The 71,789-nt window shown below is 41.2% G+C and overlaps 3 protein-coding genes across 7 annotated transcripts; 1 reads left to right on the top strand and 2 right to left on the bottom strand.

The window, feature by feature from the left end:
- Window positions 1-9,453: 9,453 nt before the first annotated feature.
- LY96 (lymphocyte antigen 96) lies at window positions 9,454-22,407 on the bottom strand. Of its 2 annotated transcripts, none has more exons than XM_081111020.1 (5): window positions 20,682-22,407; window positions 15,885-15,974; window positions 12,078-12,134; window positions 10,741-10,793; window positions 9,454-9,599 (listed from the first exon to the last, which is right to left on the bottom strand). In XM_081111020.1, the coding sequence occupies exons 1-5, from the start codon at window positions 20,791-20,793 to the stop codon at window positions 9,501-9,503; spliced, it is 411 nt and encodes a 136-aa protein (XP_080967146.1). In that variant the 5' UTR covers window positions 20,794-22,407; the 3' UTR covers window positions 9,454-9,500. The 2 variants fall into 2 exon arrangements, with proteins under 2 accessions (XP_080967146.1, XP_080967145.1); XM_081111019.1 differs by having other exon boundaries at window positions 9,475-9,599; window positions 12,078-12,206.
- Window positions 22,408-23,766: 1,359 nt separating this feature from the next.
- TMEM70 (transmembrane protein 70) lies at window positions 23,767-30,719 on the bottom strand. The gene is made up of 3 exons (XM_081111016.1): window positions 30,407-30,719; window positions 28,914-29,019; window positions 23,767-24,299 (listed from the first exon to the last, which is right to left on the bottom strand). Exons 1-3 carry the CDS (start codon window positions 30,599-30,601, stop codon window positions 23,842-23,844), a joined length of 759 nt encoding a protein of 252 aa, XP_080967142.1. The 5' UTR covers window positions 30,602-30,719; the 3' UTR covers window positions 23,767-23,841.
- Window positions 30,148-57,884, top strand: ELOC (elongin C). Of its 4 annotated transcripts, XM_081111023.1 has the most exons (5): window positions 35,254-35,515; window positions 47,392-47,433; window positions 48,288-48,341; window positions 50,877-51,020; window positions 56,929-57,884. In XM_081111023.1, exons 3-5 carry the CDS (start codon window positions 48,338-48,340, stop codon window positions 57,117-57,119), a joined length of 339 nt encoding a protein of 112 aa, XP_080967149.1. In that variant the 5' UTR covers window positions 35,254-35,515; window positions 47,392-47,433; window positions 48,288-48,337; the 3' UTR covers window positions 57,120-57,884. The 4 variants fall into 4 exon arrangements, with proteins under 4 accessions (XP_080967148.1, XP_080967150.1, XP_080967149.1 ...); XM_081111022.1 differs by lacking the exons at window positions 35,254-35,515; window positions 47,392-47,433 and adding an exon at window positions 30,148-30,959; XM_081111024.1 differs by lacking the exons at window positions 35,254-35,515; window positions 47,392-47,433 and adding an exon at window positions 34,008-35,209.
- Window positions 57,885-71,789: the final 13,905 nt, after the last annotated feature.

The following is a 71,789-nucleotide window of genomic DNA, read 5'->3' as shown; positions in this document are numbered from 1 at the left end:
ATCACTCCCATGTCCCTGCATTCCTAGAGCCCAGCCACCATCCAACTCTCCGGTCACCATGCTCCACCGCCTGCCTGGCACCTTCCCTTCTGCTGTGTTTGGGCTTTCTGCTACACCCTGTCCCTGAAGGGAGCCTGGTTTCCAGGTAGATCTACTGTCTATAAGCTCTGAGCTCCCATCCAGCACTTCCCCTGGCTTTGTCTTTTCAGCCCTGCTTCCTTCCACTCCCAGAGTGGTTTCTATCAGACCAGGAAAGGGTCAGAAACGGGCCCACCTGGTCAGGGCAAACCAGGCTAACTTGGGTGAAGCCAAAGGTTACAGCCTCGGGTACATTGACTTACCCAGGGCTGCCACCAGTCCTTTAACTGAAATTGTAATGGAGGCAGTTATGTCATACTTCTACTTTCTTTTCTTAGCCCCTGTTGTCTGTCACCTCCTCTACCCCAACCCTGGTGTCCATACATCACACACAAACACACACACACACACACACACACACACACACACACGCTCACACGCTCACACACACTCACACGGTACCCTCCTACTGGCCAATATTACCCTCCCACCAAACTCTCCTCCTCTTCTACAAAATAACCTCGTCTTGCCAACCATATTACCACGTATTTCCTGTTCCTTGTTGGTGCATTCACCCTCTCTAAAGAGCTGTATGAGTCAACTTTACTCAGAGAGTGCTTGAACTTGAAAACTCCATCATTTAAATTGAGAAGTGAGCCCTAACCGGTTTGGCTCAGAGGATAGAGCATCGGCCTGCAGACTCAATGGTCCCAGGTTCAATTCCGGTCAAGGACATGTACCTTGGTTGCGGGCACATAACCCAGTAAGGAGTGTGCAGGAGGCAGCTGATGGATGTTTCTCTCTCATCAATATTTCTAACTCTTTATCCCTCTCCCTACTTCTCTGTAAAAAATCAATAAAGTCTATTTTAAAAAAAAAAGTAAATTGAGAAGGGAGTCACATTGAACCCTGCTAAGGACTTGGTCATTGTGAGAGAGAAGCTTCCCAGACTAGATTAATAGGAACTGTGTGCCCATTGGGGCATCTGCAGTCACAGGCATTTCTGAGCAGCCACTGACCAATTTATGGGCAGGCTACTTCCCGTCATACCCAACTTAAACCCAGAGCAAAACCACTGAGTCCCCGCTGCCGCATTTGTGCTGACCCTAGGCCATCTCCCCGTGGAGCCTGGCGTGCACCTCTGTCTGAAGCATGCTGTTCTCATTGGCACTGATGTCCATGCCAGGCCTGCTCGTGAACGCTAAGGAAATCGAGGCCCTTCACTTCCTTTGCCTTGAATTATTGCTTCCTCTCTTGGCTTTCAGAATTACAACTGAGTCTTATACAGGAAAACGTGTCTTCCGCACCGTGGCCACATACTTGCTTATATGTAGAACAGCACCCTCTTCTTTTCTCTTTTACCAATAATATCGTATAGGTCATATGTAGTTTTAAAAGGGCATTGCTAACAGGATTGGTTTGGGTAGTTAGGTTTGGTGAAAGTAATGGTAATATGATTTAGCTTCATTAGCAACAATACGACAACAATATCAAGAAAATAATGTTAAGCCCTAGCTGGTTTGGCTCAGTGGATAGAGCGTCAGCCTGCGGACCAAAGAGTCCCAGGTTCAATTCCGGTCAAGGGCACATGCCTGGGTTGTGGGCTCAATCCCCAATAGAGGACGTGCCGGAGGCAGCCGATCCATAATTCTCCCTCATCATTGATGTTTCTCTCTCTCTCTCCCTCTCCCTTCCTCTCTGAAATCAATAAAAATATATTTTTTTAAAAGAAAAGAATGTTAAGCCCAGACAGTGTGGTTCAGTGGTTGAGCATCAACCTTTGAACCAAGAGGTCACCAGTTGGATTCGCAGTTGGAGCACATGCCCAGGTTGCAGGCTTGATACCCAGTAGGGGGTGTGCAGGAGGCAGCTGATCAATGTTTCTCTGGCATCGATGTTTCTATCTCACCTTCTCCCTTCTCTAAAAAAAATCAATAAAACATATTTTTTTAAATAATAACGTTAAAAGGAGTATAATATCTAAATCCCACCATCCTCACATATTTTAATTTCTTCATATAGCTTCATTTAGTGCATCCTTATTAAATATATTTTATATTTTTATGTTCTTATTATCACTTAACATATGATAAGCAAAACATCTGTTCCCAGTGGTAGTTGGTGTGGTGGGTGATTATGAGTGGGCTGGCCATCATTAACACCATCTTAAACTAATTCATTTATCAATACAACACTAATCTTTACTGACTGCTAACACTCTTAGATATTTCTGTAAATAGAAATGTAAAATACCACCTATGATATGTGTGTTTTTCTATACAACCAAGCAATTAACTCAATTCTCTGAGGGCATGGACCCACTGCCCCACAAATTTAACTCACATCTGACACTATCCACCTAGCGATAGCATCAGATTCCACAGGTTAAGGGCTCAGTCCCCAAGACCACCCCCACTCCAGATGCCAATTACAAGTTCAAGTGCTTCTGACTTGTGCTTCTGACGCACTGCCTAAAAATCAGAGTTCCCATGACCCCTTCCTTAGGTTCAATTTATTTGTTAGAGTGGTTCACAAAACTCAGGAAACCAGTTTTCTTACTACGTGATCAGTTTATTACAAAGGATATAAAGGATACAGATTGGCTCCTCCCCAGCCCCGGCCCTCGTCAGGGCACCTGCAGGAGGCAGCCAATCGATGTGTTTCTCTCATGTGGATGTTTCTCTCTGTCTTTCCCTCTCTCTTCCACTCTCTCTAAAAATCAATGGGAAAATATCCTAGGGTGAGAATTTAAAAAAATAATAAAATAAAAATAAAAGGATACCATGTCCTACCTAACCGGTTTGGCTCAGTGGATAGAGCGTCGGCCTGCGGACTCAAGGGTCCCAGGTTCGATTCTGGTCAAGAGCATGTACCTTGGTTGCGGGCACATACTCAGTAGGGAGTGTGCAGGAGGCAGCTGATCTATGCTTCTCTCTCACTGATGTTTCTAACTCTCTACCCCTCCCCCTCTCTGTAAAAAATCAATAATATATATTTTTAAAATAAATAAATAAAATAAAAGGATAAGAATCAACAGTCAGCTGAGATACATGGGGCAGGGGGATAAACAAAGGAGCTGCTTCTGTCCCATGGAATTGGGGGCCGGCATGTGGCACATGCTGGCTTACCAACCTGGAAGCTCTCCAGACCCTGTCCTTTTGGGGCTTTATAGGGGCTTCATTACATAGGCACAATTGATTAAATCATTGGCCTTTAGTGATCAATTCAACCTCCAGTCCCTCTCCCTTGGTTGAGCATCCACTTATGACCCAGGAGGTCATGGTTCGATTCCCGGTCAAGGCACATGCCTGGGTTTCGGGCTCGATCCCCAGTGTGGGGTTTGAAGGAGGCAGGCGATCAGTGATTCTCTCTCATCATTAATGTTTCTCTCTCCCCTTCCCTTCCTCTCTGACATTAATAAAATAAAATTTAAAAAAAAAATTTAAGTTCCAATCTAATTACATGACTGGTTTGCTGGACTTAGGGGCTTTCGAAAAGCCACCACACTACCATAAACTCAAGTGTGGTTGATGTAATGTTCGGAGTGGGCCGGGGTCACACACCTATGACATGAGGCCACAATGTACCAAAGAACTTTTCTTTCAGGCACCTGGGTGCAGGTGGGCTGAGTCCGAGAAAGGAATCAGCGGTGACTAAAGGGGGAGGCAGGGTTTTATTAACTTCTGCTGGCTGCAAACAGTTCTGCTGACGAACAGAGCTTGATTTGTCCAGTACACCCTTGGTTCCTCCCGGCACCAGATGTCCAGTGGTTATCTAGGCTACGCGAGCTCAAGGCCGCAAGCTTTCTGCAAGATATCTGCCAAGCACAGTAAGTTTCCTCTGCCCCGTTGTATTCTCTTTAACCCTTTCAGTTGAAAGGGGTTTGTTATGAGAATCAAGACATCATCATAGCTCTTACATTTAAGAAATGCCAAGGGTTGTAGCTCTAAAAGGGTGCCAGAAAGGATGATGAGGAACAAATATCTATTTCTTATTATAAGTCACAATACCACACCATCCCTACAGATTCTACACAGGGAATGTAACCTTTAACACTGTATTCCCAACTCCTGTGGCAAACTCAGGAGTGAGAAACTGCTCACAGGTAGAATCCACGAATGCCCTCCTTCGAGCATCACTCTCCATTCTACTCCTCAAGTGCGGCCCTGAGTGAACCCCTGACTCCGATCTGTGGCAGCGACTGAAATCTATTGTGTTAAACTGTTCATGCACCTCAAGGGATGTTGATAGAACTGGTCACGTCAAATCTCAAAACAGGAAATATAAATGGAAATATGTGAAAATATGTATCATCTCAAAGGTCATCAAAAAAATTAAAACAGTGTAATGACTGTGTTTGTTTACCATATTAGCCAAGATGTTTTTAATGCATAATGAATACATTACTAGGCAAGCATATGTGGTTTGGTCTAGCCTGAGTGTCAAGTGTGAGACAAGGAAAATAGAGACCCAATATATGTATTCATGCATTCAAAAAATACATACAGGGGTTGGCAAAAGTAGGTTTAGTTATGAGTACACAAAACAGTTTATTCTTATATTATTGTGATTTATTCATTTATTATTATATTCTTTATTATTATTATATTATTAACCTACTTTTCCCACCCCTGTATTGAGGTCCTACTATGTACCAGGCACTGGGATAGATGATGAGGATACAACGGTGAGCAAAACCAGATATGGTCCCTGCTCTTGTAGAGATTATGATGTAGTGGGGTAGATAGATACTAATCAAATAATACCACTAATTAATGCATTGTTGAAAACCAGGTTAGGTGTTCTGCTCTAGAGACCACTAGGGGTCCCTGTGTCATTCGCTCTATCTATAGTAACATCTTCAGGTTCATTGCTAGGTATGTGGCAGCCAAAATAAAGACTACTTTTCCCAGTTTCCCTTACAAGGAGATATGGCCACGTGAACAAGTTCTGATTGGTCAGAAGGTTAGTAAAAGTACTAGGTACAATTCCTGTCATGCCCTTAAAATGAGTGGGTGTGCCACTTTCCCTCTCTCTCCTTCCCACTGGCTGGAATGTGAATTTAGTGGAGGGTCATCTCAGCATGGGGGAGGTGAGGGGAGTACCAAGGTAGGGGGACTGTGGGCTCCCAACATCACGGCTTCCAGACAAACTCTGGGCTGCTTAGTCACACACTGTACTGTGAGCAAAAATTAAACTTCTATCTTATCACAGCTAGTGTTTAGTACTGAAAGTAGATTAGGTAGTTAGGGTGAGGGGTGGAAGAAGGAGGAATTGTGGAGCTAGCTGAAACCAACAAAGAATGTGTTTTGCAGGAAACAGGATGTTTTTTCTTGGACATGAAAGAGAACAATGTTGCAAAAAGGCCAGGAACCAATCAGAGAGCGGCACAGATAGACAAAGAGCAGGCCTTCAGCAGATATACGGGGCAGAGCAGAATACTTGGGGGAAACCCATTTGAATGTCCCTCCCCAGCAGGAATCCTGTGTTTGTTTGCAGTAAACTCCTGCCTTGTTTGAAGGCCTCTGGTCCGTGGCTTCTTTCTCAGATTCTGTGAGACAAGACCCTGGGAAAAATTCCTGCTCACTGGTTCCAGTATCAGTACTATATTCTACATCTATACTATAACTTATACTATAGATTCTATAGAAAAATTAGTTACTAAATTACAGTATAGCCAAATAGAAAATTATGCAGCCATTTTTTAAATGAAGTATATCTATATGTAGTGACTTAGATTTGAATTTCCCAAATTCAAACTAAAAACAGTATACAGCAACTTCACATTTAGAAATACACATATACAGATACATGAATATAAAGATAACATATATAGTATGATGTACATATGAAGCAAAAATCTGAAAACTCATATGCCAAATTATTAAAATGGTTTTAGGGAAACAGTATAAAGAAATGAAAATGGGAATTTCATTTGTTATTCTATCCACTTGTGTGAATTTGATACAATGAAATGCATTAATTTTTATTAAAGAGGCCAGCAAAGATTTTTTTAATATATATTTTTATTGATTCAGAGAGGAAGGAAGAGATAGAAACATAAATGATGAGAGAGAATCATTGATCAGTTGCCTCCCGCACACCCCACACTGGGGATCGAGCCCCCAACCTGGACATGTGCCCAGACCTGGAATCAAACCCTGACCTCCTGGTTCGTAGATTGATGCTCAACCACTGAGCCATCCTGGCCAGGCCAGCAAAGATTTTTATTAATCTAAGGAGAAGTTCTCATTTTAAAATGAAAAAAGAAGTTTTAATTAGCGAACTGCTAGCAGACCCTTCCACCTGTTGTTTTTTAATTTGTCGACACCCTAGGAAGAACATTTTCAAATTTAAAATAGCAAAAGCAAGTTAGTCATCTAAAAGCTTCCGGTTGTGTGCATCTTAAAGTGATATCGGGACAAGTGTATACTGACACAGCTCTGAGGGAGGAAGTGGGAAACTGGCCTACACCTCTGGCCTCCAGGGGTCAGTCTCAGGGAGAACAGCCCTGGCTTTTGGGAATCTGGGCCTTGGGCTCATCTGAAAACTGGCCCCCCCCGCAGCTTTCTCTGCAGCGCTGCAGTCCGGGAATCTCAGCCTCGGCTGCACAGGGCCACCAAGTAAACCATCACAATCATGCCCTTTTCTCAGTCCCTAAAACAATCAATGTGAGGGAAACAGCTATTTGCACCCACCGTGGGGTTTTCCAGAACAGGCTTATGATGATGCTGCAAAATACTCAGAATAAAAGAAGTGCTATTTTCAGGACTTCTTTAAATTATAGCTCAAGAAGTTCCTAAAAACAATTACATTTACTTACTAGAGGACAGATGAGAACTACAAAGAACAAAGGGTGTCATTTTAAAATAACTGCTGAGAGGTAACACAATGTAATAGCTGCAAATTACTTGATAACTTCACAAATGAAATTTACTCTTCCACAGGCAGCATGGAAATCCCCAGGAACAATTCTTGTAAAGCTCAACGGAGGGTGAAACCAATTATTTGAACAGGTCAGAGAGCTGAGAGGAGAAATATGAGATCATGAAATTTTTCGGGAGCAGGGAAAAGTTTGGCTCCATAAACTTTTGTTTTCTTAATAGTGGGACGCAGGGGCTGAACTGAAATCTGAGAACCACAAAGCCAGTTAGGACAGTGAAGATATTCAAAGAGCAATTATGCTAAAAGCCCTAATCGACTCCAACAGAAAGAACACAAGGCTAATATCTAAGGAATATTTTTACAAGTTATTAACTCTTTTTTTTTAAGTCATTAACTCTTTCTGAGCAATGAAAGACCAGTAATAAACAAGAATTGAAAGAGGGATGTCTGGGGGATGAAGAAGGCCTAATATATGGTCTCTGAAGATGATTTGACTTTGGGTGGTGGGTGTGCAGTGCAATATACAGATCTTGTAACATAGATCCACACCTTAAACCTATATGATCCTATTAAACAGTTACCCCAATAAATTTAATAAAAATAAATCAATAAAAGAAACTGTGTGGATGAAGGCTCTGGAGTGGGAGGGACGGTGGCGTATTCTGGAACACAGACAGCAAGGAGAGGGAGATGCAACTAGAAAGGGAAAGGATGGATAAGGCCCAGCAGGCCCTCCAAAGATGCCAGCTTTATCCCAAAGGAATCAAAAGCCCAGGAAGGCCCTAATTTGTTCTTGTTTCGTTTTATTCCATTGGCCTTGTGACATGACTGGGCCTGTATTTTGAAAGCAGGAACTGCCTCTGTGGAGAACACTTGGCCTGAGGCCCCTGGCCAGCTGCAGGAAGATCAGCCAGGGGGCAATGCTGTCACCTGCCCCAGAGCAGAGGCAGGAAATGGAGAAAGGTCGGCTAGTTCAAGAGATTTCATTACCTGTGTTTTGTGGGCTGAATCATGCCCCCGCCCCCCAAATCATATGCTGAAGCCCTCTCCCACAGTAACTCAAAGTGTGTCTGGATTTGGAGATAGGGTCTTTAAAAGGTGACTAAGGTCATATAGGTGGACCCTAATCTAATATGACTGGTGTCCTTAAAAGAAGAAGAGATTAAGACACACACACAGAGGAACACCATGTGAAGACACAGGGAGATTATCTACGATCTAAAGAGAGAGGCCTCACTGGTGCAGCCACTGTGGAAAACAGTATGGAGTTTCCCCAAAAACTTAAAAATGGAACTCCCATTTGACCCAGTGATCCCACTCCTAGCAATATATCCCAAGAAATCAGAAACACCAATCAGAAAGGATATATGCACCCCTATGTTCATAGCAGCACAATTTACAATAGCTAAGATTTGGAAACAGCCTAAGTGCCCATCACCAGATGAGTGGATTAAAAAATTTTGGCACATCTACACAATGGAATACTACACTACTGTAAAAAGGAAGGAACTTCTGCCATTTGCATCAGCATGGACGAACCTGGAGAGCATTATGCTAAGCTAAATAAGCCAGTCAGAGAAAGATAAATATCACAAGATCTCACTCATTTGTGGAATATACTGAGCAACATAAACTGCTGAACAAAAATAGATCCGGAGACACAGAAGCATCGAACAGTCTGTCAAACCTCAAAGGAAAAGCAGGGGAGGGTAAGAAGGATGGGGGAAGAGATCAACCAGAGGATTTGTATGCATGCATATAAGCATAACCAATGGACACGGATAGTAGGCGGGTGAGGGCATGTGCTGGGGGGTGGGAGTGGCTGAGGAGAGGTCAATGGGGGGGGGGGGGGGGGAAAGGATACATACTAGTATGTAATACTTTAAACAATAAATAATTTAAATTTAAAAAAAATAATAAAATAAAAAAGAAAGAGAGAGAGAGAGGCCTCAGAAGGAACCAAATCCACCAGCACTGACTTCAGATTTCTGGCCTCCAGACCATGAGAAAATAAATCTCTATTGTTTAGGCTACCCACTCTGTGGTATTTGTTATGGCAGCCCTAGCAAACTAAAAGACTCTGCAAAAAAAAAAAAATAATTAAGTGAAGAATAAAACCTTTAAAAAATAAAAATATACTTTGTGGGGATAGAACGAGACTTGGTTGGAAAGTCTGTAAGGAGGATTCTCCAAAAGGTCGGGGACATCTAGGGGAACCTTGCTGAAGGTGGCAACCCCTGCCTTGACTTTTCCAAATAAGTCCGAGCCCCTGGGTGTTTTACTAGAATCTCTATGTTTAGTCTTTAGACACGACCTTGTAGAAGCATATACTTTCTCAAGGATACTTACCCTGCTGATTGTATCTGGAGGTTAATTTGAGTTCAAGCTGTTATTACAATAAAAGCCTAAGGAGGCAAGCTGTTTGGTGCCTATAGCCAAGCAGTCCCTTAGCCTCTCTTTCACAGAAACGAGTGTCAGACTAATCCTTTCATCCATCACTCAGGGTCTGCGGTCAGTCCTGGCACATTAGATTTATTCTAATTGAAAGTAGGGTGGTGTATGATGGTAAAATTCAAACAAAAGAGCATTTCTTCAGTATTCCCAGTGATGGCTTCCACAACACATCTGTATTTTCCCTAAAATGAGGAATAAGAAACACAAGTAATATAAAATGCTATGTGCTTCTATTTTCAAAGACTGTTTTTATTACTAGGAGGAAGTCATTTAAATTGGATTGGTTATCATTTTCCCAGTTTTCTAATGAGATGAAATTTTGTGTCTTTGAATTCAGCAGACTCAAAACTCATTTATTTCCCAAGTATGAAAATGTTTTTTAACAATTTTTGAGACTAACCCAGCTGTGGGCAAACTACGGCCCGCAGGCCGGATCCGGCCCATTTGAAATGAATTAAAACTATTGAAAAAAAAAGACCGTACCTTTTTATGTAATGATGTTTACTTTGAATTTATATTAGTTCACACAAACACTCCATCCATGCTTTTGTCCTGGCCCTCCGTTCCAGTTTAAGAACGCATCGTGGCCCTCGAGTCAAAAAGTTTGCCCACCCCTGGACTAACCTATGAGATTTTCAAACACTAAGTATCATTTCTAATCAGTAAAGAATATGCATTGTTAAAGTTTATTTTTAAATATTCACCCAAAGTGAAATGTGCAAAATTTTCATTGCTCGGTATCTAATGCAAACATCTAAAAGCACATGGTTATTATTCATAGAGGCAGCTACAGAGTTCTTACAGTGCTTTCACCCAAAAGTCATTCAACGTATTAACAGTGAGCATTTGCATTACTTTTAGCCGTGTATGTTAGAGGAAAAACATGATGTGAAAAAGAGCTTTCTTTCATGTAACTATTTTATATTTCCATATTCTTCAGAAATAAGAAATGGGAAAACACCCAAAACCAAATAAAAGTAGGGGAAAATCTTGACTATCGATTTTTTTTAATATATATATTTTTTTATTTCAGAGAGGAAGGGGAGGGAGAGAGAGACAGAAACATCAATGATGAGAGAGAATCACTGATTGACTGCTTCCTGCACGCCCCCCACTGGGGATCAAGTCAGCAACCAGGCACGTGCCCCTGAGCAGAATAGCACCCAGGACTCCCCCAGTCCGCAGGCCAGTGCTCTAACCACTGAGCCAAACCAGCCAGGGCTTGAATATCAATTTTTTAAGTTGCAAACTGCTTATTCAAATTCTTCACACACCTGTTACTGCCAAAGATTAAGAAAGGACAAAATGGCTCTTAGACAATACCTTAGAGAACAGGATGCCCCTGTAGGAGAAGGGCACTGCTGTATTCACAGTCTCTGCAAACAAAGCACAAAGAGCGGGACATCACTAAGTGACGTTTTTGGTAGTACAGCATTCACCTTTGACACTTCTACCGCTGGCAGCAGCACTCCCAAACAAAACCGTAGAGAAATAATAAGTCTTATCCCCTGGCTCCCATTCTCCTGTGGCTCCTCCACCACTGCAAGCCTCTCTCAGGACCAGCATTAGTGGATGCAAACTTTTAAGGCCCACTGGTCTCAACAGTGAATGAGTGATGAACAAGCGAGTGCTAATATGCTTCATCCCAAGTAATATATGTGCATATTTAATATTACTGCTCCTTCAGCAGGGTATAATAGAGAAGGACAGTTACTTTAAAAGTAGATATGTCTGATACTAATTCGAGTCCCAAACTTTCAAGGGTCTCATGATGTCTCTCTTTTTTTTTTAATTTAGGAAGATTTTAAAAAATATTTTTAATTGATTTTAGAGAGAGAAGGTAGAGGGAGAGAGAGATAGAAACATTGATGAGAGAAATATCACAAGGACCAGCTACCTCCTGCACACCCCCTGCTGGGAATCAAGCCTATAACCCTGGGCATGTGCTCTGATGCGGAATCGAACAGGCGACCTCTTGGTGCATGGGTCACTCAACCAACTGAGCCACACCAGTCGGGCAGCATCTATGTTTCTTAAATCAGAATGTGCTCAGCTCTGGGCCCATATGTCAACTGCCAAATGGACATGTTTATTTGAACGTTCCAAAATTACCTTGAGCTCAACATACCCAGAACAGAACTCATTATCTTTAAGAATTTGCCCCTTTGTTGGCACTAGAATTCCCAATCCCAATAAATCTTACTAGTCTCCATTTCATCCCCATTCCCACAGTCTTAATGCAGGCCCTCATTACTCTGAGCCTAGGGTACCACCAAACTTCCTAATTTGTCTCCACTTCCCTTCTTCTGAGGTTGAGTATAAAGAACACTGAAAGTAGCTTTGCAGCAAAATCTAGTAAGTTTCCATGAAAAATAATAAATGTAATGTTTAGAAAAAGAGAACCATAACCGAGGGTAAATATACAAATATTATCTGAACAAGGTAAAAATTCTAATATCCCTGCAAACACACGCAAGTGTCATCTTAATAATAAATAACATAATTGTAAAATGTCCAAACTGCTAAAAGTAAAAATTTTAAATGGGAATAAAGAGTTATTATCAGAAAAGGAACTTCACATTTTCAGTGTATTTAATTTTCAGAACATTCTCATAAACTATTCTATTTGATTCTGAGAGTAACATAGATTAAATGCTTACCTCCCTTTAGAGCTCTACAAAAAGAATAATCATCATCAGATCCTCGGCAAATGACTTCTTTGCGCATCGGAAAATTCACAGTGTTAAAAGATAAATACAGATTGAAATATAAATTTTTTATGTCTCTTCCTTAAAAAGAAAAAATTCCCATTAGTCCCTCAAATAAGAGATCATTTTATAAATAATAATTAATACTTATTATATACTTAAAATACGTCCTGTGCTTTTGCAACATAATTTCATTTAATCTTCACAACTATCTATAATGTGGGTATTGTGATCCTTATTCTGTAGATGAGAAAACTGGAGTTTTGAGAGGGTAACTAGTGGATTGTAATCAAACAGAATATTCCACAGTAAGAATTATATGCTATGCCTAAAAATAGAGAAAATTATTTTTTTAGAAAACTATCAAATGAAGATATAAAATTTTCTGTTCTAGTTACAGTTCTGCTAGGAAGATCAAAGCAAAGAAAGGAAATAATGATAATCAACTCATGCCTACTTTTTAATAGTTTTGATGAAAGATTTCTTGGAGGATAAAATCAAACCTTTTGATTAAAAATTAGGTGTATGAGCCATTTATTATTTCCTCATGGTCTCCCTATTATCAATTAATGTGAGAAAAGCCAGTAAACAATGCATTTTGCTCAATTCTTATATTATTCAGTTGGCCCAACTGGGAAAGATGTACAATTTTTTAATAATGAAAATAGTTTATTATAGCCACCACCTCATTGAAAATATTTTCCTAATAAGGTCACCAGGGCTCCTTGTAGCCATAACCGAAGGAAGAGTTTTCCAGCCTTAACCTGAATTTGGCTGTGGGTAGCAGAACTGCCGGCTCCTCCTCAAAACTCTCTCCTCGGTCCGGTGTCAGTGCCCCCACGCTCTCGGGCTGCCCTTCACCCTCTCTAACCCTCCTCGGCCTAGTGCGGTGACTCCCCTACCTAGTTTCTAGCCTCCGTTTTCCTCAAGGTTTACTCTGCCACATAGGATACCAATTCCTAAATCACCATCTTTAGTCTCAACCTTTCTCCTAAATACTGTCTCATATATGCATTCGCTATCTCTATTCAAATGTTGCTCATCTCACCCTAGAGATCCTAAATTGATTTCCTCATCTTCATCAGCAAATCAGCACTAGAATTCCTAATCCCAGGAATCTTACTAGTCTCCATTTCGGCCCCATTGCCACAGTTGTTGTTGTTGTTGTTGTTTTAAATATATTTTATTGATTTTTTTACAGAGAGGGAGAGGGATAGAGAGCTAGAAACATCGATGAGAGAGAAACATCCATCAGCTGTCTCCTGAACAACCCCCACTGGGGATGCGCCTGCAACCAAGGTACATGCCCTTGACCAGAATTGAACCTGGGACCCTTCAGTCCGCAGGCCGACGCTCTATCCACTGAGCCAAACCAGTCAGGGCCCATTCCCACAGTTTTAATGCAGGCCCTCATTACTCTGAGCCTAAGGTACCACCAAACTTCCTCATTTGTCTCTACTTCTCTACTTATGGGGTAGAGTATAAAGAACATAACAGAGTCTGCTTCTAACTGTGGTCCCATGGTCCAGTCCATGGACTTTAGCCTGAACCTCTCCCAAAACAGGGATGTGGGCAGAAGCTGAAGAGCTGTTTTCATGAGAAATTCCTGAGACAGACACATAGCAGTACTGCTGGGGTATACAGGGACAAGGCAGGACAAGAGACCTTCTTTCATTGCTGCATGGAACACAGCATGTTCCCGGTCTCCACTGACTCCAAGAAAGGAAGTGCTGTTTTGATATCTCATCTACATCTTGAGAAGCTTCTTGTCCTTGGACATCACTGTGGTCATGTGAGGCACATGACAAATAGTCAAGGTGAGGTACCACTTGCATGGCTCAGCAGGCCAGGGATATTAATGTGGATGTTGGAGTGAGAGATAAGAACCTGGTGGCTGTCATGTGGTAATTAAGAAGACTTTTTTTTACCTCACCAGGAACTACCAGAAGTAATTTTCAGGGAGGCTTATAGTCCAGCCTTATTTGTCAATCAACTAATGGTACACAAATAATTTACTAGCAAGGTTCTAAAATCTCAAAATAAATAATATCTATTTTTTATTCAATTTCTACTTATAGCTCTTACTGAATAGAAGTAGAGAGAGCACCATAAAAACAAGGTTGACTTCTATAATGTGGCCCCAGAATTTACACAGAAATTCTAGTATATTCTAGGGAAACTCAGATCATAATTACAAAATTCTATAAAAATATAACTGAATAATTGTTTTGTTAGTAAATTAACATAATGATATAAATGTCATACTTAGCAAATGATTAGGGTATCTGTGTTGGCCACAAAGGTACCTACTCAAACCTTCCTTCCAAAGACCTGCTGGCAGGAAGGCAGTTGGCAGACAGCCCCCAGCTGCTGCACCTTCATATCCATCTCAGCCAGCGGCCAACCTCCCACAGGTCACTCCTCTAATGACCGAGCACGGCAAGGACACAGAGGCAGCCTACTGCTGCCTGTCATGGCACACGGGTGACAGGTAATCTTTGTTCTAAGGCTCCCCATTGACCTGGCTGACAGGCTCTCAGGGATGTATTTTGGTCTGATGACCATGCTACCAAATTCTCCTTCCTTTCTTCTCTCATTTCAAAGGTATCAGATCTGCACCTCAATCTGAACCCTCTCCTTGCCTGCTCGGGCATCCTCTTCCCTTTATTGTTCACTGGCATTTCCTCCTAATTAATGTATTATATGCCTAATTCCTTCTTGGTATCTGCTTTTCAGAGAACCCTCAGCAATGCTATGTTGTATTATTACTACTTGGATCTGAAAGGATACAACTCGCTTCCTGTGTGTAAGGACAAGAGGTTTGCTTGAAAATTAGGTCACTCGTTATGTCATATATAATCACTTCTACCAAACATCTAGGGATAAAGCACATCACATAGACCAGAAAACAAAACCTGAGAAAAGAAGAAGAAATTGTAGAGCCAGGCAAAAATTTAGGGATAAAAATATTTTTTACTCTTGGCCAAGACAATGGAGTGAATAGAGTTGATTGCTCTTTGCTCTGTGTTATCACTCAGCCTCTTTACTGTCACTTCACTTACCATGCCATATATCTATAAGTCTGTCCCTCCTATTGCCCTGGAAGATTCTTGAAGGTCAAGAGGATGTCTTATTTATCAATGAATTCACAGTACCTATCACAATACTTGAAATATACTATGCATTTTTCAATGACTAAATGAATACAGAAACCAAATGTCCAAGTGCAGGTTGAACACTTAATTTCAGAAATAGTAAAGCACAAGTTTATTGTCTATTATTTCTGGGTTCTCAGCTACCTCTTTCTTATAAGCTAGAGAACTAAAACTAGGGAAATCTTTATCTAAGCTTACATATGTGAAAGCCCTTAGTAAACTGTAAGCTCCAAATACAAGCTAGATTGTAGGTGATGATAAACAGTAATGGTGAGGAGGATGACGAGAACTGAAGTGAACTGCAGAGAATCCTTCCCTAATTGGGCCTTTAGAAGAGACCCTGGTCCTAGCAGACAGCTTGACTGCAACCTGGTGGGAGATCCTGTAGCAGGCACGGCGAAGCCACGCCCAGATTACTGCCATGCAAAGACTATGAGACAGTAAATGTGTACTGTTTTGAGATATTAAGATTGCGGTCATTTGTTACATAATAACAGAAAACTAATACATGTACATTTGGAACACAATCATTTGTCATTGATATCGCTTGAATTCTTTTAACAGATGTACATTAACAAAACTTTGGTTTTGTTACAAAACTTACTTGGAATGTAGGAAATATGCAAATATCCTTTGCTTCCCTTCAATTCTACACAGGGTTCACTTCTTATTGAAATAGGATATTTCATGTTATCTAAATGGAATGAAGATAATGTCAATGCATTATTTCCAATAAAGTAAAATATTCTGAAATTCACCCTCCCCCCCAAATGATGCCTTTAGTATTAAAATTGTATAATGAGAAAAACTGATGATGGTTAAAAATATCTCCTTCTCCAGAGGAGTAGCGTCGCAAGATGGCAGAGTAGAAAGTCCAAGACCCTTCTTTCCCCCACAAACTTCGAATTCAACTACAATTCATGGACAATTTGTGAGAAATCGGAAACTAATCGAAAGTTTCCTGTGACCCAGGAGAACTCGAATCCAGATTCACTGAAGTTGGTAGGGAGATTCAGGACATCCTCTCAACAAAGACCCTGAGCCTGGCACAGCAAAGACAGGAAAAGAATCACCTAGCCTCCAACTTCACTCGGGAGGGAAGAGGTTAATTCATGCATCCAGATGCCCAAATTTTCCAGGGGGGGCGGGTCCCCAAAAGGACTGAAGAATAGAAAGTTGGAACAGACCTAAAACTAGTATGGAACCTGAAAAAGTAATCATTTGTACAATCATCTGCTTAACCACCTGGTGTGGCTCAGTGGTTGAGCTTTGGTTGACTTATGAACCAGGAAGTCACGGTTCAATTAGCAATCAGGGCACATGGCCAGGTTTCAGGTTTGATCCTCAATCAATGTTTCTTTCTTGCTCCCACTCCCTTCCTGACTCTCTAAAAATCAATACAATTTTTTTTTTTAAATAAAAAGACAGCCCTACCTGGTTTGGCTCAGTGAATAGAGCGTCGGCCTGTGGACAGAAGGATTCAGGTTCAATTCCGGTTAGGGCACATGCCCGGGTTGCGGGCTCCATCCTCAGTAGAGGAGGATGCATTGATCAGGAGGCAGCTGATCAATGATTCTCTCTCATCATTGATGTTTCTACCTCTCCCTCTCCCTCTCCCTTCCTCTCTGAAATTTAAAAAGAAAAAATCAAAAGACAAATCAGCTCAATTGATTGGGTGTCATCTATGCACCAAAAGGTTGCCGGTTGAATTCTCAGTCAGGGTATGTGCCTGGGTTACTGGCTAGATCCCCAATTGGGGATGCGCAGGACACAGACCATTGATTCACTCTCATTTTGATGTTTCTCTCTCTCTCTCTCCCTCTCCCTTTCTCTAAAAATCAATAACATATAGGAATCGAATCTGGGACCCTCCAGTCAGCAGGCCGACACTCTATCCACTGAGCCAAACAGGTTAGGGCCGTGGTCGGCAAACTGCAGCTCTCGAGCCACATGCAGCTCTTTGGCCCCTTGAGTGTGGCTCTTCCTAAGCCTTAGGAGTACCCTAATTAAGTTAATAACAATGTACCTATCTACATAGTTTAAGTTTAAAAAATTTGGCTCTCAGAAGAAATTTCAATTGTTGTACTGTTGATATTTGGCTCTGTTGACTAATGAGTTTTCCAACCACTGGGTTAGGGCAATAAAAGTATTTTTTAAAAGACAAATCAAATTATTGATACTAGGAGCTTAAAAGCTAATTATAATATGAAGTGGTATATAAACAAAGGCCCCCTGAAACTTAGCACAGAGAAGGTGGCATGATCAACGTGTAGGCCGAGTGGACGGAGGAGCCTTTTTGGAAGAGGGAATGGACACTGATCTTGTAGGATGGAGAAATTCCAGAGCCAGGTTGAGAGGGAATTCAGCACAACCCACAAAGGTGAGCTTGGTCTTGCTCTCACACCTGTCAATTATGCTAACTCACCAGAAATAACATCTATTAGCGTTTGCCAGAGTATATTTCTTAGGATAGTCAACACAGACTCAAAAAATGAAATAAAATAAAACGGTAAACCTGGAGATTAAATAGGTTTCTTCTTTGCACAACTTCTCAGAACTCAACAGACATTTGTAATTCTCCCCCAAATGGTTAAACCATAAATCCCCTTTCCCAAAAGAATCTCAAAGAACTAATATTTTGGCAAGCCTCTCCTTCAACCTTTCTGATATTATATTCAACCCATGGTGAGCAAGGAAGTGGAAAGCACCAAAGAAAGACAGTGGCCAAGCCCTGAAGCTGTGCTTTCAGAAAAAGAGGTCTGGGTAGGGCAGTGATCAGACCAGTCCATAGCATTAGGTATGGCTGATATTTTAAAAAGTAGTCAAGACTGTTTCTATGTGGCTCTGTGTTAAAAATTTTACCTCAGATAGGTTCTAAAATCACTTTCATTTTACAGATTAAAATGCTGTAGTCCATCAAGACATGTTTTGGGAGAGAACCAAGATGGCAGCATAGGTAAACACCGGAGATTGCTGCCTCGCACAACCACTTCAAAAATACAACTAAAAGACGGAACGGACATCACCCAGAACCACAGGAAGGCTGGCTGAGGGGAAATTCTTCAACTAGAAGGAAAGAGAACAGCATACCGAGACTCAGAGGAGGCGCAGTGCGGGAAATACAAAGGTGCGGAGGTGCGCGCAGAGCGGGCTGGCGGCTGAGGGCGCGGTTGTCTGTTTCAATCGGGAGGGAGTCTCAGGCTCTGAGCTCCAGTTCTGGGCGAGTCTCTAGGGACCCAGACTCAAACGGGAGAAGCGGGACTGTCTGACATCGGTCGCAACTCGAGGGCAGCATTCTCTCCGAGGTTTGCAGCGGTTGCTGGGACTCTGAGAGGCAGACCTCTGGGGACAGGACTGAGAGCAGCCATAACTGCTCGCTCCACACGCCCTGTTGATCTTGTGCAACCCGCCCCGCCCAAGCCCTGCACAGAGCCATTTGCCGGATAGCCTCAGGCAAAGGCTAGATTAGCACCTCCCCAGAGGACGGAAGTTCTCCCACTGCTGACACAGCTGATTCTCACAGCCAGTTGGCCTGGAGGTCAAATCCCCCCAAGTATTACCTACAACAACCAAGGTTAACTACAACAAGACTACGCACAAAGACCACTAGGGGGTGCACCAAGAAAGCATGAAAAATGCAGAGACAAAGAAACAGGACAAAATTGTCAATGGAGGATATAGAGTTCAGAACCACACTTTTAAGGTCTTTCAATAATTTTCTAGAAACTGCCGATAAACTTAATGAGATCTACAAGAAATTTAATGAGACCCTTGATGTTGTGATAAAGAACCAACTAGAAATTAAGCATACACTGACTGAAATAAAGAATATTATACAGACTCCCAACAGCAGACCAGAGGAGCGCAAGAATCAAGTCAAAGATTTGAAATGCGAAGAAGCAAAAAACACCCAACCGGAAAAGCAAAATGAAAAAAGAATCCGAAAATACGAAGATAGTGTAAGGAGCCTCTGGGACAGCTTCAAGCATACCAACATCAGAATTATAGGGGTGCCAGAAGATGAGAGAGACCAAGATATTGAAAACCTATTTGAAGAAATAATGACAGAAAACTTCCCCTACCTGGTGAAAGAAATAGACTTACAGGTCCAGGAAGCGCAGAGAACCCCAAACAAAAGGAATCCAAAGAGGACCACACCAAGACACATCATAATTAAAATGCCAAGAGCAAAAGACAAAGAGAGAATCTTAAAAGCAGCAAGACAAAGAAACTCAGTTACCTACAAGGGAATACCCATACGACTGTCAGCTGATTTCTCAACAGAAACTTTGCAGGCCAGAAGAGAGTGGCAAGAAATATTCAAAGTGATGAATACCAAGAACCTACAACCAAGATTACTTTATCCAGCAAAGCTATCATTCAGAATTGAAGGTCAGGTAAAGAGCTTCACAGATAAGGAAAAGCTAAAGGAGTTCATTACCACCAAACCAGTATTATATGAAATGCTGAAAGGTATCCTTTAAGAAGAGGAAGAAGAAAAAGGTAAAGATACAAATTATGAACAACAAATATGCATCTATCAACAAGTGAATAAATAATCTGATGAACAGAATGAACTGGTGATTATAATAGAATCAGGGACATAGAAAGGGAATGGACTGACTATTCTTGGGGGGGGGGAAAGGGGTGAGGGGGATGCGGGAAGAGACTGGACAAAAATCGTGCACCTATGGATGAGGACAGTGGGTGGGGAGTGAGGGCCGAGGGTGGGGCAGGAACTGGGAGGAGAGGAGTTATGGGGGGAAAAAAGAGGAACAAATGTAATAATCTGAACAATAAAGGTTTAATTAAAAAAAAAAAAAGAAATGTTTTGGGGTTTTTTTGCTGATCCGACAAAAAAGAAAAAGAAGATATAATTCTTATTCATCCACACCAAAAGGCTATTGTGTTGGCTGCTGTCACATTTTTATTTGACAGTCTAAGGGAAAAGAGGTCCGTGCTCCTGACTAAATAGCCAGGTGTCACATGTTTTAAATATTGTGGCCCAGCGGTTGAAAATCGCTGGCCACAATAATCCATTCCAGGAGGCACCTGGGACTGTGCTTCCTTGTCAAGAGCTAGTCTTGGGGCTGGAGGCAAGAGCTCAGAAGCAGACAGTTCTGCCAAAACCGGGAGGAATCTGAAGCTAGGCTCAAGGTGGAGAAAGTTAACCACAGGGAACAACAGAAGCACTTGGAGGTCAAGAACAGTTTAGAGACTGGCGAGACCTGTGAAGGATCAAGATAACCCACACAGGGAAGTCATCAGCCGTCACTCTTGCTGCCGGCCGCAGCTGGAACACACGACGCTTCCTGTGTCCCCACCACAGCAGAATGAGGTTCCTGTGAAAACACACCCTCGAAATAGTTGGCACTACAACCACTTGTTGCTGTGCACTTACCGCAGTAGCTATACCAAAGGCTCACATCAGAGGAGTTGCAGATCCAGTACGGCTCCCTGGGTTCAGGCAACGTGGAAGAAAACAGGGTGGAAAAAAGCATAAGTGGGAACATGATTTAATAGCTCCAAAACTTTACAAATGCAAGGAGAACCAGCAACTCATCCTCAGGCTCTTCTTCCCTTTCAGTAAGTAGGAAAGAGTCAACTTAGTCATCAGTCACATGACTTCTAAGTTCCAATCCAACTGTTTCCTCTTTCTGTGTGTGTGTGTGTGTGTGTGTGTGTGTGTGTGATATCTGAGTACTTCCTGCAAGGGGAGAAAAGAAAATGATTTAGAATATATGTACTCTTTCCCAACACTTGATGCAAATTACAGCGCAGAGCTTTACACACAAAACAAGGGATTTCCCAGTCAACAGTAACAAAGCCAGCCTGTAGGTCTCCTTTAGGATCCCAACAGAGGACACCCCTTTTCTGTCTACATTGTTATTCTCATTGTTAGGCTCTTTACCCAATTTCTCGTGGCCCAGAGCACTGGGCAAATAGATCCGAACTGAACACCCCTCTGCAAACTATTTCTGCTCAGCAACAGTTCAGCCATGGGGCAGAGCCGGGCTGCACAAGACCCCAGACAGTCCATCAGCTGTAGGTCTGCCTTGTGGGCTGGGGCCCCGCCAGGCTTGAGAATGCACTTCCTTAAGCAAACTGCAGCTCCAGGAAGTATTTTGAGCCCTAATAATAAAATGACCACTATTTCATGTATGGCATGAATTTCATTTCAAAATTCTTATTCCATTCCAGAAAAAGTTAATCCTTTAGATTCTTTGCTATTTGAAATCATTTATAGGATATAGTTTGGGATTATAATGGCATGGAGTTGGGGCCTAGAAATCTACAAGTTTAGGTGGTCATAAGCACATGTTGGTAAAAGGTTTCAAGAACTGTGTGACTTTCCTTTTCTTTTTTTACATTTTAAACTATTTAATAGAGGTATTTGTTGTACATGTGGTTTCAGTGTAATATAAACACAAAATTTCTCTATGAAAACACTTAACCTGAGTTGGAAATGAAACCTGAAGAAATTTTAATTCACAAAAATAACTCAAAATATAAGCAATGATTGATCTGAATTGAGGAGTTTCCCTGAAGTTCAGGGCTCAGACCCAGGCCAAGAATGAGGGAAAACTCCTTGTAGGTCAAAAGCTCTGCTGAAGTCATAGGATTGCACTTGCGGACCCTTAATGACAGTGAGCTTTCTCAAACAGCCCCAGAATGCCCCGGGAGGAGGTCTTGCTGCTCAGGCAGTTTTGCAACTTTCCTTTTCTTTTAAATTACTTAAAAAAAATTTTTTTTATTGATTTCAGAGAGGAAGAGGGAGAAATAGAAACATCAATGATGAGAATCATTGGTCGGTTGCCTCCTGCATGCCCCATTTTGAGGATCGAGCCCACAACTCAGGCATATGCCCGACAGGGAATCGAACCATGATCTCCTGGTTCATAGGTCAATGCTCAACCATTGAGCCATACTGGCTAGGCTTCCTTTTTTTTTAAAAGGCACCAGTCCACGGGAGAGGAGGATATGGGGAGTTGTTCAATAGATATTAAGTTTCAGGTTTGCAAGATAAAAACGTTCTAGACATCTACTGCACAGCAATGTATAGTTAACACCATACTGAATTGTACTAAACTGCACACTTAAAATTGGTTAAGATGGTAAATTTTTGTTATACATTTTACCATAATTTAAAAATGTGTTTAGCCCTGGTCAGTGTGGCTCAGTTGATTGAGCATCATCCCATGCACCAAAAGGTCTCTGGTTATATCCTAAGTCAGGGCACATGCCCGGGTTGCAGGCTTGATCCCCAGTAGGAGACATGCTAGAGGCAGTCAATGTTTCTCACATCAAAGTTCCTCTCTCCCCTGCTCCCTCCTCCCTTCCTTCCACTCTAAAAGCAATGGAAAAATACCCTTGGGTGATGATTAACAACAAAAAGATATACATCACATTAACTGCTAAGACAGCAACAACAATATACCTAAGTAACACAGGGCAGAACAGGCAGGCAGAAACCCAACTTGCGAAGAGACGTAACCAGCTTATCTTTCTGAGACCCTAGAGCCCGCTCTCTGCTAGGCAAGCTGGCAGATCCTAGGACCTAGCAGAAGGCAGGCTCTGGGTGTCACAAAAATGAGCTCTTTTCTATCTAAAGCTGTAAGCTAGCAGTTTCAGACTTATTTATCATCCCTATGAACTAGTGATGGCCCTGCTGCTTCCCCATCAACCTCCCTTATAGAGGCCAGGCGTGAAGATTAGCCTCACCATCTTGGCAGGCAGTGAGACATTAGGTAGCTCCATGCAGTCGTGGTGTTTTGTTAACTGTGACTGGCAATTAGCACAATACCTAGCATACACTAGGCACTTAAGTATCTACAGATCTAAAAGGTTTGAGCTCTTTTGCTCCTGGCTGAAAATCCTTCACAGGAACCAACTTTTGTTTTACAGTTAGAGGTAAAATCTTAAAATGCAAGTACTTAGTAAGTTAGCAGAGATCGCTATTTACAAAGCGTACTATCCACCTTAGTGCAAGTTCTTTTCCTCCTGATAGGATGCACCAAGGGAGGAGTGCATGAGGGACCACAGAAGACACTGCTGAGGGCACCATTTCCCCACAGCTTGCCACATGGAGAGCCTTATTACAGGCAGCCCTGTCAGAGAACCGAGGTAACAAGCTGTGACCAAAGGAAGCAGATTAACACTGCTTTCCAGAATATGTAAATTTTTTAAAATAGTTTTTAATGTGAGAAAAGATTGTATCTATACTTAAAAAAAACCCAAACACAAAGGAAAAATAACCCCCCATGTGCCTGATATCCCATTCCCAGCTGAAAGACAACCACACCTATTCGTTACCCAGGCGTACGCCAGCATGCGCATGTATTTTCACACTTTTAAAATACAAATGGTGGAATACTGCGTTTTGTTTTTCAAGCATAGCTTGTTATTATAAAGGAATATAAATCTCTGAAAATTAATCAAAAGTTGTTTGTTACAGTTTCAACTTTTTAACAGTAACTAACAGAAAACAAAAGTAAAGGCAATTTTATTATTATTCACAGGAACATAAATCACATTTAAGCACAAACATAAAAACAACAGACTCATTTCTCGTCCTCAAGCTGTTTCTTTTCACTGGTTTCTTCCAAATCAAAAGTGAATGGTTTGTCATAACCCATTAGATGGTCATAGTCCTTGGGGTTTGGAAAGAGACCTGGATTAACTAACAGTGATTTTGTTTTAGCATAAAATGTGGTAAACAGATGTGTGCTGCTTGGAATCTTCACGTCATTCTGTTGAAACACAGTACTGGTTTCTGAAAGCAAAACATTGTAAGTAATGGCTTTGTAAGTATCTGTCGTGGCCTCATGGTACAACCGAATGACATAGCCTTTTGTAACTAAGTGAAGCAGGACTGGAGTGATCACTGTAAAGCTTCCTATGATGCCATAAAATAAGATTTGCAAAGCCAGACTTCCAAATACAACATTATTTTGGGCAAAAATGTATGGTAGAAATGTAAGGCTGATCACACTTGTAGAATAAGAGAAACATTTCACACCTAAACAGGAAAAAAAAAAAGGGAGAGGATTAATACTTTTAAATTTTATAAAACAATCAACCTATCCAATTAATTTCCCACATTTCTTCTTACTATATCATCATTAAAACAAAACACATAAGTGTTATAACATTCCAGGTTCTGTCTGAAGCACTCTACATATTTTATTCATGAAATCTATAGACAGCCCTATAACACACAAGCACAATTATTAACATGAGATCATTTGAGATGGGGAAAATGAGGCCCTTGTTCAATGTCACATAGCTACCAAGTGGCAGTGCTGGGATTCAAACCCAGGCCATGTGACTCAAGTCCAGGCCATTGGCCATTCCAGCGCACTGCCTCTCCAGATGGGAAATGTGCTTTAGGATTAACTGGCCTCTACCTCAGTTCCCCAATAAAAGATTTAACAACACTCAAAGATCCTTATGAATACTATAACCATCAATTCAGTCAGCACATTATCAAATAAAACTCTCTATTAACAAGCACCTGTACATACATAATATAAATTCTTCAAACGGGGGGCTAACTTTATCTAGCTAAGAACCCAAGCTTAAAACAACAAATTACCAAAAATAAAAATAATACCAGTGGATTGAAATATATGGGAAAGGTATTCAACATATCATATTAGAAAGATTCAACATCAATGACTTCTGAACTGTATAATTAACAATAGTTAAAATGATAAATTTTGTTATGTGTTTTACCACAATAAGTAAACAAATGACTTTAAATGTAAATTTCTTTGCATGTATACTTTTAACATAATCCCAATAAAATACCATCTGTTTGGAAAATAGACAAATTGATACCTTAGACAAACTGATTATAAAGTGAATTTGGAAAAACAAAAAGTGGAGGGGAATGTTAGACACTGAAACATAAGACTGTAATGAAGATAGCATGATACTGCCCTGGCTGGTGTAACTCAGTTGATTGGCGTATTGTCCTGTACACTGAAAGGTCCAGGGTTCGATCCCCTGTCAGAGCACACACCTAGGTTGAGTTTGGTCTCTGGTTGGGATACGTTTGAGAGGCAACCAACCGATGTTTCTCTCTCACATTGATGTGTGTGTGTGTGTGTGTGTGTGTGTGTGTGTGGCGCACGCGCCTTTCTCCCTTCCTCTCTATCTAAAAAAAAAAATCAATAAACATATCCTCAGGTGAGGAGTAAAAAAAAAAAAAAAGCATGGTGCTGATGCATAAAAAAGCAGACTGATCAATGGAACAAAATGAAAAATCAAGAAATAAACTTTATAGTATATGGATATTTAGTACAGAATAAAGATTAATCTAAAATAAATGGGCAAGCCTAACCAATTTGGCTCAGTGGATAGAGTGTCGGCCTGCAGACTCAAGGGTTCCCAGGTTTGATTCCGGTCAAGGGCATGTACCTCGGTTGCGGGCACATCCCCAGTGAGGAGTATACAGGAGGCAGCTGATCGGTGTTTCTCTCTCATCGATGTTTCTAATTCTCTATCCCTCTCCCTTCCTCTCTGTAAAAAAATCAATAAAATATATTTAAAAAATAATAATAATAAAATAAAATAAATGGGCAAAAGTGGTACTGGGACAGCTGGATAGCCATACAGAAAAAGGTAAAATTCAATCCATCCCTCATACCATGTATCAGGAAAATTCCAAATAATTCTGAGATTTAAATATAAAAAAATAAAATCATAGAGGTATAGGAAGAAAACATCCATGAAATCCTTTGTAATCTAATATGAAAACTTTTCTAATTATGACTCAAAATACTGAAGCAATCAGGGGGAAAGGCTGGTAAATCTGAACACATTAAAATGTACATAGATATGAACACCATAAACAAGTATAGACAAATGAGAAAAATATTTGCAACTTCTATGCAGTTAACACTCCCAATATATAAAATGTTTCTAGTATATGATAAGAAAAAAACCAACACCGTACAAACATGCAAGAAATACAAGCAAGCAGTTCACTGAAACAAAAATGCACATGGTCCTGAAACAGACTAAATGGTGCCAAGCCTCAATCATACGAAACATGCAATAAAAACCACAATGAGATGCCATTTCCCCCCAAACTGGCAAAAACCCAAAGTTTGACAGCAGACGCTGTTGGACAACGTAGACACTCTCACCCATTACTGCTGGTTGAAGGCTTGTATCGGTAATTTAAAAATAATTCCTTCCTCTCACAGTAGTCGCCATGACACTGACACACATGGGATACAATGTGGACCAAGTTGCCTCCTATATTAAAGCCTCGTCAGCGCTTCCAACCACCTCTTTTTTCCCCATTGTCACAGTGTAGTGGGTTGAATAGCATCCCCCCAAAAGTTATGTCCACCCTGAATCTTAGAATGTCAACTTATTTGGAAATAGGGTCTGTGCAGACGAATGAATATTGAGATGAGATCATACTGGATTAGGGTGGGCCCTAACTCCAATGGTGGTATCCTTATAAGGATAGGCAGGACAGACACAGAGAAGGCCCTGTGAAGCGGAACACAGATGAGTTACGCAGCTACGAAAGTCGTGCTGAGAGCTACCAGAAGCTGGAAGAGGCAAGGAAGAATTCTTCCCCAGAGCCTTCAGAGAGAGCATGTCCTGTCAACACCTTGACTTCAGACTTCCAGCCTCCAAAACTGTGAGAATAAATTTCTGTTGTTTTAAGCCACCAAGTTCCTGGAAATTTATTACAAGAGGCCTAGAAAACTAATATACACATATACTTTATTTTGCCTGGATTGAAGTAATTACTATTTTTTAAACATATTCTAAGAGCATTTGAGGTCTTGCTCCCTGGTATATGTCATCAGTTTGGCTCAAATAAACTCTTAAAATTTTTTCAGAAAGAAATAAACATAGCCTTAGCCGTTTGCCGGTTTGGCTCGGTGGATAGAGCGTCAGCCTATGGACCAAAGGGTCCCAGGTTTGATTCCGGTCGAGGGCACATACCTCAGTTACTGGCTCCTCCCCAGCCCAGGCCCTGGTCAGGGGCATGGAGGAGGCAACCAATCAATGTGTTTCTCTTACATCGATATTTGTCTTTCCCTCTAAAAAAAAAAAACAAACGTTCTAGGCTTTCCCATCTTCCTTTGCTCATACTCCTTCCATGCCTGGGATGCCTTTCTTTCACAGCTCCTCATGTTTAAAGTCTACTCATCCTAAATGAGAACACTATGACATAAGTACTTATTGCTGAATTAACAAAATGTCTGCAAGTGTCTTTAAACTAGGACCCATTTGGTAGTTAAAGAACCTTCAAGAATGGTGCATGTATATCTTAATGTCTCTTAATTTTACATAGAAAAAATGTTTCTCCCTGTTTCCACATAAAAAAATATTAATCCCTGATAAGTAGAGTGACTTTCTATTTTCATAATACTGAAAGAAATCGAATATTAAATTCCTCTACAAGTTACAATTCTAGAACTTTGAATACCCTGGATAGATTTCCTCTTAGACAAATATTACATCCTACTCACACCAAAATTAATTCCTATTAATATTCTCGTCTTTCTAGAATGGATTCAAGTGGGAACATTAGATAAATTGATGACTTTCCTGCATTTGCAGGAACAGTGTCTGTTCAGAGGAAGGTTATGATGGGGATCACTGTTAACACAACTCAGTGGCATCAATCCCGGTATCCCAGGCCAGAAATGTGGCACAGCACAGGCTCAATGGCATAGTCATGGATTGGCTTCTGAAGAAATTTCTAAATTGATTATTAGAATAACTTCAGGACTTCACTCAATAGCGATAATAACCTGTCCTTACTCCTAAAGTTTTAAATAGCTAAAAATGTACTTTCAATGCACTCTATTTTAGTGTCAGACACTAGAGAACACACCGATTTCCAAAGTAAATTTTAATGATTGATTGATACCAGCATCATCAAAAACACAAATGCAAATGTGAGTGTTGAAATCTAATGTTGGACTTGGTTATAAAAACAATCCTCCATATAGTTCAGGTTATACCTTTTTTAAAGATTATATAATGAGATACCTAAGTTCTCCTGATCTTCTCTACTAAATTGTTCCATACCAAATTCTAAATTATGATCTAAGGAAAGAGTTTTAAATTTGCAGCAGTTTAGCACACCATCTTTTCCTTCTCCATAATTCTCTACCACCTGGAAAAGCCACAATAAGCATGTTTGTTGAAAGTTCTAAGATGACCTAAGAAAAATGTAAAAAAGTATTACATGCTCATTTTAACTGCCAAATTTTAAAATATATAAAATGTTTATTCCAAAAAAAATAACCTCTTCAGAGGTATTTTCTTTTTTTCTGTATATTCAAATGTTACCTGAATATACACTTTTTGCTGTTTTGTTGTTAAACATCCCAAGAGGTGACCAAAGGAAAGAAGCTTTAATACCTAGCCATAAGATCAAAAGGCATAACAGACTTCAAAAATCTATTTAAATCTAAATATGCAAAGGTCTCAACCTCTAAATCTTCTATCAACAAGCCACAAGAAAACAAATTATAGTTTAATATTTCCTTGTCTTGCAATTAAGAGGTGCTAAAGTAGCACATACTAAGAGCATTTTTTTTTTTTTAACAATTAAAAGGAAAAGACAATACCATCATTTCTGATTACCCACCAAATACTGTTCGGGCCAAATTCCCAGTATAAATCAGTCTTCCGTCTTCTGATTTTTCAACTTGTTTGTATAAGCATCGAACACATCTTTCCCAACAAATGGGTATCTATTGAAACAGAGACCTTTATAAGTAGATAATTAATTGTATTTAGAACAACTTTTAAATTTAAAAAAAATAAGATAATGAAGAGAACTTGTCACATGAGGTGATGTAAGGAACTCTCCCAAATCTAGAGCTAAAGATACCAAACTTGCTAATAGAATGGCTTTCCTTAAGTCCCGTCATAAGTAGACCCATGTTAAGTTGGAATTTGAAGGCCTAGGTTTGCGTCCCAGCTTCAAGCTTTTTAAATAGTGTGACCTTGAACATATAAAAACTTCACTGGAATAGTTCCTTCTATTCCACTGTTAATGAGAACATCACCCTCGTTTGATTGTCAGAGTTACATGCATTTGCTCTTCAAAAACAAAAATTTTATTAATGTAAGTAAAACACTGAAAAATCAGATTGTGTAAATTCCAGAATGTTTTTATTACTTCTAAAATATTTATACTATAGCTAGTACAAAACAAAACAAAAAAAAGAGTAAGTCTAGAGTAAGTCTTGAAGGCCCTGGACCTATCCCCTGGCATCCCTTGCTCCTTTTAAGGAAACCATATTACTTGAAACCCAACATCAAATTTCATGGGAACAGGAGTCCCCGGAGCATCGGAAAATGAATTTCACAGCCCACAGACTTCAAAAGGCATGCCCAATTCCTTTCTGCTGAAATATAATTAGTTTCCAATTTCAACCATGTCTGCTAATCCTGGTATTCCACCGGGCAGGATCAGAAGACAACTGACTGATTAAAATGAGAGGATTAGCATCTCCATCCCCCTTTTTCCAGGGAGCAAACGAATGCCTAAAAATAGAGCCACCAAATAAAAAAACCCCAACTCAGCCCCACGGGTGTGGCTCGGTGATTGTGCACGGACCTATGAACGGGAAGGTCGCGGTTCGATTCCCGGTCAGGTCAGGGCACGTCCCGGGATTGCAGGCTGGACCCCGAGTGGAGGGAGTGCAGGAGGCAGCCAATCGATGTTTCTATCTCTATATGCCTCTCCCTCTCTCTAAAATATAGTTTTTAAAAAAACTCAAAGTCAGGTTATCCAAGTCCGTAATTCGGGATATAATTTGCATGGATATATGTTGCAAATTAACCCGTCTGAGCTTCTGCAAAAAGGGCAAACTGCTGTGAAGTGCTCGGACCCACGCAGAGAACCACCCCTTCCCGAAGGACGCGCCGAGCCCCGCGGGAGCCGTGGTGCCCGGGCGCACGGGCTGTTCCCGGGCCGAGTCCGGCTACTCGTGCGGCCCCCGCAGAGGGCTCCGGCCGCACCACAGCCACCGGCCAGCGTGGGGAGAAGCCGTCTGAGAGCCGGGCTCCCCAGGTAGGACGCTGCGCCCATTCCCCTCCCTTACTCCGGCCCGCAAGCCCTCCGCCTCCGACCTGCGCTGGCGCGGGACGCCGGAAAGGCCACCGCCCAGCGCTCCCACCGCCGACCGGCCCGGAGGAGCTGCCGGAGGGCCCCCGAGAGACGGCCGCCCTGAGGCCTCGGAACGCGATGGCCGCCCACGGCGTCGCCTTCTGCCCGCAGAGCCGCCGTCCGGCCGCCAACGGGCCGCCCAACGCCAAAAGCAGCATCCCGCGCGTGAGGAGTGGCGACGGGCCGCGCTGCGCGCCCGCCGGGAACCCCGAAGGCCGGCTCCTCACCCGACGGCGGCCCCGAAAGGGTCACGCTGGCCGCGCCCCCCTGGAGCCCACCGGCCCGGATTGGCCGCCGCAGGTGCGCCGAATATGCGGTCCGCCAGCAACCTTCCCTCGGGTCGCGCGCGTTCCCTGTCCGCGGAGCTATAACGCCGCGACACCGGCCGCTAGCTGCCGCAACCCGCAAACGCCCAGCTGCGCGCGGGGCTTCCCGGTCCCAGAGCCTGGCGCCCCGCACGACAGAGAGGAAGGACTGGGGAGAACCACGCGCGAAGGACAAAGCCTGGAAGCCAAGGTTAAATCTTTCATTCTTATGGGCGTCATTTTCTAGGCCCAAAACACTGTTTTCTTTGCGGAAAGTGATTCTATCTAGCCTGTTGACCCAGAGGAACAGTAACACTATAGGATTTGAACGAAAATGCAACCAGTGGGTTGCTAGAAAGTGAATGGAACTCGTTTCATAGAATGTTCATACTTGTTAAATTTGTCTTGTGGAATCATTCACATCCGTGTACACACTCATTCCCTACTTGTTGAAGTGCTTCAGCGTCTATTAGGATTGTTAGCAGAGGATTCAAAGATACTGGATATAATTGGGAATCCACAGTACTCACGTAGTGAAGGAAACACTTATAAATAAGCTAAAATATAATTAAATAGACCAATTCACAAAAGGCCATACCACATCATGATTAATCTGGCCTCACACTGTCTAGAAGCATCCCGTTCAGCTTCGTCTGGAAGGATGAGCAGCCAACTAGTAAAAGCACACTTTCGTTTACTAGTTGGAAACTGGTTTTGACTCAGCATGTGATTTGCATAAGAGGAGAACAAGCTAATAGTCTAAAATAATATCACCTTGGCAACTCCTGTCCACTTTCTCTGGGTACCCAGAAGGATGAAATTATACTACTTCTTTATGAATAATTTCATTCTGAAAGTTACCCACTTACATTGTAAGAACTCTTCTCATCAGTGTAATTAGTAGGCAAACATCATCATTTACCCGTTATTTTACTGATACATATTTAACTTTTTCTTTAATATTGTTAAAAAGATAAACTGAGGCATATTAAGAATTTTGAGTTTATTTGAGCAAAAATTTATTCAAATCAGGCAGTACCAAACTGGAAGTGGTTAGGAAAGCTCAACTGACCAGAGCTAAAGGCAAGGCTTTTATAGACAACATGCACAGACAAAGCAAACAATTATCTGATTGGCTGTAAGTTGAGCAGTTGGGTTATTTGGGAAAACTTAGTCGGCTGTTTATAATTGGTGGTTGGTCTTATCCTTGTTGAAGCATTTACAGGAATTGACTCTGGCTTAGGTTTTGGTTTCCTTACTAGGCTACCAAGTACCAGAGTCATCTCAGTCTAATAGCCTTCTCTTCGATTACTTTAACAATATGCTGAGAAAAACCTGCATTTTTATCTCCTGTTAAGCTTAGCTTCATCCTACAAATATAGTCAGTAAGTAAAACATTTGGTCTACTTCTCAAGGTTTCTAAATAGCTAAAATGAAATCATATTCTGAAGACTGTGCTATAAAATTATAGGGAATTGTTATGCATTGTTAAAATAAATTTCCCAAGTCTAGTAATTTAGAGACATTTGTTGAATGTAAACTACTTGAATGATATTTAATTTTTTTTTTTTTGCTATTTAAGAAATAAGCTTTGATTCCTTGTTCATATCACCTCAGAGGTTCCCTTAAAAATAGAGGCTGATGGAAAAATTGAAAATGGCTGTCACTTTCAGACTGGCCATCATTACTGTATGTAATTTTTGTTTTTTTAGCTGTCTTTCCTCCCCATTCACCAATATCCTTCCCATCCTTTAAGGTGAGCTTAAGATCAGAATGGCATGATGGAAAAAAATGAAAAAAAAATTTGGTAAAGCTAGTATATTTATAAAAACCCTAAATACTTCTTTATACATTACTGATTTAAATCATATACTGGGAGGATCTTTCTAGGAAAAAAAAAATTTGTCAACAGATTATCAAAATCTTTTAAAATGTTCATATTCTAAAGAAATAATCAGAAACATGGCCAAAGATTTCTGCAGAGATACTGAACACAGCATTACTTAAAGTGATTTAAAATGGAAATAAGGTAAATAGCCAGTATTAAGGAAATAATTAAGTGAGTCATGGTGCATTTATGCAATATAATTCTACACTGACATTTTAAATGATGCTGTGGAGGATTTGGTTACGGACATTTGAGTTTTTGAGGTTTGTTAAGTTGGAAAGGAAACAGTATACAGAACCCCACATATACAGTGTGCGTTACATGCTGCTGAGGCAGCTCTGGCTCCTGTCTATCCCATGAGAGTGACATCCACAATGTCCTGTCCTCAACAGCCCTGCTCACCTCCTGTAGAGTCAGCCTGTGGCTTCTTATATGGAATCAATCCATCTCATAGTTGGTCTTCCTCTTTTCCTGCAGCCTTCTATTTTCCCCAGCATTATTATCTTTTTCAAAGAACCCTGCCTTCTCATGATGTGCCCAAAATAGGACAGGTTCAGTTTTGTCATTTGCCTCCAATAATGTTTCAGGCTTAATTTTCTCTAGGATCTACTTGTTCATCTTCCTGGCAATTCATGGTATCCATCAAGCGCTCCTCCAACACCGTATTTCCTATCAGCCTTTTTCCTGTCTGCCATCTTCACATCCATACATAGGAGCTGGGAATACGAGGGTGTGGGTGATCTCAGGCTTGGACTCTAATCACACATCTTTGCTCTTGGTGGTCTTTCCAGATTCTTCCTCTGCTGCCCTTCCAAGTTTCAGCCTGGTCTTGATTTCTTGGTTGCAGGCTCTATCTGAATTGATGAGAGAACCAGGGTTAAACAAAATTTTAAACAATTTCAATGTCTATGTGAAAGCTGTGTATTTCTTCTGTAGTTATGATTTTTTGCCTTCTCGATGTTCCAATGCAGTCCAGCTTTGGCACTTTCTTCTTTCACTTTTATCAAAAATCATTTCAAATCTTTGCTACTTTCTGCCAGCAAGATGGTGTCACATGCATATTTTGTTTTTGATATTCCTTTTACCAATTCTCACTCTTCCTTCCTCTGAGTCTATCTAACTTTTTTGTATATGTTCTGCATACAAATTAAACTCATAGAGTGACCAAACGCACCCATGTCTGACACCTTTGCCTACAAGAAACCATTCTGTCTCTCTTATTCTATCCTGGCAGTGGCTTCCTGTCAACCATACAAGCTACACCTCAGAAAAAATCAAGTGCATGATCTATCTATGTAAACGCTCATGGAAAAAACAAAACATCTGCGATTTCTGCATTTTTTATAATAAGCATGTATTATATTGATTACATAAATAAAAATTTTTAATTTTGCACAAAAGAAGAAAAAAGTCCTGGACTAGATTCTAGCCTTCAATTTGGCTTTAGCTAGCCTCCGTATCCTCACCTGGAAAATTCTATCATTCCATAATGGAGTGAGGGAAAAAGGCAAGATAGGCGAGAAAAGGACACTTCAGAAGGAAAAGGAGGAAAGCTCTGATTGAAAATGGGCCCGCAGCCTCCTCTTCTCACCGCACTGCGTCTCCTCCCACCGAACTCCGAATACCATCACCGCCAACGAACTTTCACGATGTTTGCAAAGGCTTTGTTTGATAAGTTAACCCAGGGCAGTCTTTCTGTAAAAAGCAATACAGTTTATCTGCCAAATTAACTAAAAATGTCTTCCCGCACGCAAGTCATTAATTAGGTCAACAAACTTTGGATCGTCTCTTTCCGTTTAGGGACGTTGTTACACCACAGCGCCTAGTTGAGCAACTTGCAGTGGTGAGCTGCTTGGCCCTACGTGCCACGGTCGTGTACACAGAGGGTGAATATTTAGCTGTTTCAGCCTTTCGGGAAGGGTGCCTGATGTTGACCACACACAGGGAGCAAATAAAAAGGATGGGCGCGTCGAGAGAGAGCCAGGGAACCCGAGAGCAAGAGAGGGGGCGTGGAGCGACAAAGAAGGTCTCAGAACGGAGTACAGGAGTACTGGCGGCAGGCAGACGCCTGGAATTTCTGTGAATGATCTCAGAATCTAGAAGCGCTGAGCAACCCCGGCGCTGGGTGGGGACGGGGTGGCGGGCGGGGGAAATGTGCTTACTTTTCGGAAAACAGTGAACCGTACCGGGAAGGGAGGAAATGAGGCCAGCCGATTGCGCGAGCAGTTGAGATGCTCTTCAACGCGCACCGCAACTTCTCACAAAAGGACACAAAAGATACATGTTGCTTCCTAAAGAACACGATCTTGTCAGCTTCGAAACCACACTCGCACCTTTCGATCTTTCCTCTACAGTCTCCGGCCTCCAGGCGTACCCCCAAAACGAGAGGCAGGGACAAGCTCTAAAATCGCCCAAATCTTAAGAGCCGGAGTGAGAAACTACAAGTCCCAGGACGCGCTGCTGCCTGAACCAAACACCGACCGACTCGCCGGAGCAACTACAAATCCCAGGATGCAGTGTGCGGCCTCGGCCCACGTGCTCGGCTCTGAGAACGCGATCCCTGCGGAAAATGGGTCAGGGTCGGCGCTGCATGCTGGGAACCGGGAGACCTGGTGTCGGATTGGTTGAGATTTGCCAGTGATACTGGGAGAAGGGAAGGGGGCGCTGTGGCTGAAAGTAGGCCGCGCCCTCCCCGCCTCGCCGGATACTAATCTCCCGCGCGTGGTACAGAGCGTCGGTGACCCGCCGGAAGTGATTCCTCCAAGTGCCCCGGAACCCACGGCGGCAGGCTTGTGGGGGTGGGGGGGTGGCCCTGGCGTGGGGGCTGTGGAGGTGCGCGGGACCCGGCGCGGTGGCTGCGGTGGCTGTGGGACTGACGAGTGAGTCTCGGGCTGTGGGGAGGGAACGCGTGGAGAGCGAGGGGGGCTCGGACCGGGCGCGCTCGCTGCCCCGCTGCCCACCTCTTCCCATTTGGGCGGGGAAGGAACGGAAGCTTCCGACCTCCCGGGGCCTCCTCTGCCCCTGGTTTGGGGGAGGGGAGGAGAGGGCGGCGGGCCCTCTCCCGGCGCCGTCTTGGGGGCTCGGAAAAAAGGCGGAGGTGGGGCGGCGGCCGGGGGGACGGGGCTGAGCGCGGGGAGCGTGGAATCCGGCAGCTCGGTCGCTTTTTGTGTGTGCGTTCCCCGAGTGCGCCGAGAGTCGCCCTTTTCTGGGAGGCAGTCCCTACCCCGGAGAGAGGCCCTCGCTCTTCCCGGCTGCGGGACCCCGAGAAGTCTCCCTTCCGGGCCGCTTACCCGGCGACCTCGGCCCGACTCGGTGGCTTGAGGCTGTCGTCGCGCATCTCCCTCCCCGTCGTGTCTGGAGGGAGGCGTCTGGTGTCAGGTCCGGTGGCCGTGGAGTTTCTCCCATGAAACGAAAACCTCGTTAGTAACCTAGAGCTGTGGTCTTCGTGTCACTAATGCCAGTATTTCTGTTCTGCGGCGCCTTCAGAGGAGAAAACCACCGAAATAACTAGTTATTTTCAAACTGCCAGATTTGCTCTTCAATCCCCCCAGTAGTTGTTTTCCTTTTCTGTTTAGTGGACTAAAACGATAATTCTCTAACCTTTACATTGTCTGATTGATGATGCTGAAACATCGCAGTTTACACGTGGAGTCATTCATTCCGGAGATGATAATGGCAAGGCAAGGGCTATGATCCAGTCATCGGGGATATTATCGGTTATTGCCAGCGATTTGGGGTTCATACTTAATTCGTAAATGATTACCCTTTTTTCCTTATGTATGAGACTTATTATCTACCACTCCAAAAAATATGTATTGTGTATGTGTATATGTATATATATATATATATATATATATATATATATAAATTTATTTCAAATTGAGTATGCCAGTTTCATGACTCTATGGTAGTTTTGTAATATAATTAGGCAATAACTTGTGATCAGAAGTTAGAATCACCTTATATATCAAGTTCTAAAGTAGTATTAGTTTATGTCTTATAAAGTGCTGTTTGGGGTTTTTGGGTCGATTTTTCAGTACTAGGAAATAAACTGGAAAGTCTTTGCAGTTACACTGATACGTGTTTAATGAATTTTAGCTAACCTGTGCTAAATGCTTACTGTTCATAAGGTCAGAAAAAGCCCAGCCCAGCCCGCTGGTGTTGCTCAGTGGTTGGATGTCAGCTGGTCATGGTTGGATTCCCAGTCAGGGCATGTGCGTTGGTTGCCGGCTGGGTCCCCAGTGGGGGACGTGCAGGAGGCAGCGGATCCATGATCCGCTATCATCATTGCTTCTCTCTCTCCCTCTCCCTTCCTCTCTGAAGTTAATAAGATTTTTTTTTTTAAAAGAAGAGGATATACAATAAGTAAGTATACAGTAGTTTCAGGTGGTGATAAATGTGAAGAAAATATAGCAAGATCAGAGTTAGATCAAGATAGAGTGACTAGTGAGGGTGTCTAATTTTGATAGGGAAGTGAACAAAGAAGATCTACCTGTCTGAGGAGTCGATGTTTTGCATGAAGACCTCAATGATGAGGAGGATATGAGGAAAGAAATTTAAGATAGCAGTAACTGCAAAAGCAAAGACCTTAAGGAAGGGATGAGCTTGGCCTGTTATAATTCCAAGGATGCCAGTGTGGCTGGTGTATAGTGATGGGAAATGAGGTCAGAGTGATTGATAAGGACTAAATAAGATGGAACTTGATATTCATTTTTCTGTTTGTAATGAGAAACTGGATTTTGTAATGAGAGGATTTTGTACAGGGAAGGAACATCTGATTTATGCTTTTGATGACTGGTTGTTGGGTGGAGAATAGACCAGATTGGAGGAACGTGAGGAAACCAACTCCTAAGGAGGTTTGTGTTAGTGTAACCGGACAATCAGTGGGTCTGTACTGCCTGTCACTACTTGAGTCTAAGCAGAGATGGGATTGAATCATATGTGAGTGTTTATTCCAGTACTGCGGGCAGTATGGGAGAACAGCAGGTCATCCACAAAAATCTGCCCTGCAGCGCCCCCATAAGCCAGCTGCTTAGATAGGGTAGGACAAGGATTATATGGGGAAGTAGGAGGCTGGGGTGGGACTCCTTGTTTGGGCAACAAAGTTGTTAATCTTTCCATGATAATAGGCAATCCTCGAATGAGAATGGTTCCAAGGTTGACTCCCAGATCCTGGTGGCACAACTCCCAGCCAGGTCAGAATGTCCTTTCTCTAACCAACACAAGGCAGTCATGGTTAACAGAGCATGGTTAATATTTCCCATAACCATAGCTCGTCCCCAATCTTCTATTTTTGCCCCTAACAGTAGTCCAGTTGAGAAGTGGTGGCTTGACCTAGAGATGTAGAATTGTAGTTAGTGAGAAGTAGTTTGATTTGGAATATAATTTTAAGATATAGCCAAATGGTCTTGCCTTCGTGTCTAGAACCCCCCACCCCAATTTTTTTTTGAGAAATCAACTGTTTTGCCCAAGCATCTGGGTGAACAGTAGTGCCATTTACTGAAATGAGGGCTGGGGTGGATGCACTGGTTTCTGAGGAATAAATCGAGATCTGAGTTTGATCTAGTATACAGCTCAGAATATGTGCAGTAGCCAAGTTGGATTTCCACAGTTGTTTCTCGGGGAAGATGTCTGGCTAGGGAGATAATCTGGGAGTCAGGTTTTATAGGTGATATTTAAATCTTTGGGCTGCCGGGAGGACATTGAGTGGAGAGTTAGTGGAGAAGAGGGCAGATGTGTGGGAGCACTCCAGCCAGAAGAGCCAGCCGTGATGGAAACAAAAGAATGTGGCGTCTGTGACACTAGGGGAAGGAAATGTTTCAGGAAGGAGGCAGCAGTCAACTGTAAGCCCTGCTTCAGAGGATGAGGATTGTATATTCATCATGTGACCAAATAAAGTAGTTGAAATTTGGTAAGAGCCCTTTGAATGAACTAGTGGGCCAGAAGTGATTAGAGTAGGTTAAGAAGAGGATGGTGGCGATGTTACAGCATTTTCATGTACTCATGAAAGTAATGACCACAAGCCCTGGATAGATGTATGTGCTCAAGTGGAAAGGTTGGTCTTGGATAGAAGGATGGTTTCCATTTAATTTTTGAAACAGAAGGGTAGAAAGACTATATGGTGTATACATGCAGGTAGGATGAAGGGGGAAAGACAAGGCAATTGAAGTGATTGTTTCCGTTTTTTGCTGTGTTTGTTTTTTTCACAGGGAAGGAGGGAGGGAGAGAGAGAGAGATGTCGGTTGCCTCCTACACTCACCCCAACGGGGATTAAACATGCAACCTAGGTATGTGCTCTGACCAGGAATGGAACCCGCCACCTCTTTTGGAGCCCTGACACTCCAACCTACTGAGCCACACCGACCAGGGCTATTTCCATTTTCTTGAAGAAACAAGTGGTCAGGCCAGGGAGGAGATGGGTGTTGGAGATTTTGAGGAAGCTGTAAATTTTCTCAGAGTAGAAAATCCATTTTTCTAGGATCAATACAATGTCAAGTTCCTGTTTAACGTATAGGCATGAATTTAAAGTTAAGACCAGCCAGAATGGTTGTCTCTTTTGTTGAGACCTGAGTTAGGCAGAAAATTGGGTTTGGTGGAGGGCAGGGAGTTAGGGATATAAGGACAATGAGATGTGGGATGAGCAAATAAATATAAGAAAACATATAATTATCGACCATTCTAAATATATGCATATACTGTTTTGTTTTTTCTTTTTATTTGTGTGTGTGTGTGTGTGTGTGTGTGTATATATATATATATATACACATATATACACACACACACATATATATATATATATATATATATATAGTTAATGTAAGAACATTCAAACCTGTAAAGAATTTTTGTGAGTTATTTGAGCCAAACTGTTGACAATTTCTGGGAAGCAAAATCTTAACGTATTGGGATAATGCTCCAGAGAATGGCAGTTTTTTCATCTATTTTTTAAACCTTGCAATCAAAGGAGGAGATGGATGTGGTTTCGGGCTGTGGGCGCGGCCTAATTTCATTACATGAAATCCATTGGTGATAGATTAGAGATGGGGAGACAGTGGGGGCGGTCCTCTGGGACTGGATAAAGAATAAAATGATAGACCAGTGATGGCAAACCTTTTGAGCTCGGCGTATCAGCATTTTGAAAAACCCTAACTTAACTCTGGTGCTGTGTCACATATAGAAATTTTTTGATATTTGCAACCATAGTAAAACAAACTTATATTTTTGATATTTATTTTATATATTTAAATGCCATTTAACAAAGAAAAATCAACCAAAAAAATGAGTTCGCGTGTCAGAGGTGAAAATCACGTGTCATAGGTTCGCCATTACTGTGATAGACACTTCTTTTACTTAGGTGGGTGCAGAATAGTTAAATCAACAATTAACACGATAAAGATAACAATAACTGTGAAGGAGTTTGTGATATCTGTCCTGGCGCCCAGGGCATTTGGTTGTGCCCTGAGCGGGTCCAGAAAAAAGGGAAGTTACAAGTTATCCTGACATTTTAATGATACCTTATCTTAGATACAAAAAGACTATAAGCTCTGTTAAAGATTGATCTTGTCATGCCCTAGCCAGTTTGGCTCAGTAGATAGTGTCAGCCTGCGAACTGAAGGGTCCCAAGTTTGAGTCCGGTCAAGGGCACATGCCCAGGTTGCAGGCTTGATCCCCAGTAGGGGGTGTGCAGGAGGCAGCCGATCAATGATTCTCTCTCATCATTGATGGTTTCTCTCTCTCTCTCTCTCTCTCTCTCTCTCTCTCTCTCTCTCTCCCTTCCTCTCTGAAATCAATAAAAAATATTTTTAAATCATTTTATAATGCAAGAATCTATACTTAAGTATATACTATATAGTGGGAATACTTGCTCATACCTTTCAAACCAAAACAAAGGAATTTGGAGATCATTCTCTCAGGGAGATTAGGTAGGTTCCAGGGGTGAAATAGACTCAGTGGAAACACAAGGCTAGAGCCAGAAAGTTCTGTGCTGTATGGGAGCCTCTCTCCTTAAGAAAGATGGGAAATTGGGAGTTCCAGGCATTTGTAGTAGAGAGAGGATGAATTTCTGATGGGTTCAGTCATGAAATGGTAGAGCTGAAAGGGACTTAAAGATGCAATTTAGCCCTTTTTTTTTCTTTTTTTTTTTTCATTTAGAAAGTGAAGAAACAAATCTTACAACTTAACCTATTTGCGTCTCAAGATAGAAAGTCCAAGATAACTGAATTAGTTCTAGGAAACATGAAATTCCAGAAATCATGTACATACAGGAGAAATACATGTTTCATACACTTGCATTATAATTAGCAGTTTATGGTAGTGTGCAAAAAATGTGAGATTGATGTTTTGGTTATCATAATTTCACAAAATGTGTCTGTACCCTGCAGTCTTTAAAATTAAATTGTTTTAAAAATTAGAATTCATGCCCGGCAGATGTGGCTCAGTGGTTGAGTGTTGACCCATGAACCAGGAGGTTTGATTCCCTGTCAGTGCACATGCCCTGGTTGGGGGCTTGATCCCTTGGTGGGACATGCAGGAAGCAGACCGGTGATTCTCTCATCATTGATGTTTCTATCTCCCTCCCCCTCTCCCTTCCTCTCTGAAATCAATACAAATATATTTTTTTTAAAAAAGAATTAGAATTCATATTGACTTAATTCTATTGTGAAAGAATATTGTCTCCTTCCTTAGTCACTTCCTTCCCTCGGTATAAACCAAAATATTTCAGTAAACTTAAATAGATGTTCCCAGAAAGAACAATTTTTATTGTGGTTGTCTGAAAGTTCCAAGTTTTTCAAGGCCTACATCAAGGAAAAACATGAAAAGAATTTGGTCAAAAGCATAGTGCCATTGAATAACTATTTTGTTGGAACACTCAGGATAATACTATCTATGTCTGTGGCGGGGACCTTGTTGTATACGGCTTTACTCTGTTAACATGACCACTTAATTACCATTGTGTGCTGGGCGTGTGGGTCATAAAGAAAGAGCCTCCCTGCCTTATGTTTCCATAGCTAGTTAGGGTGACAAATATATCTAAAAAGACGCACTAATAAGGCAGCTGTGAAATATTTGTGTCTAATAGTGAAGAAAACTATAAATTCCACCGTGGAGGAGAAGATGGGAAAGGGAACCGTTTGCTAAAAGTATTAAGACTATGTCTGCCTAAGAGTTAAATATGGAAGCATTGTCATAAGTTTAATGGCCAGAATGAATATTTTAACTCATCCTCAGAGACATGAATTCATTAACACCATAAGCTCATTCTGGGCAGGATATTCTCATGTCTTTGTCAAGCCTCTTCAAATAGGCCTGAACATCAGATAATTTTTGGTTAGTGTTATTTACTTTGTTTTCCAAATTAATCGTATTACACATAGTTAATAATCATCAAGTTGACTGACCATTGTTCCCTTCGTGCACTGCTTGGTTCTATACACTTAGTTGTTGCTTTTTAAAAATCAGTTTTAAATCTTAGTTTTCTAGTTATTTAAATTTTCGAACATGTATTTTTATGCATTTATCTGCAGAAAATGAGATTAATAGGCAAGAAGAAGACACTTATTTTACATAATGGCATCAAACTGTACTTATTCTAATCTGCTTTTAAAAAATAAACAGTTTATCTTGGCATGGGGAAATAAAGTACAGCATAGGGAATGTCAATAATGTTGTAATAACTGTGTGGTGCCAGGTGAGTACTGGAAATACAGGAGGAACACTTTGTAAAGTATATGATTGTATAACTACTATGCTGTACATCTGAAACTAATCTATATAAAAAAAAAGCCTAAGCAACTGTTACAGCAGAACGACCGGTCGCTATGATGCACACTGACCAACAGGGGGCAGACACTCAATGCAGGAGCTGCCCCCTGGTGGTCAGTGCGCTCCCACAGGGGGAGCACTGCTCAGCCAGAAGCCGGGCTCATGGCTGGTGAGTGCAGTGGCAGTGGCAGGAGCCTCTCCCGCCTCTGTGGCAGTGCTAAGGAGCAGTGAGCCTAGCGGTAAGGATCAAGGCGTCCTGGACTGCAAGAGGGATGTCTGCTGAGGGGTCCCAGATGGCAAGAGGGCACAGACCGGGCTGAGGGGAACACCTCCCCGCCCCCCCGAGTGCACAAATTTTTGTGCACCGAGCCTCTAGTATGTATATAAAAGTTTAAGCAACTGTAACAACCGGTCACTATGATGTGCACTGACCACCAGGGGGCAGACGATCAATGTAGGAGCTGCCCCCTGGTGGTCATTGTGCTCCCAAGCCAACCACCCGCAGTCCCTCCCCCCGGCCAGCAAGCCCTAATCGGCACTCCACCCACCCGCAGCGGTGGCGGCAAGGGAAGGAGGAGGGGAATACCACACAATGGCAGGGTGTGTCCATTCCTTCCACACCCAGCCTGGCGACCGTCGCCTCCTCACCAGCTAGGCCTAGGGACCCCACCTGTGCACGAATTTCATGCACTGGGCCTCTAGTACAAAATAATGTTGAGCCTGGCCAGAGTCACTCCGTTGGTTGAGCTTTGTCCTGTGCACGGAAATCTTGCTAGTTCAATCCGTCAGGGCTCAAAACCAATTGATGTTTCTCTCCTGCATCAATGTTTCTCTCTCTCCCTCTCTCTCACAGCAAGTCCTCGGATGAGGGTTTAATAATAATAATATTGAATGTAAACTGTAATTGATAGATAAGATTTTTTAAAAGTTTATCTTGGTATTTCCATGACATTACAAATAGATTAAACTTTTTCCTTTTCATTATCCCATAATCCTATATAATTAAAGGGTAATATGCAAATTGACCCCAACGATGGAATGACCGGTCGCTATGGCGAACACTGACCACCAGGGGGCAGACGCTCAACACAGGAGTTGCCCCCTGGTGGTCAGTGCACTCCCACAGGGGGAGCTCCACTCAGCCACAAGCTGGGCTGATGGCTGCAAGCGCAGCAGTGGTGGCGGGAACCTCTCCCACCTCCACAGTCGTGGTAAGGATGTCCAACTGCGACTTAGGCTTGCTCCCCTGGGGTGTGGGGCTGTCAGTCAGACATCCCCCAAGGGCTCTGTCTGACTGCCATCTTAGGCCTGATCCCCCAGGGAGTGGGCCTAAGCCGGCAGGTGTACATCCCCTGAGGGGTCCTGGACTGCGAGAGGGTGCAGGCCGGGCTGAGGGGACCCGCCCCAGTGCACTAATTTTCGTGCACCGAGCCTCTAGTATTTTATAAGTATAGATACACTGTTGTTATTTAGCTCATTCCTTAATTGGTGAACCTGTAAGGGTATTTTCAGTTTTTCCTTTGTATACATCCTGTATAATAAAAGGGTAATATGCAGAATTGACCCTAAGGGTGGAATGACCAGAATGACCACTCAACCAGTCACTATGAGGCGCACTGACCACCTTTCAGTCCCTTTTCCTGGCTGGCAGGCTCCCATCTCCCTATGGCGAATGGGACCCGGGGCTGGGTGGCAGGACACACAGGCGGTGCCAGGCCAAGGCCCCTGGCAAGCAGCGGGAACAGCCAACCTCTCTGTCCCTCCCGCAGGCTTCAATCACCCAATGGCGAGCTGGAAACCGGGGGGGCGGGAGGTGGGGCCGGCTGCGGGCAGCTGGGGAAGATGATCACAGGCCAGGCCTAGGGACCATACCCACGCATGAATTTCATGCACCAGGCCTCTAGTATTACAATAAAGAGCCTATACACAGGATGCTGGGTTTCTCTAAAGTAGATACCAGGAAGAATTGCTACCCTCCTGATGAACGATTCTGCTGCTGTCTTCCAAAACCAGTGTGTCGTTTATTTGGTATCACCCACTTCCCCCCTCTCCAACACTCATACTTAGCAAATTTGAGTACTTTAAATTTGCATTTTACTGCTTACCATGGAGATGGAGCATTTTTTCACAGGTCCATTTGTTTTTGCAGCTATTTTGCAGCTAAAATACATTTGGTATTTTAACCTACAGTTTATTTTGAGAGTGATATCAGACATCCAACATTTTTTCCAAGTAAATATCCAATGTAAAAAGGAAAAAATATATAAACAGTAGACTTATTTGTAGCTGTTGCTATAATATTTAAATTGCTACTTAAATAATCCAAGCAAATTAACTGAAAAGCTATTAGAACAGTTCTGCAAAGATGTTGGGATACAAGATCAACTGAATGAATTTAGGCTTTTCTTTAAAACATCAGCAGTAGCCTTTCCAAAAATATAATAGGGAAACGGATCCCATTCATAATAGAAACTATACTGAAAAATAGACCTAACAATAAATGTGTAATAACAAAAAGGGGATTGCCCAACCATTGAGCAAAACATGTTTTTCAGGCTATTATAATTTTTAAAATGGTCTATATTGGTCAGGTGCAAACAGGGTTGATGGAACAATATAATCTGGATATCCATGTTGCAATATGGTATATGAAAAGGTAACATTTCAAATCAGAAATAGGATGGGATTTTCAGTGTTCAAGGGTACTAGATTCAAAACTAATTTCATTGTAGGCCCTAGGTTCACCTGGAATTTCTATTGGTTACCAAAATATCCTATATAATAATAGAAGAATATGCAAATTAGCCAGGACACTGTAATGTCATGACCTAACAGCAGGGACCTGAGGCTGCATGGTGCCTGGCCTGGGCGAGGGACCTCAGGCCACTACCCCTTCCCTGTGGAGCTTGACAGTGGACCTCAGGCCACACACACACACACACCCCCCCCACACACTCCCACCCCCCGGCAGGGCTGGATGGGGGAACTCAGGCCACACCCCATGCCCGGCGGGGCTTTCCAGGGGACCTCAGGCCCCGCCCCTCGCCTGGCAGGGCTTGACGGGGACCTCAGGCTGCATCCCCCTGCCCCAGTGCCAGGCTGGGGACCTTAGGCTGCCTCTCCCACCTGGCAGGGCTTGATGGGGACCTCAGGCTGTGCCCCCCACCTGGCAGGGCTTGACGGGGGACCTGAGACTGCACCCCTCACCTGGTGCCAGGCCAGAGGACCTGAGGCTACTCCCCCCCGCCGAAGGGGCTAGACGAGGGTGGGGCCGGCCGGGTCTGGGTCTCACCCAGTGGGGGTGGGGCTGGCTGGGTCTGGGTCTCCTGCATTTTCGAAGCATGTGTGGTTGGTGGGTAAGGACTTGACTCTAGGTCCCACGGCGTGCCCCAGACTCTAATGAGAGAGATTTTCATATACATTTTACTAATTTTCTTTCATCTCTGACACTTTTATTATAGAGAAAGGGCAAATAGCAATATTAAAATATTTCCTCTAATTAATTCCCTTTTAATGTGCATGAATTTTGTGCACCGGGCCACTAGTAAATTATAAAAGAGTAATGTTATATGTAATACTCTAAGAGCACAATGATATCTCAGTCAGGCCTTTGTTCACAAGCTGCCTACACATTCAGCCCACTGCTTCTCGACCCCTTGCTTTTTGCCTTATTCATATTTCCAGAACTCAGCCCAGTTATGGAATAGATGTTCAAATGTTCAAACAGATTTTTGCCACCTCAAACTTAGATCTCTATAGGTCAATGGTTGGCAAACTCATTAGTTAACAGAACCAAATATCAGCAGTACAACGATTGAAATTTCTTGTGAGAGCCAAATTTTTTAAACATTGTTATTAACTTAATTAGGGTACTCCTAAGGCTTAGGAAGAGCCACACTCAAGGGGCCAAAGAGCCACATGTGGCTCGCGAGCCGCAGTTTGCCGACCATGGCTATTTGTGGGTTAAGTCCAAACTTCCTCATATTTCAAATATTTTTAGCTTCTAGCTAAGAATTAAGATTTGCGCCCTAACTGGTTTGGCTCAGTGGATAGAGCTTCGGCCTGCGGACTAAAGGGTCCCAGGTTCGATTCTAGTCAAGGGCATGTACCCTGGTTGTGGGAACATCCCCAGTAGGGGGTGTGCAGGAGGCAGCTGATCCATGTTTCTCTCTCATCGATGTTTCTAACTCTCCCTCTCCGTAAAAAAAATCAATAAAATATATTTTTTAAAAAGAATCAAGATTTGCTCTTAATTCTTGTTGATAATACTCTTTCTTTGTTAGTGATAGGGAGCCTTCCCCCTCCCCCTTTAACCCTTGTATAAATGCTGGATTTTATTTACTATATTAAGAAGTCTGGAGAAACTGTTGCTACCCAAAGGGCTTCTATGATGTCACTTTGCATGGTTGCCTAGCTACTGCTAGTTAAGTAAACATTCTAGATATTTTGCTCTGAAAATTTTCCAGACAGCAAAGTTGGCACTTGAAATTCTTGGTCTAGTTTTTCTAGCATTTTGTCCTTTTTTTGTATTTTTTGTTTGTTTTTCAGGAGAATGATTACAAAGCAGTATGAACAGAAGAAAATAATGACTGATGAATTTTTAAGTGTCTACTTTATTATCATAAAATGACATAGCACTGTATTTTAATTTTAGAGAATGCAGCATAGCTCTCAGCAGTAGTGGCTAAGTTTTAACCGGAGCCAGCGTGCTTTACCATGGCAGTATGGAATAGTGGAAGGGAGTGTGGGCTATTGAGCCTGCCTACGTAGGTTTAAATCCTGAGGCTGCCACTTAAGCTGTAGAATCCTTGAGCAGGTAGCAGCCTCTGAGTGTTTCCTCGTCTTTAAAATGGGAACAATAATTCTTTTGTGAAAATGTTGGTTTAAAATAAGACAATGTATATAAGAAATGGTACTTTAAATATCTCCCTCTGTGCTTAGCCAGTGTTCTAACGGGTGATTTCTGCTTTACTCCATCATTACCTGGAACAAGTCATTTATCCTCTATACAGCAGGGATGTTACTGTTTTTTAAGGTGAGGATGACATGTTATCTCCAAGTTTCTTTCTTGCTCTAAAATGTGTGGCTTATTTTGTTGACCCTCCCCTTAAGGCTAGAATTAAAGTATTAGCCAGGAAATTTCTTAGAGAAAAGGATAATGAGGATATGCTGTTTTCCTAATAGTCACATAAAAAAAATACTGGTATTAATAAAATCCTTCTTTGAAGCAATGCTGTTAAAGTACAAATTACTGAAAACATGAGCCCTTTTTATTTAGCAACCACCATATTTTATAAAGTTTAAGGTTTCTCAAAAAATTATAAATTTTTACCACTCTTCTGTTAAATTAGATTATTGGTAGCCTATATGCAGAAGGGATAACACATATAAATGTGAACATTTACATAAGAAGTGAGCAAGCTTTACCTTTTTCATTCTCATGAAAGCTACTTCATGTCCTTGGATTTATCATGTTGTCATTCATTCAGCAAATATTTTTATATCTACCAGAATCAAGTAGATGTAGTATATATATGAAGATGATGAAGGCCAAGGATCTCTTTCAAGTTCAGTTTAGGTCCTAACGAACAGCATCAGTATTTTTAAATCTTTCAGAATAGTTGCCTTAAAGGAAAAAAAAAAAAGTCCGTATTTCGACTTAATTGTCCCGGAGGTGATCATCTTTTCTCATATGTTCAGAAACTTGATGCTGTTCCACAGTGTGGTGGCTAGAAAATTCCTGTTTAGCAGCGAGAGAGAGAGAGAGAGAGAGAGAGAGAGAGAGAGAGAGAGAGAGAGAGAGAGAGTCCGTCCTTAAACTTGTAACACCAAGGACATATTAAATAATGGTGAAAAACATGTCTTAATATGGCTTTGTTATATTTTCAGGAAACTACTAAACTTCCTGTGCAAGCGAAGTAGAATTTCATAAGAACATAATGGGTAAGTTTCATAAGAAAATAACGGGTATTTCAACTAGTAGTAGCTGGTTTTCCCACTCAAAGATAGGCCTTCAATGTCAGTGAATGCAAATGCAAGTTAGAAAGTGGTCAAAGTAGACCACAAGTAGTTGTTTAATTCAGCAACCTATGTTTACTGTACAATCTTGAAAGACAGATCAGTACCATTATTATACCCAGTAAAATTTGTGATTCCTAGTGAGTACTTTACCTTATGGTATTAGAAACTTTCCCAACAGACATATAAAATGGTTTAGCTTACAAAAAAATACTCGAAGTATAAATTTAAATAACTGATAATTATTTGTATTTTTGTTCTCAGAAATTGGCAAAAACTGCTGAGAATCTGTATGCTTGGATAGTTCCTAACTTAGAAGTTACTTGCATCTTTACAAGTCCCCCAGCCTTTTGTTATGAAAAATTGTAAGAATAATGCACCACCTAGCCTTTACCAGTTGTTACTGTTTTTCCACATTCGCTTTCACTCTCTGTGTGTTTATATATACATACATACATGAGTATATACACACATAAACATAAAAAATGCTTTCTTACCTATCATTTACGATTTAGTTGTACACACCTAAATGCATCAGCATGTGTTCGCTTCCTATTCAAAGTTTTTCAGTTGTTTCAATGGTGTTCTTTTTAACAGGTTTATTATTTTAAATCCAGGATCTAATCAGGAATCATTTATTGCATTAATTGTCTCTTTAGACTCCTTTTTAATTTTTTAATACAGATGTATTACAGATGTCTCCTATTTCACTCCCTTTAGCCCCCTCCAGGTGTCCTTTAAACAGTTCCCTACCTGGCTGTCCTGGGGTGAGGAGTGAAGTCTTCCATGGCACTTTTAAATTTAGATTTATCTCATGTTTTCTCCTATTACATTCAGAGTAAACATTTTGGGCAGCAGTAGCACATAAGTGATTTTGATATTTATTAATGTTAATTTTAGGGATTTCTAAATTAACTATTAAGAAATAAATGAGTAGCCCTGGCTGGTGTGTTCAGTGGTTACAGCATTGGCCCTCTCATCAAAAGGTTGCAGGTTCGCCGAAACCGGTTTGGCTCAGTGGATAGAGCCTCGGCCTGTGGACTGAAAGGTCCCAGGTTCAATTCCGGTCAAGGGCATGTACCTGGGTTGCGGGCATATCCCCAGTAGGAGATGTGCAGGAGGCAGCTGATCGATGTTTCTCTCTCATCGATGTTTCTAACTATCTCTCTCCCTTCCTCTCTGTAAAAAATCAATAAAATATATTTAAAAAAAAAAAAAAAAGGTTGCACATTCAATCTCCAGCCGGGACCGGGTGTGTTCAGGAGGCAACCAATCAATGTGTCTCACATCGATGCTTCTCTCTCTCTCTCTCTCTCTCTCTCTCTCTCTCTCTCTCTCTTCCTCTTTCTCTTTTTCTCACCCCCTCCCCTCCTTCCTTCTACTCTCTAAGAAAAAATATCCTCACCTGAGGGGAAAAAAGAAAAGAAATAAATGAATAAATGTACCTGAACATTACTTCAGCCTCATCCTATGTACTTCTTTCTAGGGCTCCCTAAATTTTTAGAAAAAGCCGTAAGAAACTTTCAGATATTGGTAACCATAAAAATTAAAATTCTGCCAGTATAATATTGTGAGAGTTATATATGTGAGAAAGATCTTAAAGGAATATATAAATATATATACTTCCCAGAAAGTTATATTGAGCTAGCCACTGTGCTGAAGCCAGTATGGCATCAGTGAGGTTAGATGGTAGCAAGTGACATCTATACACTCCTGTCTCCTCACCTCTACTTTCAGTGTTTAAAGACTGAATTTGTCTATATTCATTACTTTCATTGTGTAATAATTTAAACTGAGCAATAAAATATTTTGATAGTTATTTTTGTGGATCAAGAATAAAATCCTAAGTAAAAGAAGCCCTAACATTTAGCATTTGGGCTTGTCAGAAGTTGAGCTCACATGACATAAAAACATTCATTCATTCATTATCACATGCATTTTATTTTTAAGTATTTCAGGTGATAGGATTAAAGTTTTACCTTTTTTTAAATTGATTTTTTAGAAATAGAGGAAGAGAGGTGGAGGAAAGAGAAACATCAATGTGAGAGCACATCTATCGGCTGCCTCCTACATGCCCCCTACTGGGGATGGAGTCTCTAGTGCATGGACGACACACAACCAACTGAGCCACACCAGCCAGGGCTAAAATTTTACTATATGAATATTTTGTTTTAGTCTTCAAATTTGAATTTGCTGCTGTGGTCACAAAAATATTATTAATACTTCCTTGAAAAATAGTGGTAAATTTTCACCCAAAGTAACATCCTTGAATGTAGAGTTATTGTGACATTGGAAAATGTGTAGAGAGTAATAAACAAGAAGCTTAAAATCTTTAAAATCTTGGTAGCTATTGCCCACGAGAAATCTTTCTGGTCTGAGTTTCTCAAATATTAACTTTGGTAAACCTGTTTATTGTTCATAAATTTTGTGATTCAAAGGTCATTTTACTACTTTATTTAGATGGAGAAGAGAAAACCTATGGTGGCTGTGAAGGCCCTGATGCCATGTATGTCAAATTGATATCTTCAGATGGTCATGAATTTATTGTAAAAAGAGAACATGCATTAACATCAGGAACAATAAAAGCCATGTTGAGTGGCCCAGGTAGGAACATTTCCTTTATTTTCTCTTCCTATATCTTCACTTTTAATGTTTGATGAATGTTTTAAATTGAAATGACTCATAACATTTAAGAGACAGTAACTATTTGAACATCACATAATTGAATGTTGCATTGGGGGGGAAGTTGGTTTCTGCCATACCCTGTTTTTAGGTATTTACCCTAGTTTCAATAAGAACCAGTTGGTTACTTTGAAATAGGAAGGATCATTTTCCTAGGTTAGTTTCCATGGTCAGCTTCTTCTACACAGGCCTCTGGTGATTTGTGCTCCTGGTTCATTTGTGCTCCTGCTTCTAAAGTTTATCTATAGAAGTTACCACCTCCCAAATATCTATCCTTAACATTTTCTCTGAGTAATTTTTCTTGAGGATTGGAATTTCTGGAACATATGGTGGCTTCTATGTTTAACTTTTGGAGGAAATGCCAAACTTTGCACAGTGGCTGAACCGTTTTATATTCCTACCAGCAGTGTATGAGGGTTCCTTATGTGGTTTTCTCCACATCCTCACTGACACTTCATTTGTACTTTTTTTTATTTTAGCCATCCAAATGGGTACCAGTAGTGTGTCATTGTGGTTTTGATTAGCATTTCCCTAGTGACTGATGATGTTGACTATCTCTTCATGTGCTTGCTGGCTATTTGTGTATCCTCTGGAGAAATGTCTCTTCAAGTCCATTGCCAACTTTTTAATTGGGTTGTTTGTCTTTTCTATTGTTGAGTTGTAAGAGTGCTTTATAAATTTTGGATGCTAGATTCTTATCAGATACATGACTTAATATTTTCTCCCATTCTGTAGGTTGTCTTTTTCTTAGTAGTATCTTTTATTCTTTTCTTTAGAAAAAAAAATACAGGTTTTTTTAGAAATGCTTTTTTTTAATATATATTTTTTTATTGATTTGAGAGAGGAAGGGAGAGAGAGATAGAAACATAATGATGAGAATCATTGATTGGCTGACTCCTGCATGCACGCCACCGCCACCACCACCAGGGAACAAGCCTGCATTTCGGGCATGTGCCCCTGACCGGAATCGAACCCAGGACCCTCCAGTCCACAGGCTGATGCTCTATCCACTGAGCCAAACCAGCTAGGGCTTTAAATATATTTTTGTTGATTTCAGAGAGGGAGAGAGATACAGAATCATCAATGATGATAGAGAATCATTGATCAGCTACTGCCTCCTGCACGCCCCATACTGGGGATCTAGCCCGCAGCCCAGGCATGTGCCCTGCCTGGGATTGGAACCATGACCTCCTGGTTCATAGATAGATGCTCAACCACTGAGCCACACCAGCCAGTCCTTAGTAGTATCTTTTGATGAACAAAAGTTTTTATGTTGATGAAGCCAAATTTATCTCTTATCCCATTGTTGTTTTTGGAGGCCTGTCTAAAAATCCATTGTCAAATCCAATGTCATGAAGATTTACCCCTATGTTTTCTTATAAGAGGGCTATGGTTTTAGCTCTTGTAATTAGGTTTTTTATTTTAAGTTAACTTTTGTGCATGACATGAGGTAATAATTTATCTTTCGCATGTGGACATACCCATACCATTTGTTGAAGAGACTATTCTTTTTTAAATATGTTTTTTATTGATTTTAGAGAGGAAGGAAGAGGGAGAGAGAGAAAAAAAACATCAATGATGAGAGAGAATAATTGATCGGCTGCCTCTATCCACTGAGCCAAACCGGCTAGGGCAAGAGAGACTATTCTTTACCCCATTGAATGGTCTTGGCACCCTTGTTGAGAATCAGTTGATCACAGATATGTGGGTTTATTTCTGGGCTCTTAATTCTTTTCCATTGTGCTATATATCTGTCCTTACCTCAGTACCAAACTGTCTCATGGGGGGTTTGGGGGGGTTGTTGTTAATCCTTATCTGAGGATATTTTTTCCATTGTTTTTCAGAGAGAGTGGAAGGGAGGGAGCGGGGAGAAAGGAAAACATCAATGTGAGAGAGACACATTGATTGGTTGCCTCCCACATGCGCCCAACTGAGGGCAGGGAGCAAACCTACAACTCAGGTATGTGCCCTTGACCCTTCAGTGCAGGGGCCAACGCTCTAACCATGCTCAGGGCCAAACTATTTTGATTTACTGTAGCATTGTAGTAAGTTTTGAAATAGAGAAATGTGAGGCTGAAGATTGTTTTGGCTATTTGGGGTCCCTTGCAATTCCCTTTCTATATTTTTTTTCTTTGGAAACTTAAAAACTACATGGAAGTAGAGAGAAGAATACACCTTCAAAAATTTACCAACATTTTGCCAATCTTGTTTCGTCTCTTATTCTCACTTTTTAAAGAGTATTTCGAGCAAATCCCTGACATTGTCATTTCCCTCATAAAATCTTTATAGTCCCCCTGAACCCTTCCTTTGTTCCAGGCCATCAGTTTTACAAAGAAACAATGTTACTTATATAATGCCCACATCCTGATTAGACTTACTGTTTCAGCTTGTAAACTCATAATTAGAACTCCAGAGGCTTGCTTAGGATCTGGTTCATTTTACTGGGCAAGAACACTTCATAGGTGGTACTATTATATCCTGTTGTAACACATCTTTTAGCAATGTCAAGATTGAGTAGTGGTTCCAGGGTTATCAGGCTGATTTCATCCAGGAACAATTCCCCAGTCAGACTTGCATGTAATGGTTTTAGCATTCATTGTGATTATTGCTGAGATATATACTTCATTTGGAATTACAAAACAGTGATTTTCTAATTGTGTAGTTCTGCATTTATTAGTTAGAAATCTCTTTTAAAGAACTGTTTGGTGATCCTGAAATACAGTCTATACAGGAAAGAAAAGTTAAATGCTTAATTTTTTTCCCCCTTTACATATAATTTTGCAGTGTAATGAATTGCTTCTCCAGCATCCTCCAATAGCAAAGAGTGTTTGGGGTTTTTTGTTTGTTTTTTTGCACATCATTATCAGCTCCTGACTTTATATATCTAGTGCTTTTTCACCTGGCCCAGTCATTCTCATTGGTGCGCAAGCACTCCATTTTTATGACAGAAGGACCCACGCCATGTTGTTTTCTGCGTCCTTTTGACATGGCTCCATTGATCTTGGGTAGTTACTACTTTCTGTAATACCAAGATTTCTCAGGCTCATTTTGCATGTTATTCCATTAATCCTGAGAATGACCATTTTTCCAAGAACCCCTATTTCTTTTAATGGGCAATGGTACTTTAGGGACCCCAGTCCGTGTGCTAGCAGGAACATTGCTCCTGGCTTGAATTGCTTTCGACTTCTATGGGACAGAGCTGGGATGTACTTTAGGGGAGGAAATTGCAGATGCCAAGAAAATTTTAAAAATTAAAATTAGAGGACTTTTGCTTGTTGTATGCTTGATCTCCTTTACTTCAATAAGAAGAGCTTTATCTTGAAGATCAAACTTTCAGCCCAAAACTAATGCTTCATAAAGAAGAATGAAATGCTGATATAGGCCATAACATGGATGCACCTTCTAAACATTAAGCTAAGTGAAAGAAGCCAGTCACAAAAGGTCACATGTTGTGTGATTCCATTTGTATGCAATATCCAGAGTAGATAAATCCATAGAGATAGAAAGTAGATTGGTGTGATAGAAAACAGAGGTTGGGGGTAGGGAAACAGGGAGTAATTGCTTAATGGTTACAGGATTATATTTGGGTTTGATAAAAATGTTTTGAAACAAGATAGGGTGGTTACACAGCATTGTGAATGTAAACTGAATTGTACTCTTTTTAAAATGGTTAAATTTGTGATATGAATTTCACCTCAAAGAAAAACCATAAATGTTTGTCTAGTCTCAAATAAATGCCTATTGGTAATGTTTCATACATATATTCAAGAAAGAAAATTTTTATTATTGGCAAACCAAGTTACCTATAGCTGTGAATTATTTTGCTGAATCCTGCTCTTCTTTCCTCCCACCCCCCAGCCAACATACAATTAGAAAACCTTTAAAATACTACATTCTCAGAAAGTATATTTTTTCTGCCTTTTGTACTTAGGTCATAGTGCTAGTGCATGAATGCTAAGAAAATATTTTTGGTGGTTGCTATTTTTTTAAATATGTATTTATTGATTTTAGAGAAGAAGGGAGAGGGAATTGTCAAAGTGAGAGAGAAACATGGACCTGTTGCCTCCCATATGCACCCTAACAGGATCGAACCCAAAACCTAGGTATGTGCCCTGCCTGGGAATCAAACCGATGACCTTTTAGTGCACAGGCAACACTCAGTCAACTGAGTCACACTGGCCTGGGCTAAGAATATATTTTATCCCTATAATAAAAACTAAATGATTAATTTCTTTATATGACTAAAGAAATTTTGAGAGATCACTACAAATTGTTAAGAGTTATTAAATAAGATCTCATTAACATGATTATATTTTTAAAAACTAAAGGGGGAAACAGTACATTTTCTTTCCTGAAAAGGTTTTTAGAATAGTATTTCACCTATTATTTATTTTTACATGGCAATTCCATATAGCACAGGGTCCTTATGGTCCATGAAGACTTGATTCCTACTTACCCTTCAGTCATCCCAACATCAAGATTCTTTGGAGAAGCTCCAAAGTGTCCAGACTTTCAGGAGAGAATCAAAATTTTAAAATTCAGTCTTGATGAATCTCAAATGCTATCTTAATAAAGATCTTTTTATGTTTATACTCAAAAGTCAGAGTTAGATATTTTGCTTGATGCTAGTTGGATTTATTTCATGTCGTAATAATTTGCTAGGGCTGCCATAGACCTGCCCTGGCCAGTGTGGCTCAGTCATCCACGTGCACTGAGAGATTGCCAGTTTGATTCTCAGTCAGGGCACATGCTGAGGTTTCAGGCTTCATCCTTGGTAGAGGACCATGCAGGAGGCAGCCGATCCATGTTGTGTTCTCACGGTGATGTTTCTCTCTCTCCCTATCCCTTTCTCTCTCTCTAAAATCAATCAATAAATAAATAATTTTTTTTAATATATCTTATTGATTTTTTACAGAGAGGAAGGGAGAGAGAGAGAAACATCGATGAGAGAGAAACATCGATCAGCTGCCTCCTGCACATCTCCCACTGGGGATATGCCCGCAACCCAGGTACATGCCCTTGACCGGAATCGAACCTGGGACCCTTCAGTCCGCAGGCCGATGCTCTATCCACTGAGCCAAACCGGTCTCGGCAATAAATAAATAATTTTTAAAGTACCATAGGCTGGGTGATGTAGACAACAGAAATTTATTTTGCATGGTCCTAGAGGGTAGACATTCAAGATCATGGTGTCAGCAGCATTGGTTTCTTCTGAGATGGCCTTCTCCCTATGTCTTCACATTGTCTTCCCCCTGTTTGTGTCTGTGACCTAATCCCCCCCCCCTTTTTTTTTAATATACTTTCATTGATTTTAGAGAGGAGGGGAGAGGGAGAAAGAGAAACATCAGTGATGAGAGAGAATCATTGATCGGCTGCCTCCTGCACACCCCACACTGGGGATGGAGCCTGCAGTCGGGCATGTGTCCTGACCGGGAATTGAACAGTGATCTGGTTCATAGGTCGAGCTCAACCACTGAGCCACTCCACCTGGACCCTAATCCCCTCTTATAAAGCTAGCAGTCACATGATTAGAGCCCATCCTAAGAAATCCTATTTTGCTTTAATTACTTCTTTAAAGACCCTTTCTCCATGCTCACTTTGGCAGTACGTATACTAAAACTGGAACGATAGCATGGTCCCTGTGCAAGGATGACATGCAAATTTGTGAAGCATTCCATATTTAAAACACTTCCTGAACAGGAGGGGGGCGGAAAAAACACCCGTCTCCAAATACAGTCACATTCTGAAGTTCTGGGTGTAAGGACTTCCACATGAGAATTTTGGAGGAACACCCTTCAGTGCATAACCTACCTTTTTTTCTCTTTTATAGGTCAATTTGCTGAGAATGAAACTAATGAAGTCAATTTTAGAGAGATCCCTTCACACGTGCTATCAAAAGTGTGCATGTATTTTACTTACAAGGTTCGCTACACTAACAGCTCCACGGAAATTCCTGAATTCCCAATTGCACCTGAAATTGCACTGGAACTGCTGATGGCTGCGAACTTCCTAGATTGTTAAATAAAATAAATTATAATAAACTGTTAACTTTTTTCAGTATTTAATACCTGTAGTTCAGTTAGTAATTTTTTCATATATAGCATGTTGCCTGTGTGCGATTGAACTTTGAAGTTCATTGCAAAGCAGACTATCGTCTCTTCTTTTGCATAGCACAGTTGAAATTTGTTTGCTACATCAACAGATCAAGGACATTTTCACAAATTGAGAAATAAACAAATATGTCAGTTGCTAAGTAGTTTTGCCTTACCCTTTGGATGTGATTTTTAAAATTAGAGCGGTGGCAATATAGTAAATGCTGAAATTTAGTCATAAATGAACATACTCTACAGGTAAATATTGGGCTATGTATTTTTATGTTTTTAGTGTTTTGTTTTTCACCTATTCTGATCTTATAGCCATCATTACCATTAGAATTATGCAAATAATTGCATTATAAACATGTTTATAACTTAGCCAAATGTTGATTTTTTTTATAATTGTCAAAGACATGAGTTGAAATTTCTTATGTGTCTTTTGATAAACTGCAGTATTGTTTAAGTGTATCTTGTCTTTTTGTTCATTGCTACAATTTAAAAACTTTATTTAAAAGCAGTTGGGCAGATTACTTGGTACGGCTGTTGGAACAGTGACCTTTTGAACTGTAGCCACATGGTCAATAAGTAAAGTACATGACCTTGATTTCATGTGTACTGTGCATTTTGGCCAATCCAAAGTACTGTATTTTCATTGACTATAAAGCTTCCTTTGCAATATTCATTCTTCTTACATAGTCCCTTGTTGTGATTATACTTCTGGTTATTTAAATGTTTTAAAAAACTCACTATGAACTTTACTCACATCTTAAAAGCTAGACTTTTCTGAACAATTCCAGTCTTCCTGCATCCAACTGAAATGTTATAAAATGTGACAAACGTGGACAGACATAGTGCAAATCTTATAATGCACTTTGATACAATATATGAATTACCTTGTGTCCCAATAAATATGCCCATCATCTCTGGGTCTTCTACTGATATCTAACTTAGAAAGAGATCATTCAACTTTTATACCAAGCAGACAAAAAAATTTCAAAAACTATGACAGAGTATCTCTGCTGAGGCCTGGGAAAAGAGAACTGTAGTTTGGTTTATGCTATCTTAGTAAATCAAGGCTATCATTAGGGTTTTTAAGTTTTCATCTTAGTTCTTCAAGACTGGTTTAATATGGATCAGTTTTTATGGAAACTGCAAAAATCATAACCAAGATCTAGAAATGATTTTCCTCTTAGAAAACTTAACATTGTACTTTCCAGCTTATTGAAAGCAGTTAAATATATATGTTAATTCCATATATTTAGTAACTTCCTAAGATATTCTGGTACATATTTCAGTATAGAAGATTATCAAGTACAAGAATTATATTCTGCTACTTGAGACAAATAATGTCAATTATAAGCCTAAATAATAAAAGGTTAAGGTGATAGCTAGAATCAAGTTTTACCTTGACCGATTTTTGTAGGTTACTTTTTATGTTAGATCCACAAGTAACCTTAAGTCAAAATATTGAAAAAGAACTGAAAGATTAGGAGAACGTGTATATCTTGTGGCAAATGGTACTTGCATGTTAATAAAGGCTCTGTTGACTGAAAGGTTTGATTAACACTTGGTGTTTGATCTTTTTGGCCTTAATTTTCTCTTGAGGATTCATGAAACTATTTGCTTCAGGACATCTTATTGAACAGCAGGGATTTTTATTTGGTTAAATTTAAGAAGTTAATTTTATATAGCATGGAAACTTTACCAGCTTTCTGACACTTGGTAATTAGTTTACTTTTTTAATTATGTTTAAATTATGTGCAAGTTTCCTCTATATCTTTTTTCTGCACAAATATTCCCACAAAATCCTCTGTTGTATTCAGTTAACATTTAATTTTTGTACTATCTAGATTATTTTATGCTTTCTAGATTGCTTGTCTTTTATGTAATGACAGATAACAGTTTCCTTTTGAAGAATCTTGTTGATATTGAGAAATACAATTTATTATAAGCAGCAAATTCAGCTTGTTACAAGAGAGAAATATTTAGAGACATCTTGCTATTCATGGACCTGTCATCTTAGTGAGTCATTTTGCTAAGTTTATCAATTATTCTTTCAAAACAGTATAAATATTCTGAAAAATAATATGAAATTGCTGTTAAAGATTGAAGAGTGATTAAATTAATCCCTAGTAATTCTTATTTAGAGGAAATTTCATATAGACTTAGCGGTGCCAAATTGAGGTTTTGATTGGTTATGCCTAAGTTTGATAAAGCATGATCTGGAAATTAATACATACCATTGATTTTATATATGTGGCATTTTATTTGCAATATATAAATCTGGTTTAATTTTAAGTCAGTCATGTTTGTGCTCAAGTTTTATATTCCTGTTGGGCTAAACTCTTGAATATTGTACTTAATAGTTTGTTGGTTTAAACATTGTTTTGCCCTGAAGTATTTTGGTATATTAGAGCACCAACAGAGAGTTAGAAAGTCTGAAATCTTGTGCAAATTAGCCATGTGATCTTGAATAAGTCACTAGGCCTTAATTTCACATCTAGAAAATTAGGAAGCTGCACATCTCTAGGGTGATGTTTACCACTTTTTAAAAATATATATTATTGATTTCAGAGAGGAAGGAGGAGGAACATTAATGATGAGATAGAATCATTGATTGGCTGCCTCCTGCACATCCCACACTGGGGATCAAGTCCACAACCCGGGCATGTACCCTGACCAGGAATGAAACCATGACCTCCTGGTTCATAGATTAACACTCAACTGCTGAGCCACACTGGCTGGCCAGACACCACTTTTTTAAAAAAATATTTTTTTAAATATATTTTTATTGATATTTTACAGAGAGGAAGGGAGAGGGATAAAGAGTTAGAAACATCAATGAGAGAGAAACATCCATCAGCTGCCTCCTGCACACCCCCTACTGGGGATGTGCCCACAACCAAGGTACATGCCCTTGACTGGAATCGAACCTGGGACCCTTCAGTCTGCAGGTCAAGGCTCTATCCACTGAGCCAAACCAGTTAGACCAACACCACTTCTTTTTATAAGCAAACAAGATTGCAACATTACAGATCATTAGATCAGAATAAATGAGAGAAAATGGTTTTCTTGCTGCATCTCTTAAATACTATAAATTTAACTTTGCTGCTTTTGATTAGGCATTAGCTATTACACATCAGTACTAAATATATTAACTAGATTAATTTAGGATTCTTGTAGTTTTCTGTTGCCTGCCATATAAAGAAAATCCAGTTTTAGCTCTTGTTATCAATAATCCTATGTAATAAAAGCCTAATATGCAAATTGACTGAACGGTGGACTGACTGGCAGAACGACTGGTGGCTGTGACACACACTGACCATGTTCAACGCAGGAGCTGCCCACAGGCCCCAGGCCAGCCAAGATGGGTGCCAGGGGTTGAGGGGGGAGCCGATCGCCCTGCTGGTTGCCCTGCAGAGGGAGGCAACTGGCATGGGGGGGTGGGGCTGGCCTAGGTGGGTGCCACTGGAGCCCCCGCAAGTCACCCCACAGATCGGTCCTGATCGCCAACCAGGCCTAGGGACCTTACCTGTGCATAAATTTCATGCACCAGGCCTCTAGTTGATATAAAAGGAAATTGTACTGTTTTCATACCAATATGTGCAATGCCACGTCAACCCAAAACTCATTTTTCATTCATATTCTAATTAACTTACCCTGAATTAGGTACATATGTAAAATCTTTAATTCATGTATCTAGCTGAAAACAAAAGACTTTTTTGTAATGTCCTGTGGAATATTCCATTTCCTTCCTCCACATTCCCTGGTTGGTACCCCCAATCCAAGTTGTTTTTTTGTTTTTTGGTTTTTTTTAAAATATATTTTATTGATTTTTTTACAGAGGAAGGAAGAGGGATAGAGAGTCAGAAACATCGATCAGCTGCCTCCTGCACACCCCCCACTGGGCATGTGCCCGCAACCAAGGCACATACATGCCCCTGACCGGAATCGAACCTGGGACCCTTCAGTCCTCAGGCCGACGCTCCATCCACTGAGCCAAACCGGCCAGGGCCCAAGTTGTTTTTAATTGGAAAAGTCTAAGTTGCTTTGTCATAGAACTTAGTCTTAATCAAGTTCTATAAATCTTGTGTTTATTACTTCTTCCATAGGACCTAAGTGGATCAGAATCAGATTTTCCCCACTTTATAGTACTAGATGTTTTCAGTAATTTGTAATAGAAAATGTTTTATTACATTTACCTAGATACATGTATGTGCTGACCTTTATCTATGATAGGATCTATTGCTTCACTTTTTTTTTAATTAAATCTTTATTGTTCAGATTATTACAGTTGTTCCTCTTTTTTCCCCCCATAGCTCCCCTCCACCCGGTTCCCACCCCACCCTCCGCCCTCACCACCACCCCCCACTGTCCTCATCCAGTCTCTTCCCGCATCCCCCACACCCCTTTTCCCCCCAAGAATAGTCAGTCCACTCCCTTTCTATGCCCCTGATTCTATTATAATCACCAGTTTATTCTGTTCATTAGATTATTTATTCACTTGATTTTTAGATTCACTTGTTGATAGATGTGTTTTTGTTCATAATTTGTATCTTTACCTTTTCCTTCTTCTTAAAGGATACCTTTCAGCATTTCATATAATACTGGTTTAGTGGTGATGAACCCCTTTAGCTTTTCCTTATCCGTGAAGCTCTTTATCTGACCTTCAATTCTAAATGATAGCTTTGCTGGATAAAGTAATCTTGGTTGTAGGTTCTTGCTATTAATCACTTTGAATATTTCTTGCCACTCCCTTCTGGCCTGCAAAGTTTCTGTTGAGAAATCAGCTGGCAGTCGTATGGGTACTCCCTTGTATAAGATGACAGCTCAGGATAAGAAAAATTTTAATTTCATGACTTTTGTTCAACCAGAATTGTTCAAAATCTTAATCAGTTGCCTTTTACATCAGGAAGTAAGGCTTGTGATTAATTCTGCCTGTGCATAACAACGGGCTCAGATCCACTGTTAAAATTTTTTTAAATTTCCACCAGTTAATGTAACTTCGTGGCCTCAGCTCTTTAGGAAAAGGTTTTCATTGGAGAGTAACTTGATTACTTAAGGATGGGGATATTTTAGCTCAGCTTCCCAGAGGCCTCGGCTCCATTTTAGATTGCTCGCTCCCTTGACAATACCAACTCCACTTTTCTGTTTTTCTTTCACATTTCCCCCTTTTAAAATATATATATATTTCAGAGAGAAAGGTAGAAACATCAATGATGAGAGAGCCATTGACGCTGCCTCCTTCATGCCCCATATTAGGGATTGAGCCCCCAACCCGGGCATGTGCCCTGACTGGGAATTGAACCGTGATTTCCTGGTTCCGACGCTCAGCCACTGAGCCATGCAGGTTGGGCATTACGTTTTCCCCTTTCTATCCAGATCTTTACTTAGAAAGCATGGGCCAGCCATTAGGAAGTATATTTGGTCTGTCATTGAAAAGCAACATTGATCCCTCATCTCCAGGAGGGCTCATTTCAAGTATGTCATATCCCACGTAGAAGGTAAGTGGTCTCCTGAGTGTACAAGAGCATATGGCCACATTTGAGCAACAAGGGGGCTTGGAAACAAGGCTAAATCATATTTCTCACATTTAAAGTTCTTTGGTAGAGGTGGTCTCAGATATACTTATTGTAACATCTCTAGGCAATGGGCTACCATTATTCTGGTAATGGCTATTAGTGATTGTTCGATGCACCTGGTAAGACACCTGATTAAGCCCTAACCGGTTTGGCTCAGTGGATAGAGAGTCAGCGTGCGGACTCAAGGGTCCCAGGTTCGATTCCGGTCAAGGGCATGTACTTTGGTTGCAGGCACATCTCCAGTAGGGTGTGTGCAGGGGGCAGCTGATCCATGTTTCTCTCTTATCGATGTTTCTAACTCTCTATCCCTCTTCTCTCCCTCTTTGTAAAAAAAATCAATAAAATATATATTTTTTAAAAGACACCTGATTAATGTGGCAAACAGTATAATCAAACACCAATATAATGAAGGGCTTATAATAGAGAACGAAGCCAGCTCCCTATTCCTGCAGGCAGCCAGCTAAATAAGTCTGTCCAATCCCAATTTAGGGGCTAATGTTCTGTCCAAGGATTGTAAGATTTTATTTCAGAACCTCAAACTTTTGTATCACTTTACCTGATTTGTTGACATAGAAACAACATTGCTCTTCCAATAGGGCACAAGTACCACCTTGCTGGGCAGAACCCCAAGTTTTTGTAAAGCTATCTCAGGCAGGCAGTCAAGAGCAGCGGCAGTAACGTTTCATGATTGTCCTCCAAGAATAGATTTCTGGTCGACATTTCTAATTCAACTATATCGTACCAAAGAAAGAAAACTCTAGGGAAGATATGCCCAAAGCCTTGCTTATCTATTATGTGATTTGGGGTGGAAAGGACTAAAAAGACAATATTCAAAAAGCCAGTTCTGTTCGTTTTATTTTGATCAAAGTTTATAGACAAAAGAGCCTAGGTTAGGGATAATGGCAGAAGAAGAAAAGTCTTTCTGGTGACAGCGTTAGGTACTAACAACAGTACCACATCTACCTCATCATCAGCAAGGTGACATGTTTGGGTCCCACATAAGGATAAAAACCCAGTGCTGTCAAGTGAGAGCCTGTGATTAGGCCCTCAACCCAGACCCTGAGTACAGTATTAAGTTCTATTTGTGAGACAGGGACTTTATGTTCTCCAATTGTTGGATGAACATAATAGTCCTCATCACGGCAGACAAAGTCATAATTTGTCATGAATGATTAAAAGAGCACCTGAGGTTTCGATATGTTTGGGTCAGGATTGGAAGATTAGTATGGGTTTGGTTGTTTCAAGTTTTGGGGCTGGGATTCTTTGAAACATTTTTGTTTTCCACCAAATACCAGATTTTTTATCTAGTCCCCAAAATAGTATTCAAGAGCAGAAGGACACCTGCTTTCAGGATTGAGTGGTGTTATCCCCTGAATTTCCCCACGTTAAGGAGACACTGTAAGAAGTTATAGTTGCTTAAGGTGTGAACTCATCATCTGAATCATACCAAAAATTATAGTTACGTGCTGGGGTTGACCAGCAGACCCTGAGCGATGGATGAACAGATTGCTCTGACACAGGTTTCTGTGCGAGAGGCTAAGGGACTGTTCTACTTTTGAAGTAAAAGCAGCCCTGTTCACCTGCATTGTTGGCTTTTTATTGGAACAACAGCTTGAACTCAAATTAACCTCTAGATACAATCAGCAGGTTAAGTATCCTTGAGAAAGTATATGCTTGGGTCTTTAAAGACTAAACAGAGATTCCAGTAAAATACCCCGGGGATCGGACTTGTTTGGAAAAGTCAAGGCAGTAGTAAGAATAACAATAGCCCAGATAATGGCTGCAATGAGCATTCCCAAAAATCTTTTGGGCCGTAATGGGCTCAATGCTCTTTCTAAAACTTCGACAGCTGATGAGCCTTGCCATTTCTTTTTTTTCTTTTTTTCCTCGCCATTTCTTAATGAGATTAATAGGTATTAGGATTTCTGCTTGTCTCCTAAGTACCATAATAGTCCTGATGTTCAATGAAGTAATATTCTGGGTGGTAATACAGGATGCAAAATAAACTCCTTCTCCAACCTCTACTAGAAAAGATGAACTAAGGTTGATTAGTAGATTGGAGCCATAACAAAGACATAGGGGTGAGTGGTGCAAATCAGGCTATTGTCAGTAAGATTACTAGTAAAAGTTACACTGTACTGGCCGGAGGAGTTCTGGTAGTCACTGTGCCATGCCATGATAGAGTTCAATCAGACAAGCTGGAATCCGCAGCGGCCCTGTAGGGGTAGAAACACATGCATATCCTCTCCCCCATGTGAATAATTCATTGGGTCCTTGAGTCCCATATTCCCCCGTTTTTGTTTTACTAGTATGTGTTTTAATGATGAATGGGCACATTCAATAATGGCCTGCCCCTGTGGATTGTAAGGAATTCCCGGGGAATGCTGGATGGACTAAGTCCTGTAAAAGGTGGTAAAGGCATGGCTGCTCTAAGCAGGCCTATTGTTATTTTTTATTTTGGTTAATATAGCTATAATTGGAAATAGGTCTTATTGAATTTATGTGAAGAAATGTATTGCTATTTATTAAGAATTGTTAAATTTTGGAGGAACAGGTAGGGAAAAAGTATATAATTTATTAAATTGTTTTAGAGATGCTTTTTTATATTTGAAAAATAAAAAGTTTAAGAATTAGCAATACTTTCAACAAAGTTACAAAAACCATATAATTATTTTTATTTAATTTCATAATAAAATTGTTTTCTTTTTATTTTTTGCCAGTATTTCTATAAATTCAGATACTTTATAGTAGTAATGTAAATGACATGGAATTTTTTCCTTTTGGAAAATATATTATTCTACAATATTATAATTTATAATAATTAGTTATAAATGAAAGAATATTAGGATTTATTTAATATGCATATATAAATAGAATATAATTATTCTTTTATTTGACAGAGTTTTTTATATATTTTAAGTATAAAATTTCCTTTATAAGGAGAGAAAGAAAACTTTAAAATGTAAACCCTAGGAAGGTAGTTAGTTATATTAGACTAAAAGATTATGTATAATTATTATTAAACAGTATTAAGTAATTTATTCATTTAAAGTAATCAACTTCCTGATTAACATAATACAATTATTTTAAATATATATACATATATATATATATATATATATGTATATGTATATATATATAATTTTTGCTTCCTAGGCAAATATAGGAAACACTGTTGGTTTTTTTCTTACTTTTAGAAATAGGCTTATTTTTCTAATGGAAAATATATTTACACTAGTAGCCCGGTGCACAAAAATTTGTGCACTCGGGGTGAGGATGAGGGGTGGGGTCAGACCCCTCAGCCCGACCTGCACCCTCTGTCATGTTCCGGGATCCCGGCCACTCCGGGCCTAGGCACAGGCCTACAGGCTTGGGGTGGCCTGGCTCCCGAGGCCCCATTTTATCAAGAGAACAAAGTCAGCATTAGTTACAGCCCTCACTGAACCCAGTACACTGCATCTGTGCATACAACTGCCTCGTTCATGTGCCCACTTCACCCTACTGAATTACTAATATCTTGAGGACATAGCTCTGTCTTATCCTGCTTCACCTTCAGTGCCTGGCCTAGTGCCAGGGACCTGAGAGGGTTTGCTGAGTGAGTGAATAATGAGTGAGTGAATGAATGAATGAGCGAGTAAGTGAATGAGCAAGCAGCTATGGTGCGGGAACTTCTGCCGTGTTGCCCTGGCAACGCGGCAGAAGTTTCGGCCTCACTCCTGGCTGCCTGAAGCCCACCCTGGGAAAGTTCCCACCCTGCTCCCAGCGCCTGGCGGCCCTCTCCTGGCTGCATACTGAATTACTAACATCTTGAGGACATAGCTCTGTCTCATCCTGCTTCAACTTCAGTGCCTGGCCTGGTGCCAGGGACCTGAGAGGATTTGCTGAGTGAGTGAATAAGTGAATGAATGGGCAAGTAAATGAATGAGCAAGCAGCTACCAGTGGGGATGGTTCACACTCCGCTCTGGGCTGCCTGATGCAAACCCCGGGCAGTTCCCGACCTGCTCCCAGCGGCCCCACTCCCCTCTCCCAGCTGCATAGTTTGCGCAGGGCAAAGGCAGCCCCGGTGTGCGTGTTGGCAGATCAGTGCATTAGCACCCGCCAGCCTCGGATCCCCTTGGGAGGGCCGTTTGTGGGTGTGGCCGGTGGCGGATCTGTAGTTTGTGGGCATGGCTTGTGGTGGATTGCTGTGGTCCCGCCCGCCAGCCCTGGGTCGGGTCCCATATGGGCCACCTGCCACCAGAGTCGCAGATAGCAGGCCCGGATAGCAGCAGGGCAGGCGGGATGGCACTGTCCCGCCCTGCCTGCAGTATGCAAATTAGCCGCCATCTTTGTTGGCGGTTAACCGCCATCTTGGTTGGCAGTTAATTTGCATATCATCCTGATTAGCCAATGGGAAGCGTATCGGAGGTATGGTTAATTACCTTATTTGTCTTTTATTAGATAGGATTTTTAAGAAGCATAATAGAGGTAATATGACCTTGACAACTTTTAGGAGGCTAGAGAAAGGATGGGTGTATATGTGGGGAGATAGCAGGTCCTGGGGGTTGTTCCCAGGACTGCAGTAACTTCTGGGCCTTTAACGGCTTTAGTGTGAAAGTACTATTTTTTTTTAACAAGAAGATTGTCTCCCCCACCCCACTGCTGCCACTTCTGCAGCCTATTCAAGGGTACTTCTGTAGCTGTAGCCCACTAGGATAAATACTTGGGGAGTTTAATTATTTCTCATATTCTTTCTCTTTTTGAGTAGACTAACAATATGAGATTTTGTATATAAGAAGAGATTTTAAAAAAGAAAAAACCCTACAGTAAATGAATGAGTACTTACAAAAGGGTGGACTGGGATATTAGTCTTAGAATTTTATTTTATATTAACCCAATATAGCACATGAGTTTTGAGTGGCATAAAGCCTGAACAGTAAAGACCAAGGATTTACTATATTTATAAAATGGTGAAGTGCAAACTAAGTCCCCCAAAGAAAAGAAAGCAAGTAAAGAACATCAATCAGTAACCAAGTTACATTATAGACAGACAAGAACTTCTACTAGCCAAGAGTTTCTAGTGGCTGGTGTCTTGAGAGGGAGAACAGGAAAGTCCCCAAGCATAAGAGTTCTTGGCAGCTGCTGGGAAGTTCCTGGAATCCCTATTACAAGCTTAGCCTGTTACAAGTAGCTGGGGCCCCTAGTAAAGTGAAATGTGCCCTATCTTTAAACAAATTAAACTAAACAAAGACACAAAACAATTAACAGAGACACTTTATGAACCACATTTATAGGGGTGCACAACCTACAGACAAGACTTAATAAACCAAAGTCCTTTCCATGGATTTTTCAGAAGATGTCTTCTAGTGCCGGGGACTTAGAGCCAGAATGCGGCGCAGAGGGCTCCCGGGTGGGGTGGCTAGTGAACACCTACAAATAGTCTGTTGTTCACAGATTTTATTATAGTCCGCTCTCCATAATAGATATTGACTGGCGTCCAGAGTCGTCTTGGCTAAAATCTGCCAGTCCCAAGGAGTCATGTGATCATTTTCAGACGAGGCATTAAGGAGTCCTTTTGTAAATGGACTGTTAGCCCCGTTTTCTCTAACAGTTTTCCTTATTTCTTTAAAGGTATTAAAGGAGAGCGGCTCATAAATTCTATTACCTTGTTGGTCTTGCATAACTGGGCAAGCCAAAAGCTCTCCTCCTAACATGGCCTGCCTGACACAGGACCCCATAACTGAGGATCTAGTTGATGCGCCTTCCCACACGGGAGGCGGAGGATCGGGAAATATTTCCTCCAGCGGCGGGGCTTTGGGTATTACAGGCTCTACAGTCGCTGCTTCAGGAGGAGGGGGCAGTGGTAAGTCCTCCTGTTGCTCTGTAGGCTTTTGATCTTGAATATGAAGTGGGCATAATGCAGCGCGAACAAGAGCCCACATAGTTGATGATAAGGGCACTTGTTTTCTCTGGGCCTCATTTCTTTTTAAATTCCTGCCCACTTGTTCCCAGAGATTAAGGTCTAGTGTTCCAGCATCAGGGAACCAAGGATTATAAATCATAACAATTTTTAATAAGTTTTTTAGTTGTTCTTCTGTAACAGAGGCACCACCTGCTTTTAATAACTGTTTCAGCACTGTGATGTATTGCTGCTGCTCTGTGGACAACTGTTGTCCCATTATGAAACCTTAGCTGAGAACGAATTCCCTCGAACTTGGAAATCCCAAGCGGGCTCCAATGACTTACTGCACAGTTACTTTCATTTTCTTCCTCTTTGTTTTCGAGGGTTCTGCCACGTTTCGTTGCGTTCCTGGCCTCCTCACACAGGGCACCAGCTGCTGGGCTGCCCAGCAGACCCTGAGCGACGATGAACAGATTGCTGACACAGGTTTCTGTGAAAGAGAGGCTGAGGGATTGTTTCTACCTTAGAAGTAAAAGCAGCCCTGTTCACCTACCTCATTGACTTTTTATTGGAACAACAGCTTGAACTCAAATTAACCTCTAGATACAATCAGCAGGGTAAGTATCCTTGAGAAAGCATATGTTTCTACAAGGTCGGGTCTTTAAAGACCAAACATAGAGATTCTGGTAAAACACCCCGGGGATCAGACTTGTTTGGAAAAGTCAAGGCAAGGGCTGCCGCCTTTGGCAAGTTCCCCTCAGAAGCCCCTGACCTTTCGGGGAATCCTCCTTACAGACTTTCCAGCCAAGTCCCGTGCTTCCCCACAGTTACACATTTTTATAATCAGTACATGAAACAGGTGGCCAAAGGGAAGACCAAATGTAAGGGTTACTGAGTAGATTCATGTACTACTGGTCTGAGGTGGGTCTCGGAAGAGCCATGCACATCAGGTGCCATCTGAGTTGATCCCAGAATGAGAATCCTAGTGGTGGTCTTGGGGTGTTCAGGGATTTTTAGCTTAAGGTCTCCAATAGGTTGAGGTGATCACTCAGGTGTGAGTGTCCTTTTTATATGAGAAACATGAATCCATGAGTCAGTACCCTTGTTTAGCTGCGCAAGGGTTAGTAAGTAACACCTCATGTGGCCCTTTCCATCGGGCAGAAGGGCATCTTTACGGAGATTGCATTTCCAATAGACCAGCGGTTCTCAACCTGTGGGTCGCGACCCCTCTGGCGGTCAAATGACCCTTTCACAGGGGTCGCCTAAGACCATCCTGCACATCAGATAGTTACATTATGATTCATAACAGTAGAAACATTACAGTTATGAAGTAGCAAAGAAAATAATTTTATGGTTGGGTCACAACATGAGGAACTGTATTTAAAGGGCCAGAGGTTGAGAGCCACTGCAGTAGACGGTCTCCTGGATGAAGATCATGATGTAGGTTTTCATGGGAGGGAGCGCCTGTGGAGTGATTGCTCCGTGAACTGTGAACTGTAACAGTCTTAAGGGCCCTTGTAAGTTATTTACATTAAATTAGGAGGGCTCCATTCACACTGCAGGTGTAAATTCCTTGATCTAATCTCACGGGCCTGCCAGTAATACTTTCAAAAGGAGAAAATCTATGTTTGTGGAAGGGAGATCTTAGGTTGAGCTATATCAACGTAAGAGCCTTAGGCCAAAGCAGAGTAAAGGACTCCCCGGCTTTTGTCAATTGAATTTTAATTGCTGCATTAGTTCTACAAGACTGGAGGACTGGGCATGATAAGCATAATGGAAATGTTGCAAAATCAGTCAGATCGTATAAAGAGATTGTATAATTTGACCTGTGAATTAAATTCCCCAGTTGCTATGGAACTCTGAGGGGATTCCGCAAGTGGGGAAGGTCTTCCTAGGAGTATATTACCGACTGCAAAGGCTGTGGCTCTGGGGCATGGGAATGCCTCCACCAAATGAGGAAACATACAGATCACTAGCACATATTTGTATCCTTGGGAAGGGAACAACCGAATCAAATCCATTGGCCAAACCTCAAAGGTCCTAAAGTCAAGGGAAAATGCCACCTGGAAGTCTGACTGGGCTTTTCAGAGTAGTGCTTTGGGCAGATTTGGCATACATGGGAAGCTATCTTCTCTGTTTCCAAAGCATACCAAAGTCATGGGTAAACCAAAGGCATACCTGCTGTCAGTATGAATGTTAGCCATTTGATCTGTGGCCAAATTGCAAGCTCTGGTTAATGCATAGAGCTCTGCTTGTCGGGCAGAAGGTTCGACTGGCCTCAGTGGTTTCATTTTTTTAAAATATTACAGATGTCCCCCATTTCCCCTCTTTTGTCCCCCTCAGTGGTTTTATTTATAGAGATAATAACATAGCCATTTGATATTGGCCTGTTTCATCTTTTAGGTAAGAACTTCCAGTAAATCAAGCTAATTCAGCAATTTCAAGAGGTGTTTTCTTTAAATCAACTTAAGGACTTGCTAGTTGGTCTATTTTTGTTTTTTGTTAATCCTCACCAGAGGATATTTTTTCCACTGATTTTTATTTTATTTTGTTAAATAGATTTTTATTGATTTCAGAGAGGAAAGGCGAGAGCTAGAGAGATAGAAACGTCAATGATGAGAGAGAACCATTGATCGGTTGCCTCCTGCACACCCAGGCATGTGCCCTTGACCAGAATTGAACCCGCAACTCTTCAGTCTGCAGGCCGATGCTCTATCCACTGAGCCAAGCCGGCTAGGACTTTTCCGCTGATTTTTAGACAGAGTGGGAGGGCGGAGGAGAGACAGAGAGAGAGAAACATCTATGTGAGAGAGGCATATGGATTGGTTGCTTCCCACTCGCACCCTGACCAAGGCTGGGGATCAGGCCTGCAACTGAAGTATGTGTCCTTGGCGAGAATCGAACCCAGGCCAACACTGTATCCACTGAGACAAAGAAGCCATGCAACTAATTGGTCTGTTAATGCCAGGCAGCTGTGAGGGGTTCCATGGGAGGGAAGGAGAAGGAGAGTAGCAAGGTTCAGAATATTACAGCGGGCGCTAGACATTAGATGGAGATAACAAAAACTTCATAGGAGCCCCGACCGGTTTGGCTCAGTGGATAGAGCGTCAGCCTGCGGACTGAAATGTCCCA

The sequence above is a fragment of the Myotis nattereri genome, assembly GCF_964212035.1.
Source record: "Myotis nattereri genome assembly, chromosome: 17".
NCBI lineage: Eukaryota > Metazoa > Chordata > Mammalia > Chiroptera > Vespertilionidae > Myotis > Myotis nattereri.
The sequence above is the reverse complement of the archived record's forward strand: the minus strand, read 5'-3'. Positions and strand labels throughout refer to the sequence as shown.

Coding starts and splice junctions, on each gene's coding strand:
- LY96 (XM_081111019.1), bottom strand. CDS start 20,793: ATGTTCCCACTTATGCTTTTTTCCACCCTGTTTTCTTCCACGTTGCCT. Junction 12,207..15,884: donor GCATATTTCCTACATTCCAA/GTAAGTTTTGTA, acceptor TTTCTTTTTAAG/GAAGAGACATAAAAAATTTA. Junction 9,600..10,740: donor GGGGCATCCTGTTCTCTAAG/GTATTGTCTAAG, acceptor TCCTCATTTTAG/GGAAAATACAGATGTGTTGT.
- TMEM70 (XM_081111016.1), bottom strand. CDS start 30,601: ATGCTGCTTTTGGCGTTGGGCGGCCCGTTGGCGGCCGGACGGCGGCTC. Junction 29,020..30,406: donor GGCGTCCCGCGCCAGCGCAG/GTCGGAGGCGGA, acceptor CTGTTTCAATAG/ATACCCATTTGTTGGGAAAG. Junction 24,300..28,913: donor TTTGGCCCGAACAGTATTTG/GTGGGTAATCAG, acceptor TTTCCTGTTTAG/GTGTGAAATGTTTCTCTTAT.
- ELOC (XM_081111022.1), top strand. Junction 51,021..56,928: donor AGCCATGTTGAGTGGCCCAG/GTAGGAACATTT, acceptor TCTCTTTTATAG/GTCAATTTGCTGAGAATGAA.